At 32.8% G+C, this 51,244-nt stretch overlaps 1 long non-coding RNA gene across 1 annotated transcript; it reads left to right on the forward strand.

Annotated features, from left to right (window-relative positions):
• The first annotated feature begins 15,043 nt into the window (after positions 1 to 15,043).
• On the forward strand, positions 15,044 to 38,266 carry LOC149918060 (uncharacterized). Its single transcript, XR_016466335.1, has 5 exons — positions 15,044 to 15,079; positions 28,300 to 28,508; positions 35,149 to 35,204; positions 37,812 to 37,940; positions 38,158 to 38,266. It is a non-coding gene; the product is annotated as an uncharacterized LOC149918060 (long non-coding RNA).
• The last annotated feature ends 12,978 nt before the right edge of the window (positions 38,267 to 51,244 follow it).

A 51,244-nucleotide genomic window follows, 5' to 3' on the forward strand; every position in this document is an offset into this window, starting at 1 on the left:
AGAAATTATGAAAAATTAATTATGATGATACATAGGATTCCTGATTGTCAAATTTCTCGTGAAATAATGGTGTGACGTAAATTCCGTGGCTTTTGTTTTCTTGTTTGTTTTACTGCTTTTTTCTTTTCACTAGAAATAAATTTGGCAGCTTATATCTGTTGTGTTCACTATACATTCCAGACACAGAATATTCTTAAGAAAAATGTCACATATTTGTTCTTTGTCAGTCAGAGCAAACCTTTCATTTCATGGCATACTTGTCAAATATATATATCTTCTTATATATATATATATATATAAGATATATATAGATATAGATATAGATATAGATATCTCTTCTTAAAACGTACAGTAAATTTAAGTACATTTTATTATACACATATGCTGCTATTCATTACCTACTGATGCAATAAATATTTGCAGTAAAAGTAAGTTCTCTCTGTACCTAATGAAAACATTTTGGTAGTACACAATTAAAGCGGCCAGAAAAGAAAAAGACATTCATGCAGCTAGTGCCCTAGCACATGAGAAATATTTTAGGATTTCAGGCTGACAAAATGATAATGCTGTAGACACCAATTATAAATTTTGAATGTGTTATAAATGTGATCTGTTTGTTTTTTTTATTGGTCGTCCTGTTGAGATGCAATTCTTATTTTCTTTTTGTTGTCATAAGAAATACCATGAGTGGCCTAAAAAAAAGTTTTTAACTTAAAAATTATTAGTTGTCTTCATTCTAAATTATATCCCGATCTTTGTCATGACTACTCATCAGAAGAATTTTGAGAGAAGAAAAATATATCAAAATTATAAAATTAATTTAAATGTATTGAAATAGCCGTTTGTTAGAATAATAGATATATTTAAATTCAGAAATGTTGAAACAGAACATCCCATTCTATGTTTTCTACATTAACATTTAGTATGTTCCCCTTTGGTCTGCATTGTATAAATTGGTTGAGGTTGATTTTCAATTTGAGAAATTACTAGTTTCTTTCTGAAATCGATGGAAAACAAATTGGTTCAAGTAGGCATTGGATTGTGCAAGAGCTTGTTTTTGTCTGTTCTCAGGTATTCTACTTTACAGGTATGGTCCAGATTTTCTGGGGAAAATGTTTGACATTTTTACCCTCTCACTGAGGCAGAATAGTGTTTTAAAAGAAAACAAAAATTAAACCCACCAGTTCAGGCAATTTGTCAGTTTCAATAAGTAAAGCTTTCTTCTATTTCTTTGATTACATGAAAGAATAGATTGTTTCAATAATTTATTCCTAATGATAGAATTATTCATTCATTAGATTCCATCAGTCTCAGCACAATCTATTAAAGCACACAAACCATCAAATTAATGAACAGTCCAAATATTTTCATTGGCAATTGTGGTAAATATTTGGTTATAAGGGAATAATATTTGTTACCATATATTTTCTTTAAACCAACCACCTTAGCTTCTATTTTATTGAAATGAAAGATACATATAATTATCTCACTTTTTCTGAGATTGTTCCAGGGTTATTCTGCATAACATCGAAGACAACTGAGTTTATATAGTCTGAGCTATATAAAGAAAGATACCTTGAAGCAAAGAATATTTTCATAGCACATTACATAATAGACTAGGTGTGAAATTAGTTTTATGGTGAATGGATACCCTGAAGGTTGCTAGCCTTTCATTATATACAGCTTCTTTTTTACATATCTGCATTAGTGTTTTTAATAGATAATAATATGTACTTCAGTGATATATTTCAATGAATGAATTAGTAAAGAATATAGAGAAAATATCTCCTCAGATTTTTTTTCACACTGTTTTGTTCATAAAGATTTAGAAGTTTATATGATTTTTCTTGTTTAAATAAATGAAGTTGTCAAAAAAAAAAAGAAAAATTGTTAAAATTGACCTTCTATATTTGTATCAGTTTCGTAGTTAGAGATTCTCAATATCTGTCTTGTATATCTTTTTTTTTTTTTTTTTTTTTTTTTTTAATATACTGAAAAGAGATTAGAAAGAGTTTTCTAATGTTGTTCTAATGTTATAGAGTTTTTGAATGTTGTTATGGGACCTCATTAGTACTGTTGTAAAGCTTCTGGATATAACTTCCCAAGTTTCTCAATCCCAAGATAAATAATTTTGCTATACAAGCTGAACTGTAAAGCTGAATTTCAATTACAGGGACACATAAAAAGCTACCTACCTACTATTTTGAATTGTTAATATTGAACATTCATGTATAAAGTACTTCAGAGAAAATTATTTTTTCTGAATATTCTGATTATGTAACATAAAAAAAGAAAAGCTCAAAACAAATAGAACATTAGTCTCCCAAAAGATAACTGAATTTGCTAATTGATGATAATATTTTTTTGTTGGAAAATGTCTGCTTGCTAGGACAGAACAATTTCCTGTACATATACATATTTTTGATTTAACTTTCTTAGCTCTAGTATAAGACTGTTACATATCCAATAGTTAGGAACTGGAAATCAATTAGATATGTGGGATACAACATTTTGGGTTTTCTTCACCTGATTCAAACCAGGGTTTTAAAACAGAGCTTATCCTGGCTTCTCTACCACTTATCCTGCATGTCTTGCATTTCTGCTGCTATATCAGCAGAACTGCTGGTTGGTCACAAATTAAAGCTTGTAATGGAACAGATACCAACATATATCTGTTGTTTTTTTTCCTGATGTAAATGTCATGGCATCTACATTTTCAGTTATGTTGAGTCAGGACAATCCAACCAGATGGGCTGGCAAGGTGAGTGAAGCTTCAGTTGGCACAAGAACAGGTCTTGTCAAACTAGCCTTTCTGGTTTTGGAATTTTTAAGCATCACATTGTTCCGTGATGGCACTTGAAATTGTTTGTTACTATTGTAATTGTAAAACTTGAAATCTCTAATTCCACAGCTGGACAGTCAGTTCTCATTGATTCCAGTTATGTATTGTATCTCCTTGACCTAGATTTTTGTCTAAGTTCCAAGAGAAATCAGTGCAAGTTCTGCCTGAATAGTACACAGAGATTACGAACTCAACATTTTAGAATTTTTCAGTATGAATAGGTAGCTAGGCATTAACGTTTGCTTTAGCAGTTACAAAATAGGTCAATGCAAATAACTATAAACCATAACCATTTCTATTTAGGCCATGTAATATCCTATTAAAATGCTGGATGAGTGGTTTCATGACATGTCTAATCTTTAACTGAAGTATTTACTGCTAATTTGGGAGCATCTTTTGCCATGAGATGTTTCATACTCTTTCTGTAATTTCCCTCTACCAACATAAATCAGGTGATATGGAAGTCCTGTGTAAAGTTATCTGGGGAAGATAGAAACAGTCAAAAGCAGCACAGTCCTATAGCTTGAGAAAAATTGCAAAAGGCAGTTCTGTTCAGGAAGCAAGAGCAGTTTCTGGCTTGTACTAAGTCAGTGCATACCTTCTGACAGTCTTTGCCTCAAGGGCTACTGTCTAGGCTCCACTGGAAATTAAAACTGATCCTGACCAGTGGAACTTTGAAGAAAGGAAAGACAAATTTGTCTTCTTTATCTTAAGATTGATTTGGAGTTGAAATCCATTTGCACTTGCTTATGCAAACTGCATGAAAATTCACCCCATGGCTATAAAATTCTCAATTCAAACACATAAATGCTATCTCAATTGAATTTCTGCTTAATGAAGAGACTTTCATTGTGTGTAAGGCACCTCAGTAGCAGACTATGTCCAGTATATGTAAAAATGTTATCCCATATCAGCCTTTTATATGCTTTTTGGAAAGAGCAGCTTTACCATTCTTCCTGAAAACAAAACAATAAAGAAGCTCTCTAGCTTTACTAGATATTTAGCCTTTTTCTTTTCCTCTTTCTGTAGAAGTATTTCTATGTAAGACCATATTGTAAAGGACCAAAAAAAGTCAGATACCTATTTCTTAAATAGCTTACGATAAGCTACCTTCAGATTTTTCTTCCACTTTTCTTCTCAGTCCTGACCAGTGTATTTGTAGGGACCATAGAATATACTGTATAAAGAGATGTGTTCACATAATTAAAAAGTTCCAGTGCCATGGAGAGAAGGGGTAAGGAAGATGATTTCCATCAGCACTGTACCTGCAGGCAGTGAATTACCTTTTTAAAACATAAAACATTAAGAGGGGAACTTAAGAGGGGAAAATAAAAATAAAAATAAAATTCAAAAAAAAAAAAAAGAGAGAGAGAAAAATCTAATTTTAAACTTTATTCAGAGAAGAAACAAAACTTCAAGAACATAACTCCTGATAAGGAAATCTTAGTAAGAAACTGATCCTAACACAAAAATCCAGTTCCCTCATTTTATTTTAGAATGTTGCTGTATACACAGTTTAACGGTAAGAAACACATCTTTTTTAGTTTTATTTTTATTTTTTCTGAAAGAATGATGTTTGGAAAAAAAAAAAAAAGAATAATGAAAACCTAATAAGTTCATTTTAAGGAGGGAGATTAATTTTTCTTTTAAATACGAAGGCTTAAATCAAACAAGAAATTTATAGTGTCATAACACATCTGAAGGAATCTAAAACAAAAAAAGAAGCATTAATAATAATTAGGAGCAAAATTAAATTGGAACAATTTATACAGAATTCAGTTCTCTAAATAATTTCGATAGAGGTGAAAATTTGTAAATTTTCTTAGATAATTTCTAGTATTTCATTTTAAACTTGTACAGTTAGAAAATAGTAATAAAGAATTCCTCCTATTTTTCTTGGCAGTGTCTCATTTTGTAATTACCTCAGAGTAGTCCTTCTTAGCTTGTATAGATGCAGTCTTCTTATGATACTCTTTCTGCATGTATATAATTACATGATGATATTTCAATACTACGTTAGAATCCTTGTATACATAAAAGATGTCATTGAAGAGAAAAAAAAAAAATATTTTAGACTACTAATACCATTGTAAGTAAGTCTCTGGGTACTCCTAGACTCAATATATTGTACTGTATAGGACTGTATTCCAGTCCTAGCTGAACTTTCAATGTGCATGCTATAATATAAATTACGCATCCATCAATATAAAATAAATGATGATTTTTGTGGCTTGGACAGTCTGTTAAATAGAACTCAAGGACTACTACTATTCTACTATTTCTACTGTTATTACAGTGTTCTTCAGACTACTTGTTTTTGTAGTATTCACAAACTAATTTTGAATTTCAAAGCTAAAAGGACACATCTGTGTCATGAAACCGTTGACCAATCTGTTGACCAACGCTGTTTAACAGTGGCACATTTTCAAAAAAAAAAAATTGGTGGAAGATTTATTAGCCCGTTAGTGATAAGATCTTTCTTTCCTTGCAAAGATAACAGAAGTATATACATCATTGTATGTAGTTCACACCATACTTCTGAAAGGCTGGAATTACCTAAGAAAAAGTAATATTTCATATGTGAAGTGACAATATTAAAAAGTAAAACAAATATATTTAAATGCAGTTTTATTTACAGATTTGTGGTATGCATATGTTGGGACTTTAATGAAAAAGTGTTTTGTTGTTTAGTTTCTAGATAGAAACCTCATAAAACAGTGACAGGAGATAAGATTATGTTTCTGTTTCTGAGTTTGCCATCTATTACTGAAGGGTTTTAAAATGTGTGAATATATAAACTTCAACTACACAGAAAAGGAAAAAAAATCTTCATACATTTTCTGGAAATGCATTCTCTAAAGTACTTTTTTTTTTTTTTTTTTAAATTAGATACCCACATACTGTGTTCATTTCTTTGAACTCATCCATTGCAATGAGTTTAAAACTAGATTATAAATCATTAACTTTCACATCAAGCAGTCAGTGCTCAGGATTTCCAAGCATTAGAGAAGATTCTCACTTGCCTAGGGGTATCATTTAAGGTGACTTTTAGAAGGCTGAGAATCAAGCAATGGAGAAAAGACTGACAAAAACTTAACAGACCCAAACATCTTTGCAGAATTCAACATTTAACTATTTAGGGGAAGAGTTGTGGATGCTTCCCGTTGTTGACTCAAGCTATAGAAAATTACAGTACATAGTTCTTAGTGCTTAAAAATCTTTTATGTATTCTTACAGTGAATACATTTTATTCGTTTGAAAAAGCTATGGATCAGGTATGAAAAAAGAAAAGTCAGATCTTCTAATTGTTTCTTTGATAATTATACAGCTGGCTAAATTTTCCACAGGATAATTCGACCTTGCCCACGGCAGGGGGGTTGAAGCTAGATTATCCTTGAAGTCCTTTTCGACCCAGGCCATTCTATGATTCTATAATTTCTTTGCATAAAGGTTATAATATGTGCCAGTCATTTCAAAACCACTCTATTTTTTAGGAGGATAAATTTTAAGACACAAAATCTAATAATAATTGTATTTCTATGTGTAACAGCTCAGTAAGATCTCAGGAAAAACTGCTATCTCTAATAGAACTGATAATAAGTGAAAAATTAGATAACTGACATTAAAACTGTGTAATGATTTTAGTCAAGTTTTTTTTTCTTAATGAGTTTGCAAATTTTCATTCATGTTTGGGATATTTTTTAATTTTTATTTTTATGTAGTAAATTGAGAAAAAAAAAAAATGGTTTACTGAGAGCTTTGTAGCACTTTCTGGAAGCCAGTCTGGAAGAATGAGAAATATGAAATCCAGAGCCTCTGACAGTTTAATGTAAATTGTAGTCACTGACTATTTTGCTGTGGACATCTACAGCTCATTCTTTTCAAATGTGCTGTTATAATTGCATAGTTGGAGATTTGACACATTTAAACTACTGTGGGGCAACACAAGTGAATACTGTGCATTTGCCCTTCTCTAAACAGAGGAGCAGCTAGGACGTCATGTTCATTAATTTAATCACAGTATCTCTCTTAGCACTGTTAGTCTTGGCTTAACCAAGCAGTTAGCTTTTGAACAATCGCTTTTTGATACAGTTACACAGGGCACAATTGCAAAGAATCACAGATTGATTTCTGGGCTACTTCTGCTCTTATTTTGCCATCATGTGGGTGCAGAAAGGTTATTCAGATTAAAGCTGTTTGTTATTTGTGTGAAGAACTCGACAAAACTATTAATTTCTAATAATTCCTAAGAACACATAGTGTGAGACAGTGAAGCCAGTCAAGGGAGACAAAAATTTCAATAAAAATGCATCACAGAATGCAGCACTTCAAGTATAAGGGAGAACTGAGAACAACTTTATGTAGTAGAGGAAATAATAATGATTAAGGAGAACATTCTGCTAATAAATAATAAATCAATGAGAGTTCATTGGCAGTAATGCTATTAAAGAGCAGAATAGAGACACTATCTCTCTGTAGAGTAAGGATTTTACTCAACGTGAACAATTTAACACACCTCTGAAGACTTTGTTCTACCTGATCAAAGAAAGTGTAATGATCAAAAGTACTTTTTAAAGATTTAAAGGAACAGTGAGAAAATAACCTTTACAGAATGAGCATGAACTCAATATGTAATTCATAACAGCTAATAATTTCAAAAATCAGTCTTTAGTTCTAGGGGGAGGAGTGGGAAACACATGTGTTTTACAGAGAGAAAATAAGAGAATGGGCCTTGGAAGTGCATGAAAATGTACTTTAAATACTTGACGGAAGCTATAGAAAAAAAGAGAAAGGGATGAGTTTATTTTTAATTCCCACAGTAGATGTCTGTTTGCAATTGGAAGGTGGAAGGGGTTACGTAAGATGATTTGGTAGCAGCTTGGCTTTCCATTAACGTTCTTTTTAGAAGCGTTCAAGGGAAAAACAGTACCATAGGAGTTACAAAAAAAATCTTCCAATAAGGGAGTATTAACTGGCTTCTCACTTATGGATAATTCACTTATGGCTGAGGATTTCTGGCACATCACTCTGTTAGGAAGCATATTCTCCAAACTACTAAAACCAAAAGCTCAAAATGTTTGAAAGAATTATATAAAACCACATAACGTAGTGTTTGCTTTCACTTCATCTAAAATTTAATCACAGTATACAACTATTATTTCAAAAAAGCTCCTGGTGAAGTGTAGCTACAAAAAAAAAAAAAAAAGTGTCATGGACCAGCTAATATTTCTTTTGAAAAGGATGAGAATATGCTTATCTATCTCCTCTGTATAAGGTTGTATTTATTTATATTGTACAGATCTAATCTTGAACGTGGTAGACTATATTTAAACCTGCTGTACTCTTTTAAATAAGCTATTATCACAAGTGATAATAATAAGTGCTAATAAGTGCTTTAAATAAAGCACTTATGAACTCCCCAGTTCCTCTTGCTAGCACTCTTTACTTTTGCAGTAACATAATACACACACACCCTTTTAATGTTAGAGGGGACTACCCTGTGTTTTCTGTTCCTGCCCACAGACTGCTTCTGAAGAAACTCCTTATACCTGGACTTGCTGGAGGCGATGGATGATTGCTTGGAGATTCAAGGAGACTGACTTCTTCTACAGCCCATCCTCTGCTCCAGGTGACTTTAGTAGCCCATAATAAGATAATGAGATAATAAAAGCGATGTGTACTAACATCCAGCTAATGTAAAATCACCTGATGATATAACTGGAGACAATTTTGATGTTTGTATTTCAATCTAGTTAAACTTCTCTTTTCATATGCACTAAGTGAAAATAAATGGAGTTATAATCCTGTAAGAAGAATCTGCAACTTACAGATTTCCAGCTCCAGGTGAGTACTGCAATCACCTTACTGGTTCACACCTGCTATTTTGCTGTCTCTCTTTCCAGCCCAATAATTTTCTCATCAGTAGTTTTTTGTTGTTGCTTTTGTTTTGACACAAATTCAGTAGAAGTCAAAGAATACTTCTGCAATTGTCCAAAGATTTAAGACGGCAAATGTCTATAAAGCTGCTTCTGAAAGTTTACAGCTCAAAGATGGAAGTTAGGACTGAGATGGATATTAGATCTTCTGAGAACCTTAAATCCTGGTATACCTTGTTAACTAACTCTTAAGATACTATGTTGAAATTGGCCTGTTGCAGATAGTCTGTAGCCCTACAGACTGCTTTGAAAAGAAAGGAGCTTCAGTTTTGCTCTGTGAGAAATGTTGCCCTATTTGTATGTTAAATGTGCTCTGCAGAAAGCCTGTTGTATCAGCCAGGATAATCCAGTTTCCAGATCTCATTTTGGAGAATGTTGAACCTTTTTAAAATTCTTCAGGCTAGTTTAGTTCTGGCTATGCAAGTCAGTTTTGGAGACTCTGAATAGCTGCTAATTTATTCTTTTTTTTAAGTTCCACATTTAGATTCTTAAGTTCCAAATCCTTCTGTTTGCATGTAGATCAGGGTTATTCTTTTCAGAATCAGACTAATGTATGTGTGATGCTGGATCTGAATCCTGCTTTTGATTCCAGTTGCATCTTTTTTGTTAAGCATAGGCAAGCAATCAGTAACAACTCATAAACTCATTTTCAAGAGAGGCTGAGCTGAGTCTGTTCTACTCTAGTGAGTAGCATGAGGGGAGAAACCCCTCATGTAGCCAGTCAGGAGTCTCAGCTGAAAGTTGGCTGTGTGAAAGTTTTCTCTCTGTTCCCCTGTCAACCTGTTTGAGTGGAGAAGTATTGAAAATGTTCAAAGAGCATATGCTGCTTTTGGAAGAGAAGTGTCAAGTTCGGCTTGGAGCATTGGTCTCACTTTAGGCCAGTACTTTGCTATGTAAGCATCTCTAATTTGTTCATATTCCAAGTGAAATGGGTTAGTTTAAGCTAGAGTTCCAAAACAAGTAGAAGAGACACGAGACAGCTGGCATGAGTCACAGTGATGATGTGGAAACTCAGAGCTTTGCTTCTCATTCCCTTGTACATAGAACATAAAGGCCTGAACTATAAGCTCTTTGGCTCTACTTCTAAGTGAATGCCTTAATCTCTGGCAATGTTACTGAAAGAAAATGTGAGCAGTTGAAGGACAAACATAGAAGAACCATGTGCATCGGGAGTATATTTAAGAGCCTTCATGCAAAATACGTTCACAAAATGCCCTTCTGTCCATTACACGTTAATAAGATAACAGTCCAGGAGATCTGGTGATGGAAAGGTTTTTCTTTTTTTTTTTTTTGTCTGTTTGTTTTTTTAGTATTTTGATTATGTACATTTCAGAACCCTGTATTTTTTTTTTTTTTTTTTTTTTTATCATAAGCTGGAATAGGTGAATAAGTTTGTAGTAATTTTATGGAGCAAGTTTTTTCATTTTTGCTATTTATGTATTACTTTTTGGGCTAAACTTAAGAGACCTGAATTCTCTATTGAGTTTGAATCTATTGAAAAATGAACAGAAACTGTAGCATATTCTTGAAAAAAACAAAACAAAACAAAACAAAACTGATTAATGCACGTGAACATGCACTAGTTGGAATTTTAAGGAAAAAAAGCTTGCTTATTGGTCAATGTTAAATATATTTAATAGAATCCAAGAGTCAGTTGAGAAATCTAATTAGAAAAAAACATGTGATTCTCTTCTCTTCTATTTTCTAACTCTTTTGACCTCTCCCTCTTCTACTGAAGTTCATCTGAAATGTATACTGCATTTGTATTGTCAATCTGGTTTTGCTCATATTTATACTGCAATATACCTAATTGTGTCAAGTTGAGGTATTCTAAATGTAAATTTATTTATAAAAGCAGCTATCAAGCTGAATATTTGTATATGGCCAAATTCTCCAAAGACTCACTGACTGAGATTCAGGCTCATTATTTTGATTCCAGAAGAAAAAAATTATGAGTATATGGTTGTAACTGGAAAGCAGTGACTTTAATTAAACTTAAGGATTAGAAATAGGCTGAAGGTATTAAACAAATTTGAATGTATTACTGAAATGCCTCCTTGAATTTGGCTCAGTCCATGAGTTTGTTCTCAGAGAGATTTTCATACTGTAACTGGTAATAAAAGATTTGGAATTGCAATACTGATAGAGAAGCTGTTTATGAAAAAAAACAGTATGAGGAGAAGAGACCTAGCAGCCATTAGCCTATTTGGTAGTTCAGAAGTGAAAATTTATTTGCTTAAAATAAAATATGCAACTGTGACAGTGCTGAGAAGAACACATTTCCATTCTTCTCAAGGCTTTCTATTAACATGCAAAGAAGCTGAGGGATGTCTTCTCAGTGCATAAGGATTTATGAAGTAGACAGGAATGACTCACAAAGGGTTGAATCTTACAAATACTTGAGTTCAGTAAAATTATAGTGGGAATGAAATTACTCAGGGGTGTATTAGAGGTCTGAACTTACTGGGTAGGCAAAGGACAGACATATTACAGTGATTGTGGAAGTTTACCTCCCCCCACCCCCCAAAATCACTATAATTTTATTTTGATTATAAGAAAGCAAGACAAACCTAATATTGTGTCTCATATAGACAGTGGAAGAATAAGGCTGGAAATTGACTGATGGACTAGCCAACAGCTTTGAGCATTACTTCTGTGGCTAGTGTGAAAATATTATGCCCATAAAAATATGAACGAAGGAATAGCAAGATGCTTTTTCACCACCCTAAGTTTACTGCCAGGATATGAAACAGGAATCCCTTCCCTTAAAACTTAACTGATGTTTGTAGGCTAGCCTTTTGTACAGAAAAATCTTCCCAAGTTGCTAAAATATTATGATAGATTCTTGATTGTTTTCCTTTCTAGCCCTGGTTATTTTGAGGGAGCCAAAAGGGCATTACCTGTTCCATTCGAGCCAAGTAACTTGATCACTTTGTGATCAGAATTTCTAACCTCTTTCTTGGTGAAACCTTTTTTCCTTGTTTAAGTATGCTTGCATTTTTATCACTGGGTGAATTTCTACAGATCATGATAGTAGTTATTTGTTGTGGATCACATTCATTTGTATTTCCAAGAGAATATTGTTGTAAAAAAAAATTCTATGTTGTTATACATAAACAAGAAGAATCAAATACACTTTATCTGCTACATTTGCTTCTGCAATTACACTGTTAGCATCATAAAATTGTAACCTAAACCGTTAGAATAAACCTATCAACAAGGAAGACCCAAAATTCTGTTAAGTTAAAGAATTCTCCTAAGTTAAAGAATTCATTCAGTGTCTTAAGAGATAGTTTAAGCCTGCAGAAGAAAAGAAAGCAGAAGCAGCTCCTGCAAAAATGGTGATAAGATTCTCTATTAGAGTAAAGGAGGAGACAAAGTCCAATGATACGCTGCACCAAAATTCTATTTTAGCACAAATTGAAGGGTAAAATCTAAATAGATCAATTGGAAATCAATTAGAATTTGTGAAATCTCTGCGTTCACAATTGCATTACCTGTGTTTATCCTGATGTTAGTTCCGTTCCCTTTAATTATCTCTGTAGGGGTCTGTCTTATAATCTGAGAATGAATTTCATCAGTAGTCTGCATTTAGGAGCTTAGCAACATTTTCTAAATAAATATTTTCACATCATCAGTTAAAAATGAGTAATTCTAGTTCCTGTAATCTTCTGAATGTTTGTTTTCATGAGTTTACTTTGTAGGTAAAAAAGGGTGTAAGTACTCAAGATATGTTTTTATCTTGGTCTCAAAATATTACCTGATGTGATTATTATTTACTGGGGCTGTGAAAATTTTATGTGCATGTGTTAACTCTGACATAAGTTTTCATTTCAGTAGAGGTGTGCCAAAAATTTTAAGTATTTGCTTTTGCTATGATGTTGTTTGTGCGTGTTTGTCCTAATACTGACTTGACAGGGAAGAGAGAATCCTAGATGCAGTCCCCATTATTTGGCCTGCCACTGCTTTTCTAAAAGTGTTATATACAAAATGGACCTTTCATAACTAAGTTGAATGAAATAAAACTTTTGTAAATAATAAAATAAATCTAGAATTTATGAAAAAAGTAACTGACCTTTAAATGTTCCAAACACCATAGTTCTATGGCATTACAATTTAGTTAACCTTTGAGAGTGTTCATTTAAGTCACTCAGCTTTATTTTCTTTTATTTTTTAGTGTAAGAAAATGAATTAAATCACAAAATGTGCTTTTATTCTTATTAGATAATGAACTCCACTGCATTTTACTTTTTTTTTTAAGTCATTCATTTACAAGTTATGAATGAGTCATTTGTAAGTATGTCTCATAATTTTTCTTTAGTTTTTCCATTAAGTACTATTTTAAAGACTACATTAAATATATTTTCTATGCAATTTTCCTCCATCGTGACATTGCCCTTTAAGATTCTACAATTGAGGACTTTTTTGAGAGGACAAGTATCTCTGCTGTTAGTTCAGCTCTTGCTTTATTTCTTTAGTATAAAATTAACCAGATACTTCAAATATAGAAGCACTGCATATCAAAAACTAAGATAAAATTTGGTAAGTAGTATTAATCACAAGAATAGAGAGCCTATTTGTCAATTTACTGGCTACTTTTTCTTCTAGGAAAGAGTCTTAATCACTATTCCAAAAGAAGAGTGCTCGAAATTTTTTGTTCCAGTAATTATATTGAGATATTCTTATGCTGTCTGAGAAAAGTTCCATTGGAAAAGCCAATTTTTCTTCTTCTTCTTGAAGGTTTATAATGTGGTAAATGATTTTGGGCAGAGGGCAAAAGTGTATTTGTTCACTGTGAATTTAGAATGCTTTCCAACAATTGGAACAGTCATAGAATCATAGAATATCTTGAGTTGGAAGGGAATTATTGAATCCAACTCCAATATTTTGGGGGAGCAAAGAAGTAATTATCTATGCCTCTGGACATTTATAATGTATTCTGTGTTATTGAAAGTATTGTATAAGTTTTAAAATGGGAGGAAAAAAAAGAAAGCACTGGTTTTCACAAATGCAGGAAACAATTCACAAACCACAGGATGATGTTATAGGTATTATGACTGTGCACAAAAATCTGTCTCCATACTCTTCAGAAGAGAAATTTAAAGAATCCTTCGAAGCATCTAAACTATAGCAAGCATATTTTCTCTATCTTCAACAGAAATTTGAAACTGATGACTATTAGCTTTCATATTCCAAAAATCAATAAGATGCAAAAATTTGGATCAGAGACATTAAATAATAAAAATATAGATTATGAATGACAAGAAAGTTCTCAAGGTAAATTTTTAAGTATGTATAGGAGATTGGCTCTGAAAGCCATGGCATAAAGTGCTGCTTGGTACAGAGCTACCTGATCCTACCCCCAGCTATTTAATTAGTCTTTATGTTTGGTTGATTGTTTGCCAAGATCCATTGAAAATACTGGAGAATTTGTGGTCAGCTATGTCAACAGTTTCAGTAGGTCTAGATATCTGTCTCTCAAACTATGCCTTGTCTTTTTTGTGTAGACACAATTACATCATTTCAAATGCTGAAAATGCTCTGAGCATGTTCTTGCTGCTATTATCCTTAAATTCCATGAATATTGTGGACTTTTCCACAAGTATATGACTTCAGTTAGGTGCTTTTAATGAAAATACAAATACAGATTTAATAAACAGGGCTCATAATACAATTTTAGATTTTTAACTTCATTCAATATATATGAAATAACTCTGAAAATTTTGTTTTTATTAGCCCTACACATTTAAGCTATCAATTATATGCAGCTTGCCATGCAGAATTCTTCTAACTGAGAAGAATAATACAACTTAATTTGTTAAATGTTAATATCAAAGCGTCAAACTTTTGAGAATGTGTAAGTAGTATTTCTGATAAAACAAGATACTCCTCTAAGTACTTCCATGCTATCAAGCTTCTTTAACTTCTCATTTTAGTTTTTATTTCTACTCTTGGCATTAAAAAGGAAATGAAACTGTAACGTGAGAATTCTGACTACAGTATAACTCCAATGTGCCAAATGACTTTATAATCATAGCACCATTACAGAATGTTTCTTTGCTTTGTTAATAAAACCTGTGACTATTTAATAAGAGATAATACTTTGTTGTTATTCCTTACTTGTTACTGAACTAAATTTCTCATATGTTCTAAGCATAAATTATGTACTTTGGTGGATGATACAGCTGCTTCGCAGTTATGTACAAAAATGTTTTACTCTCTATTTTCAGAAAGAGAATGGGTGAAGTTGAAGAAGGAAGTTGACTCTATCTGTGAAGATCTGCTGTGTAATGGAAATTATGTAAGTATAAGAAGGGATAGGAATATTACTTTTTCACTGAAAATAACATAACAGATATATTTAAGGAAATTTCTGGTAGCTCCAGGTACCAGTTGGAATTAATTTTATGCATTTCCTTCTTTCTTTTCTTTCTTCTTCTTTTTTTTTTTTTTTTAAAGTAAACTTCAATATCTTAAAAATTCATGATTGAGTAAGCTTATAGAGCTTCTCCTTTCAATATTTTTCATTAATTTCCAACTTCCTCCTCTAGCTTTATGCTAGAGCAGATGTTGTCTTTTATGTCTTAAAACAGAAATTTTTACTAGAATCCTTTTTGAGTTCTGGGAAACATCTTAGCATCCACCTGGGCCATCAAAATTCAGAATTTGATTTTGCTCTTGTAAATTTTTTAAGCTGGTGTAACTTAGTGTTTCAGGGGTGACATTTCCAGCTTCAGTCTCTTTTTCCAGTTTCAGCTGTAAGCTTTGTGTCTATAGGCTGTTGTATAATAACGTGTGCATGGGCTTTTGTGCTAGCAACCAGTCACTAGAATGTGAGCATGGTGCACACATGTCATTAGTTATGTCTGTCCTACATTCCATCTGTCTTTAGGTAAATTTAAGTCTCATATCCCACTTGAGTTTATTTCTGCTGTGTCTTTGATGGAGCTCTTGTGTAAGCACAGATCACTATTCTGATATTTTTGCAGGATGCAAACTTTAGAACTGTCCCTCACATCATTCTTCAGGACATGTAAAGATTTTTATTATGTCAGAAACTCACATTAGAGGAGCTTAACTGTCTTAGGAATGTAGTTAACATGCCTTTTCTTAAATAGCATGCCAAACTGCTAAGGATTGATAACTTAAAGCAGAAGCCATAAGCTAGAGCACTGTCACAAAGAACGTGGAACATTTTTACAGAATAAGTGTGATATTTTTTTAGTTGGTTTGCTTTTTTTGTTGTTATTTTTAAGAATTTGTGGTAAAGTTTTTCTCTGTTCACCTTGCTGAAATAAAACTTTACTTACAAATACACTCTAAAGACTTCAGTTTCCAGCGTGATAGCTGAAACGTATTTTCAGGGAAGTTATGTCAGTTTGGCTAGTTTATCTCAGGTGTTTAAAGAGAGGAGAAGCTTGTTCAATTATAGACGATCTAAAGAGATAAATCTGTTAGAATTTCCTAATTAAGAACAAGTGTTAAAAATTTAGGAGGGGGAATAACTTTTTTTCTGCAAATGAGTCTTTCAGTTAATAGCAGCAATAAGAGTTGTACACTAACACAATTAAAATTATATATGGAGATTTGTCTGGCATCTTGTTATTTAAACAAAAACAATTAGCAAGAATTCTACTATATTGATATCTTCTTCCCCTCATTCCAATACTAAGTGTAAGTAGGATCTCTGAGACCCAGTGTCTTTGACTTTCTTTTGTGCAGACAAATGAAGAGATTTTTAAAGTAAAATATTATCTTTCTTGCCCACTGAAGAAATATTCTAGACTTTAGCTTTCTGTCAGACATAAATCAAACCTCAAGGTACTTTATATCCTCTGAATATCCTGAGGAAAGAGAAATTCATCAAGAATAATACCATTAGTGAAGGCTTGGAGAACAGCCATCTTTTATTCTCTTATACCAATGAATAAACTGCAAGTATGCAATACATTTCAATAGACTGGTATTTGCATGGAAAAAGATAGCAAAAAGATTCCTAATGTCATATTCTTCTTAAGATTTGAAAAATATTCCAACCCCAAGTTTTTAATACCCAGATGAATAATATTTTTCTATTTTTGACTGAAAGTACATTGTGTAGTCTTGTAAAAGTAAATAGAGTTATTAATAAAACAGATTTTTCTTAAAATACTGAGAAAAATGCTTTTTTTTCCTGATTGATTAAAGTAGTAATGTGATTAGTAAGAGACTAATATTCAGAGTTTATTTTGGTTAAAAAAACAAAAAACAAAAAACAACATACTCTAAGGGAATCAGAAATTCAGACCCATAAACAAAATAAATGTTGAGTTAAAAATTTACATAAAGGCCCCATTCACTTTCTAATTTGTATGAATGCTCACCTTAGGAACCCCTTCTGAATCAGCTCAGTACTCCTCATCTTAACACTTTTCTCTTTAAGTATTTATTTTAATTTTCTGTGTTCCATAGTTCTAATGCGGATAGTTTGACGACAAACAAAATAGTCTCAGTATAATAATACAATTTTATTAGTTGTTACTGACCAAATTACTACTCTGATTTCGTCATCTATGCGTTCCCTTAATAGACGTGTTGAGAGGTAGAGTATATTAGCTTTAATTATACGTACTGTATAGAGAAAACACAATGTGCTTAAAGGTAAGAGAAGTTTGTTTAAAAAGTGATGCCTTGAAACTGTAGAATTTGTATAGGGCATATCATGGGGGACCAAAGGAGAACATCAACACCTGCTCAAGAGGAAAACCTAGATAGATACTGGACTTACACAGTGCAATACTTCATAACAAGAGGAAGTGTAGGATCTTGTACCTGGGGATGACTGCATGCTTCAGTACAGTTTAGGGAATGACCTGCTGGAAAGGAGGAGTTCTGCAGAGCTGATTCCCCTGGTGGACAACAGGTTGGCCATGAGCCAGCAGTGTGCCCTTGGGGACAAGAAGGCCAGTGTTATCCTGGGGTGCATTAAAAAAAAGACTGTGGCCAACAGGTCAAAGATGGTTATTCTCCCCCTCTACTCTGCCCTGAGAAGGCCTTGTTTAGAATTTTAAATCCAGTCTGGTCTGCCTTTCAACCTCTGTGATTGTGAAATTCCTATGCGTTCTTACTGTGTCTCTAATTATACCACTCAGTCTTTTGACTTCATTGTAAAACAAACAAACAAACAAAAAAAAACCCTGTGATATGCAATGTTCTTAGTGATTAGGAAGAGCAAATTCAAAGACCTCAGAAGATCAGGAGAAACATGCATTTGTAGTCCAGCTAATGTCCTTTTTGCTAAAGTTAATTTTACGTTTTTTGCAAATATTTTTTCTTTCAAAGGGAGGGAGGGGCTTATATCATTTTCTTTCTTTTTTTTTTTTTTTTCCCATTTTAGTCTGTTACATAAAACATTGCAAAATTATGGCTGGAAATCTTTTAAATACATTTGTTAGAAATTGTATGGTATTTATTATTCAACTTTTCATGAGATGATTATATGAAAAAGGGCAATCTGCTCCCTAGATCTAACTTTGTTAATAAAGTATCTAATAGGAGTTGCCATGGTAATCAAAGTTAGAAAAGTGCTTTTTCAGATACAAAAGTAGAAAGTACAAGACTCCTAATCTTGTGATTTCCTGGAGCAGAGGTCTGCTACTATGACTTTGAAGTCTGCTCAGGAAAAACAAACAAACAAAAAAAAAAAACAGCTTTAAAAGCTTTACATTTAACATGTTCTATACAGACATAATAAGAAATTTTTATGGAAATTACTCTTCCACTTATTTAAACTCTTCTTTCTCTTTTTTTTTCTTTTTTTCTTCCAGTTCTGAGTTGTAATTTTTTTTTTTTTTTTTCATACATACGTGGAAATATATATATATGCCAAGAGATATATATCTGTGTGTGTGTGCATGTAGGACTAAATCAATAGAATTTCAAAAAATGAGAAAATTAAGACATTGCAGTTCTTACTCCTTTACCTGGAATAGGGAACGTTGAATTTAGGAATCTTGGTTTTTTACTTAGTAAGAAATACAGGGTTTATATGAATACCTATCTGAGTTATACTTTAGATTCAGACTTTTTCTTCATCTTAAAAGTGTAGATTGTAAATATCAAAGATGGCAATATCTGTGTCTTGCTCAGAGTTGCAAGAAGATAGCTCCACAGTGATATCTCCTGTATCCCCTATTTTTATTAAATATGAACTACAATTAATATGATAATATATCATAGTATTGCAAAAGTATAAATCTAATTGAACTATATTCCAGTAAAAAAAAAAAAGTTAGATTTGCAGTGAAAAAGTGAATGTGAAAGATGAAATTGTGTGCTTTTGTTTGAAAGAGAAAAATGTAGTTTAGGAACCATCTTCAAAAAAAAACACAATTATAAGACCAGTGAGCTGTAAGCATGCACGTAATTCTGTTTGGATAGATATTGTTTAGTGAGCTCATTAAATGTGAGGAAAAATACAATGATTTTCAATTAGAGAGAGGCTATGGTGCTTTGTGGACAAATGAGCTGTGGCAGAACCCATACTGCAGTAGTTATGAATCTAAGACAGGAATAATTTCTAAAGGAAAGAAGAAGAAAAAGAATCACGTGGAAGAGTTGCATAGAAAACAAAGAAAAAAACAACCAAGTGTAGATACAATGCTATCATGCCAAACTATTTTGGGACTCAGATATTGTATACATATATAGTTCTAGAAGGATGTTATCTACTATTTCAAAAGGTGAAGAATGTCTTTTCAATATTCCAAACTTTATTAAAAGGCACCTATGCAGTCATGTAAACGTAATAATCGCCTTGTACAAGAATATGTAAGTATTTACAATAATAGCTCAAATGACCAGTGTTCATAATTTGTATAATACTTAATATTTCTAATTCCTTAGTGTAAATATTTCTGTGAAATGTTGCAGGCAATTAATAGTAATCAATTTTACACTGATAGAAGATATGTATGAAGAAGATATGTGACTGAATGATCATTGTTAATTGTTCTCTAATCTTTTTTGCTCTGCTTGTTGCTCTGCTTCAGAAATATTTTAATTTAGATATTCAATCTCACAGCACACACAGCAATCATAGAGTGAATAGGAAAGGGAGCAATTCATCAAGAACTCACTGTCTGAAATTTGTTTGCCTACATGATTTAAGCAAATATTAATAAAATTCAAAATCTGTTCACATCTGTTATTGGGCAGAAAGTTGGACCAAATTCATTAGGCTGCGTTTCTAAGTAGTAGTTTGCCCAACTCTAATTAAAATCTGCCGAAGTAGTTATCACAGAGAAATGTACTGGAATTAAAAATGAAATAGTAATCTAAAATATGAATTACGAGTGTTTCTTCTCCTGTTTTGCTATACAGATGAGCTGAATGATATTTAAATCAAAAGGTAAACATTGTTCTTCAGTATGTAAGATCATTTTTTTTAAATCAAGAACCAATATATTCTTTCTTTTTAATTAACATGAGAGAGATTAGGAGAGAAGATCTCAATATTCTAGTTCAAATTCCACTGCAATAGTAAGAAATGCACTTTCACAGTGCACGTATAACACATGGTATAAAATGTTAAGTTTAAAGAACAAATGCCCTACTCGGTACTTTGTCACTTAGAGGTGTCCAGCTTTTTATTCTTTTCAAGCATTTGTTCATTAGAGTGCACAGAGATACTTAAACTTGTTCCCTTCACTAATGTTTATGCTAATAAATTTAATGTGTACTTAAGAACTCTTGTAAACTGAGGCTTGATAACTTCCAGTGACAGGGAGAGTTGTTGGGTGCCTTTCAATTGAATAAAGTAGATAAGGCCTGCAAGTTCACAACTCATTCAGTGGTAGCTTGTTTGCATGCTTGCTGATTTTGGAATTCAAAACGATTAATAATATAAAATAATTCTCTCAAAACCTTCAAATTTAGTTTTAGGATTTATCTTCATACAGTACAGTATATGAAATTAGTGAGGTTTTTTATACCAAGGTTTATAAAGAGTAACTCATTTTCGCAGTCAGTTATGAGTGGATATACTAGCATTTTTTAAAAATAAATTTACCACTAAGGTTATATTAGAAGTCTTTCTACAGCAATCTGAATAACCTAGAAAATGAGTTCATGCCACTACTTAATTCAGAGAACTTTTACTTCATCCTATATTTATGCCTAAAGCAGCTAAGGAATATTTCAGATATACTTTTGTCAGCCATTGCTACTTAAGTGTTGACCTTATATATTCAGTCCTGAACTAAAATTGCTGTGCATATAAAATGTAAAAAAAAAAAAAAAAAAAAAAAAAAAAACACTTGAATCTTTTCCAAAAAATTAAGTCCATGAAATAAAGAGAAAGAAAATTTAAAACAGGCTGAAGCTCACAGCATTTAGAGTCATGTTAGTAGTGAATAAAATGAATAAAAGCATACTTATATATAAATCATATTCAAAAAGCTTAAGGTACAATGTTCATTTGTGTGCAGCTGAATAATTATTTGGTATAGAGTTCTAGGATGAAGGTTGTGTTGAAGGTGTGTATTAGAGCTGTCTTAATTCTCATCAGTTGGAAAGAATATAAAGTATCTCCCGTCATTCATATCTTTTAAAATTTTATTTTTTAAAAAATATGTATGTATGTGTTTTAATCTGTTTACAGATTACACATAAAAAATATGTTTAATGTGTTTCAGGCCAAATTATCAAGTCTCTAGTCAGTCTGCAATGCCATGAAACTCCCTGTATGTGGAATATTTCCTTTGATTAAAGAATGAAAAAAGTAAATTTGCCCCACAATTCCAACTAGTACACGTCACTAACAGCAAGGATATCCCATCAGTAATTGTACACAGTTCTGTAGGACTTATTCCTTGCAGACAAACTACATACTGTGGCAATGAAAGTAAGGGATTAACAAATTGTAACTGTGATTTACGATATCTAAATGTTTAGGGCTCTATAAAGCTTTCACGTTAATTTGGTTTGAAATGTCAAGAGAGAAAGAAAAAGCCTGCTGCATGTTTAAATAAATGTAACCTATAGACATAGGGTAATCTTTTTCTGCAATGTTGACAAGTACTTAAGCAGGTAGAAGAACAAGGCAGATACAAGTAACAGCACTTGTGGGTAACTGAAGCTCATTAAGCTGGTTGAGGTTAGGAAAGTGAGTGAAGAAGGTATAAACATTGTGGCATGAGTGGTTAGTTACCACAGATTTCGAGCAGAGGGAAACTGAAATGTAGTACTGTTGTTTATCATAAGATAGTTTTCCAGTATCCCTGCCTGCTTTGAACAAAGAATTTTGAGAGATGCCTAATAATTTTGAGAGAAACTTCCAGATACTGAACAGCTACATTTGCTTTCTTAGTATCCTCTATTCTTCCTAAACCAATGAAGTTCAAATATAGTTGCATTTTCTATCCCCTCATAGTATTAAATCGATTAGAAATACCATTTAAATAACATCTTGCTTCTTTTCACGAGTACAAAACTTTTTTCTTATCTCTTTTTAAGTAGAATCTGACTATGGCAGGACTTCTGTGATATCAGAGGGAACCACAACTAGTCAAAAGCAATGTAATCCAGTCCATATATTTGCAGACTGAGCAAGAAATGTCTAAGGAATGCTCTATCAGTTCCCAACTGCTGTTACAATCTTAAATAGGCTTCATCAATACTCCTTCAGTAGGAGAGAAGAGCAAGAGAACTTCAAAGATTTCATGACAAATATGATTTTTCCTTGAAATTTTCGTCACTGTTGATGAAAATCTGTCTCCGAGCTTACTGCTCCTTTCAGAGGACAAACCTGATTTTGTGATGGTTGCTACTGTACCTTTATGAACGTCCAAAGTTTTCTACTAGCTAAATCTACTGAGAATAATGCGTCCAACAAAAATTAGGCACCAGAAATTAGATGGTGTGTTAAAGGGTTTTGAAGAGGTAAAGGAGGAATGAGGGAGTTCCAGAAGTCAAAGACCTGAAGGACAATTGGTCTGATTTCAAGAGTTAGCAATTTGCAGGAGCTGTATATCAATTACAAAGTAATTTCCAGAGCTTAGATTTGGGCTGGGATAAATGAGATAACATCTTTTTCATTCAGGCACTTTAACTGAATTCCAAAGATTTATTGACTTTATCTAACAGTGCATTTAGGGGTATAATTGTTCATAATATAGGGTGATCTAGCTTTGGTAATATTGACAACAAGAAAAAGAAAAGAAAAAAAAAGAGACAAATAGTGAACAGGGGAAGTTTCCCAATATTTACTTTCAGAGGTATTCACCCAGTCACTAATTTTACTCCCTCCAAAACGTTTCTAATTAGGATCTAGTATTTCAAGTCAAATCAATAATATCTGTCAAATACTGTACAGTTTGCACTAGTTCTGTTTCCTCACACTACTTCTGTAACTTTATAATACAGTCACATGCAAATATTTCTTTTACAATCTGTCCAAAATATAAAGTTTTCTGATGCACCTGTTTTTCTGTCTATTATGCATTATAAATTTTTTCTCTTCCTTTATCATTTATTATATTTTACAAACTTACCCACTGCCCAAAAGTTGTTTCTACAAAGCTAAAGCAATGGAAAAAAAAAAAAAAAAAAAAAAAAAAAAAAAGTTCAAAAGCTATACTACAATTGTATAGATTTTAAATGGAAATTTCATCTGAAATCAAATATAACGTTCTTACTGCATTTGGTTTCTATGTGGATTGCATGACTCATGTTCTTTCTCAGCATAGCATCAATAAGCCATTTTCTCCTTTAGCTGCTCAGAAGCTACACTTTTTGTAACTATTAACCCATCGAAAAGCTGATTCGGTACTGAATCTCACTGATGAAAAGACTGAAGTCATTTTGACTTCTTGCAGTTACTGTGTGGTGTTTACTGGTTAAAAATATTTATATTAATATCAAGGGCTTTAGCAATGTCTAATAACTATAAATCAAACAATTTCCCAAGAGTTTCATATTGATTTACCTAAATAACTCTATAGTTTTTGTAATATGATTCTGCTTCATTTTAATTTTGAAGATTTTTACATTAAAAAGAAAAAAAAAAAAACAAAAACATTGAGATTGTAAATGCAATCCTTAAAGCTTAACCTTTTTAGTAGATTCATAAATAAAATCTTATACTTCAGTGTGTGCACATTCCATTTAATACTTCAATGTTTGCAATGTATTTAATACTTTCTCTAAATGTAAATCTCTTCCAGTCTTCCAGAAATGCGAAATATCCAAACAGTAAAATCATGGATAATGTTGACTGTAAAAGTATGTGAGGCTTTGAAACTTTATCATTGGCTTCCAAAAATTCAATATTAGCCTCTAACACAAGGGAAATAATTTGGCAATACAGGTTATTTATCATTTCTAAGTTGTTTTTATGGTTTTGATTTCTGGCAAAAGTGATGTATGTCAAAAAAGTTATGAGAAATCTTTTCCCAACTAAGTATCACTTTTTGTTTATAATGAAACTGTACAGCATTCTGACAAAGATAGAATCACACATATTTAGAAAGTTCTTGGTTCTATGAATGGTCAATACTAGAGACAAGTTCACAGAAACTGATAGTACAGAGATTGTTACTGTAAAGTGCAAAGAAACAGTTCAGAGTTTGATGAGTTCTGCCAGATTTTATTGCTTTGAATATAGAGTTGCCCAAATATTCTTTACAGGTAAAAAATTAGAAAAAAATATTGTTTAAGGGGAGCAGAAGTGGCACATATTGATGCTGGTAGCACTGTTTCAACCATATTCTTGTTGAATGCTTTGCTTGCTGAAAGTTTTTTTGTTTGTTTTTTAACCTCTACAGTACTGTAACTAAGTTCTTGAAGTACTGTGCAGACAGAAAAATGTTTCCATGAACCAGAGATTTCATTTTTGTAAATATACTCTTTATGACAATTCTAATTGCAAGTTAATTCCAAATGCTAACAATTCTACTTTGTTTCCTTATCTTTTTAGTGCACAAATGTATAAACCCTAATCATTTTCTTCTGAGACCAACAGCCAAAGCAGCCCTCACAGTATAGCACACTTAAGTTGACTGAAACAGAAGAAAATCTTTAAACCCTAGCAGAGCTCCTAAATTATGGTACAGTTCCACATTAATAGAAGTAGTTCTTTATCCTAACTGTGCAAAACAAATTTTACTTCTGAGTGTGGCATGGCCAAGATGATAAGTGCAGGCAGTGAAGAACAAGAAATGGCTTGCTGACAAATAGGTTTCCTGTTATATTAAGTTTTATTTGTTGTCATCAGTCATTTCATGAGAAATAAAAGTAAGTACAGATAATAGGTAGAACTGGCTGCCAATTGAAGTTCATGTTTTGAATGTTGTGTTTAAAGTCACTTTGTCTGTAGGTAAAAATGCATTTGTAAATTGGATCTACTGACATGTAAGCACATTTGCATTTGTGAATGTCTGAGAACTTCATGGAAGTGTCAGTGAAATGTCATCTGTTCTGTCTCAGCTTTTACAGAGAAACTCCTACACTGAACAAAATCCATTACAGCATAGGATTATTTTGCTTATAACTAATAAAGCACTTTAACTGTACATTCCTTATTATAACAGCTAGTACATGAAAATATTTTTTTCTAATTCAAAAAAAAAAAAAAAAAAAAAAAAAACACCCTTTCATACCAAACTACAAACACTATTGTTTATTTCAGAACAGATGGTGTTTTAGAGTGAAGATGCAGTAACCTACTAAAAAGGTATAGTTACTGGGATACTAGTTGGTGACAGATGTTAGTAAGAGCTTATAAGTTTATTTTGTTTTAATTTCCTTTGTTGTAGCTTTATAGTGCATCTCATAATGTTTGAAACAATATAATCCTATTTTCCTTTAGAAATTTGGGTACAGATTTTTTGCTTCATATTCCTGTATGTTGCTAAGTTTTCAACCATTTTGTTATTCAAACTGCCCCTTCTAATAAACATTTGGCTACAGAAGGAAAATCTAATTCATCCCTATTTTTATTCCTACGGAAAAGAAAAGATGCACCTTATTGCAAGAGTCACAAAGGTTCCAGAGATGGGAAAAGAATGTGAGAAATGGACTGCTGTAATATACTCTAAAGACTTAAAGTCTATTAGAGCATATGGGAAAGTGAATGCTTAACTGACAGATCTTTACTAAGAATGGCCTTGTTAACTAGGGAGATTGAAATCCAGGAGGTATTAGCTGACCTCAGCTGAACTTAGCTTTTTTCCTGTTAGCAGGGAGAAGCTTTTAAGGATTTTCCGCAATTGTGTTGAACTGAATTCATAAATGCACAGGAAAATGATGAACTTCTTGCGGAATATTCTTGCTTGAATCTAACCATATCAAGTTGACAGACTGTTTTTCACCTCAGAATAAACTAAATAGAAACTCAAAAACTTCTTGAAACTAGTTGTAAGAATGGATTATACTGGTGATTTTTGGATGTTGTGTTCTGTCTTCTGTTGTTGTTTTTTGTTTTGTTTTGTTTTTCCTCAAAACAATTTTACATTTTCTCCTCTGATCTAGGAGGCCCAAACAATATTTTTTATTATCGCAATGCTCTTGAGAAAATTTTTCAGACACAAAGAATCTCCCAAGAAAGTTGGTTAGGTCTCAACTACATTGTTCTCTGCAGTTTTCAATTCAGTTAAGCCTTGAGAACTGCAAATACCACATTGAAAGTGCATCCACTTTGAAGACTAAAGTATGAATTAAGTAAGGATTATCTGGCTAACTTTACCCTGAGAAATTGAGGGTGGATTTCTAAAAAAGCAAAAGAAAGGAACTGTTTTAGAGTTTGCTGAATAACTGACTGTAAATGTGAAACACGGATTGAAGATAGGCAAGATAGGACTCAATGGACTCAAGGGGAAGTTCAGATAACTTTGGGGGACTGAAAACAGCAAAGATTAAAAGTTAAGAGAAATGTCACTTAGCATGGAGAGAAAATCAGTTCTATAATAAAGAGAATACTCGTATGAAGAATAATAATAATAAAATAATTTTAGTAGTCACAAAAATGTATGTATAGAGTGGACAAGGAATACATTTTAAAGATCCTCTAGAGGGAAAACAGGGAATGGATTGTTTTTTAACATTTCAAGTTGAATTTTCTTGTTGTCTTTATGGACAGTTCATAAATATTTCTTAGAGCTATGGGAAACATACAATACCATCATTTTGCACGATACTTATGTCTCTAAAAGGCATAATTTGAGTACAAATACTGTTCTAAGTTTAAATTCTAGACTAACAAAATTGTATTTTGCTATTATGTTGTTTGTATGCCTACTCTGACCCACCAGTGGTTTATTTCATACTGCTATTTGTACCACTCATAAACTTACAAATAAACTTGTGAATTCTTCCTTTCCTTTCCTCCGGGAGACAAAAGTTTTGATTCTGGCAAAGAATCAACCAAGAACTTCTACAGCAAACTGAAGTTTAAGACAAAAATTGAGCCAAGTAAGCATCAAGCAGTTTTTTTGTTTGTTTGTTGTTTTTTGTTTTTTGTTTTTGTTTTTTTTTTTCCAAAATAATTATACAGACTACAGAACCAGAACTCTACAGCATAGATTTGGAATTGCAATTTTTATTAGCATTTTGCAAAAATGTTTATTTGGTGGCATGCTTAATGGTCAAATTGCGATTCTAACTGTTCTTGCAAAAACTCATTGTGTCAGTAAATATGAAGGGACTGAAAGAAAACAGGAAGATCAAAGGGACAGTGAGGATCCAGTGGAGTAAAGATTTATTTTCATTCACTGTATAAACAGAATTACAGTTGCCATTTCAGGGCTTATGTATCAATGGTAAATAATTAGTTGGTAAGGAAAGCATTTTATGTCTGTATACTGTGACTTTCTGGGCATGCATGCAGTGAGTAATGTGCAGCAAGTGTAAAATGGATAAATATGTATAAAGATTGTGTTTGGCTGGGTAAGATACAGAAGCCTGGCAGAGGGGATCTTGGTGCCACAACACAGCAATCTCTGTGTGTCTTGCTGGATTAAAGACTAGATCTGTGTCTTAGCCAATATAATGTCATGTTGAGTTATGTAAATCCCATCACAGAAATGCAAACACAATGCAGCAGCAGCATTCTTTGGCATGGTCTCTTCAGCTGTTTTCCTGAAACCAATTTGATGTCTTGATGCAGATTAATTTTCCCTTATGGCTCAACCATTCCGTTAGTTGAATTCATTCTTTTTTTTTTTTTTTTCTTTTTTTTTTTTTTTTTCTGAATTACTATGTTGTTTAATAACAGTAATGTTTATTTTTAAGTGCAATTCTTTAGTAGAACTAGAAAATTTATATCATAGTATGCAATGAAAACAGTACTATGCAGCAGAAAAGGGAAGGAACAATTATTCAACTAACAAATAGTTACTGTTTAATATTTAATGTCATGTAAAAATCCTAACTGACAGTAGGATATTAGATAATTTTTAAATGGTGTTTGGAGGCTGAAAATGTGAGGGACTACTGTTAACTGGACACTGAACTTACTAATACCTTCCTCAAAATTCATCTTAATAGCAGGCTGGTTCTGAGTGTACAGAACCGAAAAGGACATGGGCTTATTTCATGTCTCTCCATAAGTGGACAGGAAGAGAATAAAGCCAGACAGATGATGGGAAAAAAGACATGCAGGTGTTTGCCGCTATGCAAAGCATCAGGACAAAATCTTCCAATGTGGAAAAGAGGTAGAGCCTCAAAACAAGGCAACAGTTCAGGAACAAGCCTGGGTAAGTGAAACCATGTTTTCTGATGATGTGTACTACGACTATCAATTTCTCCTTTGCTTAAAGGTTTCTAATTATAGCACTAATTTAGCCCTATGTGCTAAAGCTGTAATACTAGGAATCAAGCTGCTAACCTGGCATTTTATAATAAACACAAAATCATTTTAAGGATGATAGGTCAGACTCTGAGCATAGATTTTGGGAAGCAAGCTTAACCGATGTCCTCAAACTAAAACGCCTACAGATGTCTTCCCTTTCACTTTGTAAGTTGTTATTTCTAGGCCTACTGGTTAAAATAATGTGGGGTTTTCTTGCAGGCCCACTTTTGAGGATTCAGTCTGTGCATGACGCTTATTTTCATTTATAATGAAAAATAATAAAAATCATCAGAACAGCAAGATTATAATATAGCGTTCTTAAGTTATATAAACTGTTGTTTAATTTCCTTTATAATATTTATGGTGATGAATGTGGATTCGGTAATCAGTGTGAAAATGTGAGCTTACCAGTATTTAGTTTACTAGCATTCTTTGATTGTATAGATTTACTTGGATTCACATTTATGTTCAGGAATATTGAGAAGCTATGTGGTATTTATTACTTGTCCTTTTAAAGCAACTTTCAGTTTACAGTAAAATAAAAATTCACAAGGTACATTGAGAAAGTCACTAATCCCATTTAAAGGGAATACACAATCAGGTGTGTTTTCAGAAGTAGTTTCCAATAGCACTTTAATTTTCATACCTTAAAGCTGTTCTGAATATTTTGATTTAGGAGGTTGGTTAGACACTAATCTTGTGTAACAGTGCTCTGCAAATGTGCAGCAGCACTGTCTATTAAGATCTGTAAAAGTGCTAATGGATTCCAGAAGCATTTGCTACAGGAACAGTAGGTTGATTGCATCTGTTGGCAGTGATGAAAATAGGCATCAAGCTGAGAGAGTCCAAACTTGTCCTGATGTTAAAGGATTACCCTCTTACACAAAAGAAAGTTAATTGAAATATTGGATCAATAATTCAGCTTTGAAGTCACTGCTTCTGGGCACAGGTGAGATTATTTGACTTTCTTGTAGATATGAGTTCATATGAACTCTACGTAATTTAACAACTCACTGCAAAATGTGTAGGCTGCTCTGAAAGTAATGCCTCTTCTTTATTTCCATGGGAACTATAGCAGCTATAAAAAGCACAACAACACTTTTTGATAGAGCAAATTCTTAGCTACAAAATATTATTTTTCAGCATAGACACCACCATTAGCTATACATTTTTGTCAGCAATTAACAAGTGCTCACATGCCACACACATACATATCTGCATCAGTGAAGGTGAACCACTGTTGCTGTTGCTGTTGCTGAAATGCACCACCCATTGCCTCACTACTCACATTCAGTGCTTGGTCTCCGTAAAAGTTCGGAAAGCATCAATGAATGTCAGTGAGTGCAATTTCTTCCTCATGGTGAAATTCACTGACTTCCTTGATGATTGATGAATGTTTATATAGACCAAAAAATGGATGTGAGCACAGTAAGGCAGTACATGGTGCCTTTCAGCAGTGATGGTATCTATGGAAGCAACTGTGAAACAATAGCTCACCTTCACTGTTGCAGATTTTTACAAGTGTGGCATGTTCTTGTTCTTCGTTCACAAGACTGCATAATCAGTGGTGGTGACTATGTTGAAAAATATTATTTTGTAGTTGAGAATTTGCTTTATAAGAAGAGTTATGTTTTTTTTCTATCCATTGTATTTCCCATGGAAATGAATAAGAGGCATTACTTTCAGTGCAGCCTATGTATTTTATCTATTTTATTAGAAATTGGGTGTTAAGATCTCTTTTTGGAAATCAATAAAATTTTGATTTGGTTTCTCAACAAGAAATCATCAAGCATCTAAGTAAAATTAGTTTTTGTGTTGTAAAAGTCAACAAAATTTTATTTTTATAATACCAGTTGAATTTTTTAACACTAATATAAATAATCATAATGGAAATGTAAAAAAATGAGCAGTGTTTACAGGAAGAAAAAGTAAAGATTGTCAATGTCATGAGCTTCAGACTCCTTTATGAAATATCACTATTGGTTTTGGGTCATAAGAATGATAGCTTCACTTGCAAAAGAGCAATGAATCATATGTGGAAAGCCTGGGAAAAAAAATGAGCTTTCATCTGTAGATTACTTTATTATTAACCAGAAAAGTTATTGCCTTATCTTGGAAACCTTCACACCATCTGGAAGCTACTCCATGGTTGAAAGATCTATGAAGATGTGCTTCAGTGGAAGGAATACATTTATGTGAAAGCATCTCACCTGATGTACGATGCGCTAAGCTTTGATTTCATGGTCTCATGCAGACTGCACAAATATCACTCAGTACAGCTTTTACTAGGAAATGACATTCAGTGATGGATGAATAGGAACTAGATATCCTGTAATTTTAAAACCTGCATTTTAATTCACTTGGTTATTTTGAACTTTTACTTCTGATAGGTTTAAAACCTTATACTAAATGATGATAATACATGTGAATATTTACCTAAGAGTTCACTTTGGCAAAGATTTTAATTTCCTTGAAATAACAGGCAACAGTTGAGTGCCCAAGAAATCTAGATATGGAAATGTGTACAAAAGAATAGAGATATGCTAGAAATTAAAAGTCAAACTAGATATTTAAAACAATTTAATTTGAGTCTAAGGAGCATGCCAAACTGATCTACATTAAAGATATTACTGAACTGAGCATAAGTACTGAAGAAATCAGTACTTGGGATCTCGGTGTGAATCTTTTTAGTTACACTTCATTTAAGTATATAACAAAGTAGCTAAAGCAAGTATTTTTTCCTCTATGCTCAAAACCATGTACTTTGCAATAGTCTTGCCACAGTTAGAAAGCGTATGTGATTTTGTGCCATTTGAAAAAAAAAAAACTGCATTTTCTTCAGCAAGTAGTTGTGATGTTCTTTATTTTAGCTACTTAACAACTTTAATTTGTTAAATTAGGATGCATTTCCAGAGCAAAATGAAAAGTTTGGGCCTTGCAAAAGTTTTAGATCAGGACATATAGATTTATAACTCTTATTCAAACAAAAGATATAGGTTATTAATTCTCTGTGTGGAACACTTCCTGCAGCACGTGGAATGTGCATTTTAAGCTTGGCTCACTTAGACATAGCAGTTAGATATAAATCGAATACTGAGGGTATGCTTAGACTTTTATTTTTATTAGAAATAAAAGCTAGAAATCTTCCAAAATTAATATGTAGCCAAGATAACACATTGCTAACACACTGCTGTTGAAAGATAGCAATTAAGGCATGATGATATCACTGGCTTGGGGCCAGTATTCTGGGGACCTGTGATACATCATTTAATAAACTGTGCTATGCATTCTTTTAAATTCTTCTTTGGAGAAGTTTGTCTTGCAAGTTCTCAGAGTTGAAAAGGATAAAACTTTCTGTTCTGTCCTATCTGGAGATCCAAAACCACATGGGGTCTTCTATAAGTTCAATACAGATACAATACACTAACATATTAAAGCACTGTTGAAGGTTGCTATTTTATATTTCTTGTTCTTTTGCTCAGAAAAAAAAAAAAAAAAAAAAAAAGTAACATTTAATGAATTATATTTATTGGTAGGAAAGTTGTTATATTTTTGCATAAATCAGTTATTTGGCACTCTAATAATTGTAATTTTTTCAAACTAGAGAATTTTAGGTTTTTTGTTTCTTTTTTTTTTCCTTTGTTTTTTTTTTTGTTTGTTTGTTTCAAATCTTTTTCATGCTTTTCTTTAGGCTTTATCTTCATAAGCATAATCACCAATGCAGGTATATTTGGAAAATGTCATCTTCACTCGTATTGAAAAATTGCATATGGGTGGCAGCTGGTTCTGTCATAAGATTGCATTTTGATTTATGGGCACTAAAACTGAGGTATAATACCTAAGTCTATCTAACATGACTGAATCTAAGTTGAAGATTTTAGTCAAAAACTTCTTACAAAGACTTTGTTGTTTTTTGTTTCTTAAACATTTGGTTTCATCCTGCAATGTGTTGACTGTCACTTGGAATTGACATCTTAATAGGTTGTGCCAGCCATAAGATTTCTAGAAAGTAGTGTTTCAGCTTTTATTAACATCACATAAAAGCTCTGAGAATGTGTTTAGGGAAAATTAATGATATGAGAAATGTTCAGTCTCACTTGAGCATTTACCAGAAAAAGCTAATAAATATAACAAATCTTCCAAATGAAAAAATATGTGAGAAAGGAAAAGTACTCTATCCTGAAGTGCTGTTGACTTTTTATAAAATTTGCATTCTTTGCATTTTTATAAAATTCTTTTAAAGAAAGACTGTATACTTTTGTATGGTCAGACTAATAGCAAAATAGCAAATAGTGTACACATGCTGAATTTAATGAATTACATTTAAAAATATAAATTTATCGGTCTTACAGGCATTACTTTATGTTTCTTTCAGTGAAAACATTGATACAGATCTGTTTTGTACCTTTCTTCCTTATTCCATGATAATACCATGCAATTTAAATTGTTATTTTCTAGTGAGAAGCCTTTGTATTTTTTTGCCTTTGTAAATTTATCCACATCTATCAAGAAGTAATAGTTACTTTATAATAACAGGTATTGTATATTAAGTCTTCCTTTTTCTTTTTTTCTTTTTCTTTTTTCTAAGTGTGTAAGGCTGTTTAATTTATTATTATTATTATTATTATTATTTCATTTTAAATTTTGTTTGGGAGTTAGTTTTTAAATTAAATGTTAGTAAGTGTTAGCATGCTTCGTCTCGTAAGGAAAATTCCTAAGTAAGCAGGAAATTGGAAGTGAATAAAAGAATCTTCATTAAAATAAAGGAAGATACATTTTTCCTATAATGGTAAATGTTTGCTTTTGTAAAATTATTTAATGAAAGTATTATTTCCCAACATTACAATATATTATATTTTGTATATTTTACATTCCTTTGAATTCTTTAGATAGCATTTGGAATTTAAGTAGAAAAAGCAAATAATGGTGAGGAGTCCAAGATTATGTAATACCCAAAAGATATGTAAAATACAGTAAATACAAGTATAGAAACATCACATTATACATCTGCAGTCCACAAATTATTATTTTAGTATTGAATATGACTTAATATGGAAATAGTCTTTAAATATTTAACAGTTGAGAAGAAAAATTAAAAATATATAAAAATAGAAAGTAGTATGTTACTTTAGTATGGAAAACTATAGGCGAACAACCAGAAACAAATGCCCCAGTTATCGTTGTGTACTTAAGTGTTAAGGTTAATTATTTATAATTGAACTTCAGTTTATATTCAATTGCTTTTGCTAATAATCTGAATTTTTTCGAGTCAAATTGACATAGAGCTTATATGTTAATAGAGTCAAGAAGGCAAGAAAAAAATATCATTGGAACAGTTTCTTTCATTAATTTCTTTTTCAAAGGTAAATAATAAATTTCAAACACTTTCACTTTGAAACATTCTAGCTGTTCATTTGTTTTGCAATGTTTTTGACAGTCAGTGTCAGTTGCATGCTTATTGGCATTTTGAATGCAAAATATTACTTTGTAATTTCAGTTGTCGGGCCTCTTAGCAGCTGAAATACCTTAATAAATACTTGTAGATATCATTTTAATATGCAGTGTAACTGATATGACTTCTTTCAGGCAGTCTCTGTCACTCATTGTGAACACAGCTGAGTAGCACTGGCTTCAGACAGCGTACCCTTTCTGACCATAACTGAGAATCAAGCCAGAAATGTTATGTAATCTTTATTGTTTTAAAGCTACTGAAGCCACTCAGCCTAAATGGGGTTAGGAATAGTCTTAATGTAAAGATTTCTAGAAGTAACTTGTAAGAGTGCTATTCAAGAGGAGCTCCTCTCTTTGGTTAGGAAGACAATTCAATAAACTAGTTTCTTAAGAAATCAAGATTTCTTCATGATACTTCTTACCATTTTTCACTCTTGGCTTAAGGTACAGTGTTGCTTGGTATGTGAATTACTAGCTAGAACAATATGATAATGGATTAACACTAGAAGAACTTTTGCAAAGTCTGTTTTTATAATGTGGAAATACTCACTGCGTTTCTTTTTTTAGGCTTTCTTCCTGCTCTCGGTTATTGTGTGACTCAGAGGAATGAAAAGAACCAGTGCTTATGGACAGGACCATCTAGATCATTAGTGTTCCTCATAATCTTTGTAATATTACTGGTTGCTTTTGTTATTTAAATAATGTATCATTCTTTCTGGAGTAATTGAATGAGTTCTAGGATAAATATTCTCATTTGTAAAATTGGTCTCAGAAGGCAACATGTATGCAATTCAAATGGAAATGCTTAGGGAAAAGGTTGTGAGTAGTTTTAGGAGAGTTGCCATTCAATTTCATTGTGAAAACAAGGAATGTCATTTCCTTGGTATCCACTAAAGGGCCTTTAACTTTAATTGTAGGAGTTCAGAGTGGTGTAAGAGCTGTATGCCTAGTAAAGCAAGTTTTAAATACGAAGTTCAGTAAAAGTAACTAAGTATATTTCAGTAAAATTCAAATATATTTGCTGTCTTCATAGAAGTTTCTTCTCAATGGCTGTTAGATTGATCTGTGAAGAACATGTTATTTCATTCTTTCAGGTTCCATTAAGCCAAGGCAAAGCCAAAGTAAGGTCAATGTCAGGGTTACGATAGAGGTAAGTAGACTAGAGAATATATAATTGTGCAGACTTAATAGAATTGGGATATCTGAGCTAGGCACCACAGCATGAAAAGGGACTGATGTAAGGAAATGTACTTGCAAATAAGTTTAGAACAGTGTTCTTTATACTCCTCAGTGAAATAAGGAATTGTAGTTTTTTTTGTGTTTTAAGTTTGAATTTTCAAATTTATTAAAACAGAAGATATGCAATGTTAGTAGTTGTAAAACTGCTCAGAAATCTTAATGTGTGAATTACAAATGCTATTTGAGGGTGTATTGAACTTCATACTGACTGTGGATTTGATAAAACAGTAACATTTAATTGGTTATGCATGCTGTTTAAGTAGAACAGTAGTAGCTATCTTGAGGAAAAATTAAATGCATTTTAGGTATATTTTGAATTTATTCCTTGCAATATCTGTCTTTCTGGAGGGTTCCCCACTGCATCTGCACTGCTGGGAGTGCTCAGAGCATTTGGAGGCTGTGTTATGCAGAGTCTGTTTTCTAAGCAAGCCGAACTGTGCACGTAGTACAATTCTGCTCCATTATTCAAAATAAATAAATAAATAAAAGAGCACATAGTGGGGTGATACACAATCTTGTTCTTACTACACTGACTGCAGAAAGTCTTAGTAAGAGAATCTACACTGTTGTCTCTCCATGTTTTGTGCGAAGTAAAGCATTAGGCACCATCTACCAACTGAAAAGTATCCTCTCTGTCAAATGGTTTCAGCTGTCCTTCAGGGTACTTACCACTCACTCAAAAAAAAAAAAAAAAAAAAAAAAAAAGGTCTGATATAATGACAAATGACTTTAAGAGGATTTCTCTGAGCTTCAAACTGGAATGAAGGGTTTTGCTCTTTTGATGAAGCTTTGAACCTGAAACTATGCTTGCAAAGCCTGTGTGCGCACCTCCAACTCCTCCTTCCCATCCATACTATGGTTGTGTTTCAGGGAGAGAAAATCTACATTCCCATTCCATGAATTTAAAACTAAGGGGGGCTTGCAGTAAGTTTAACTTTACCTTAGGTGTTCAATAGTAAAATAGCATCCATATGTCACTCTGGTTCCAAGAGTAGATAAGGCACTCAGCTACATTCTTTAATGCAAATCCCTCTAAAACCTTATATGCTATTAGTAGTCTGCTAGCTATTTGATGAAAGAGAAAATTAACTTTTCAAAGAGCAAGGCAAAAAATAGAACTGAGTCTATTACACCAACCAATCCAATATTCTGCACAATGAGATAGTGTTTCTTTCTTCTCATTATGCGGAGCAAAAGCAATCAACAGAAGCCTGAAATGATAATTATACAGAAATGAGATCTGATTAAAAGTAGAGATCGACAGGTATTGGAAATAACTCACCTATCTCTGAAAGAAAATCCAAATTCTATGAAGAGTGAATGTTGGATTGTTCTACTTGGCACTGCCGGCCTGGTTTTCTTTCTAGTTGAATTTACTGTGTATTGAGAGCAATGTAGTCATAAAGGACATGTCATTTTCATACTGAAGTAGATAACATGAGAATTAAAGTAATGATTCGATTCATTCAACACAAATACTAGAATGTACCTAAATGTTTTGATCTCTATTCTACCCCATAGTATTCAGTAAACTACAGCAAATCAGAAACTGGTTCTAGGTTGCACCGAGGTTAATTAAAATAGATTAAAATGGTATTGAATTTGCCCATAAATTCTGTAGCAACAATTATTAACCATTTGATGTTTATCTAAAATTACTGGGTAACATGAAACTGTGCCATTCAGGATCCTATATTTTACTTACATTAAATGTAATACATTAAATGTAATAATTTAAAAAAAAAAAAAAAAAAAAAAAGCTATTTAGGATACAGTTACTTTGCAACTACTTGCCAGTAGAAAAAATGCTAAGGAAATTGTTCCTTTAATAATAAATGGGAAAATAAGTGTAAGACACTTTTGTGTACTTTTTTACATCCCAACAATGAGGCTGGAGTCTCAGCATGTTCAAGATTAGTTTGGTAAATAACAGCTCCTTTTCTAGCACATGTTGAATTTCATCTGGTGAATATAAGGAGGGCTGCAAGGAAAATCCATGAGAAGGAAAACACAAGAGGGTGGATCTAAAGTGTACCTAACTCCTACCTATCATAATGTAAGATTATTTATGTACAATCCATCTAAACTATATGCAGTGCTTCCTTTGTCTCCCAGCAGAGTAACTGTTGTTGGAATTTTTGTGTATTTGTATGCTTTTTATACCTTCAGTCTTCTTCCACCTTCTCCTCCTCCTACACAATGAGCTGTCTCTCATGTTTCTACTGCTTCACCCCATCTTTGCTCAGGGAGTTAATTCCTGTTTATTTCTCAGAAAAATACCAGAACTAAGGATTATATTCAAGAAAATTTGGAGAATATAGCAAAAATCTCAGACAGCACTGCTTTTGGTTGCTAAAAAGGCCAAAGATGGAAGGATAGGAGCATTTTAGTTGACAGACTCCCCCTGCAATCACAGTCTGTGTAGCCATGCTGGTTTTTTTTCAGCAGCAACTGCAAAAGGGTTAGGCAATCCAGGAGAAAGGATTTTTAAGCTGAAATGTTCAATTCCCTCTTTTAGGCATAGATGAATCAGGCAGTCTCCTGGCCCTCAAGCTGTTGCAGAAGGCAGCTGAGTACTACACCTATTCTTGGAGCCAAGTATATCTGCTGCAAAGAAGGAAACTGGTATTGATGGTGGATCAGAAAGGTATAATCCAACCAACCTTGTTGTGTCAGCTCTGCAGAGCAACAGTGGAGTCCTAATTTAATACTAACTGTAGAAAATAGATAGTTGTTGGAAAAAAATTGTATGAGGGAGGAGAAAGCATTAGCTGTAGTGTAGAGAGTATGCACAAAGTGCTGTATAGCCAAGAGAACTGTGACAGCAAGTGAATAATTCCTTTATTGCTTTTTTTCATGTGCAGAGAAAGTTGTATAATGGAAGATATCAAGCTGAACATTAAAGAAATCAAAAGCTCAAAGTGAAGATTTTTGCTGTTAAGGACAAGAGGGGGAAAATGGGAAAATGTTACCACAGAGGTAAGAAACTATACTAATCATTTTTAAAATGACAATTTTCTTTACTTATTCTGTATTTTCAGGAAAGTAATATAGAAGGTAAAAATACTGAGAAGGTTGTCATTAGGTGGAATGTTACAGTGAATCAGATGACCTTGACACAATTATTCAGGTGTGGAAAGGCTGTCTCTAAGTTGCTAATCACTGTCTTGGAGCAAAAACTCTTTTAACAATATTTAAGTAGAGACTAATGAGGGGAAAGTTGTGATGATAGCAGCAACCAACAGTAAGAATATTCTTCAACTAACAACTTTTATATGAACTGGCCAGAATAACAGGCATGCAGTCTAGATAAAGATTAAAAGATAGCTGACAGTCCAAGAGGACAGAAAGCTGGATAAACCCTTCTTTTTCTAAGACAGTGTTTTAGCTTTAGCTTTTTTTTAGCTTTAGCTCTTCAGAAATGAATGTATACCTAGAGGAAATGAAGATAACCATGCTGTTTTGAAGTTATCTTTATCATAAGATATCATAACCAGTGATGGAAGACATTTATTTGTTTACAGTGTCTGTAATATAGTGGGTTCACTTAGTCTATCAAGTATATGGTAAACAGCTTGTTCTGCCAGAGCATCTTCAGAATGCCTTGGGGCACACAGAGATTTACCTGTGCAGAAGCTTGATGTAGTTTACATATCCAATCCTCCTACTGGATGTCCCATTTCTAATGTAGAGCTTTATTCTGTCCTCAAGCAGCTGTTCCCCACCACTAAATCTACAAATAGAGGTGATAGCCACATGCAAAGAGTCAGGCCAATGATCTCTCAATAATCTAGCATTATATTCTGTCTTTGATAGAAGCACGGAATGCCATTTAGGGAGAAATTAATGCAGACTACTGTCTGATCTGTGAGGAGATATTTTTTTTGTCTGTATGAAACTGAAAGTCTTAATGAGTGCAAATAGAGATGGTTTGTGGGTTTGTTTGTTTTTTTTTTTTTTTTAAATTGAATTATTTGAGAAACAAGATTTTTGTCATCATCTTTTAAAGACACTCAGAGGAAATGAATGATGATCACTGATGAGAAAATAGATCAAATGGCCATGCCTGACTGATTAGTACATAGCATGTCTGTTTTTCCAAGTTTGGGAAGTGATGTTTTCTGGGAAATTTAATATAAGCTCAATTTCTTAGCACTCCGACTTGTCTTTATTGCAACAGTGGTGCCCAACTCATTGTTTTAATGCACTTACTGCTGTTCTTCACCTTTTATCCCAAGCAGATAAGGTAATTTTGATGACACAATTACTGGTAAAATTAATTAATTAAATTACTGGTAAAAGTGATTCCTTAATACTTACATGCATTTAGAGTTTGTTACATTCATGCTAAGAGAATTACGCTGTAACAATAGTATTTACTGTTGTCCATCAAAACTTGATGTTTCAATTTGATCTTTAGAGCAGTTGCCTAAAGCCTATCACCTTTGCAAAATATTGGAATTAGGCCTGTGAGAGACAACAGAACACAAAAGAGGTGTAAGTTGTGCAAAATAAATGCTGTTCTTTACAAAACTGCAGGAACACTGGATTCCCATAAATATTTATTAAGGGTGAAAATTGTGTAGTACTGTTGCCACAAGGGACTTGCCTTCTAAAAGCAATGTAATAGGAGAAGGCTTCTGTGCATTTTTCTGTCTTTTTCACTGTACATCTTCTCAATGACATCCATTTGCTGCATTGCATTTAATTTACATATTTGACTGCTTTATTTGCCTGAATCTCAATTATCTATCTTCTCTGTGATGACTTGCTTTATTCCAATTCTTGTGAAGGACATAGCAGTTTAAGAAATAAAGAAAAAAACAAATCAAGGTTCTAGGGGTCCAAATAGGAAGATAATCTTGCTATGAAGTTCAGGGTGGAAAATAAGCTTTCCCAGGCTGTAATTTTATGCTTATATAGTTTGTGTCCTTTTGGTGTATGGAGCTGAGAATCATTGGAAACAAAAATGTTTATCTGAGCCAAAGCACATATTTCTGTACTATCTGTCCTATTCTCATTGCTACTTTATACCTACTATTGAAATTGTACTAGATGATGAACAGACATGCAAGGAGATATAGGAAGTATAGATGAATTATTTCAACAGTTTTAGAGGTTTCTAAAAAGGATATGAAGAGCTTCATTAGCTGAAATATTTTATGTATTTTTGTAATAAATCTGCCCTATACATATATATATTTTTTCAGCAAAACATAAGATTATATATTTATATATATATATATATATATATATATATATATATTGCTGAAAAAAAATATATCAGGCTAATCTTAGCCATTTTATGATTTTGTATATGTAAAATCAAGCAACAGTAATTATGCCTTAAGAAGCCACAGAAATTACTTATAAATTGTAATTTTTCTTTACTCTTCTATTTTCTCATGTGTGATGCTTCCATAAGATATATTAAACAAAGAAACCTGGAAGAATTTTAAAAGCTTTCACATCTTTTCAACTCTATTAAAAAAGGGAAATTATATATATATAAAAAAAAATTACTGTATCACCTGTATGTGTTATGTTATGATCATGAAAAATTGTATGTGTGAAGAATTTAATTCTGTTCACTTATTATTTTGACCACTGGTAATTATTCTAATAAAATCCATTCACTGATTACTTGAGTACTTGGGCTTCATGAATATTACCTGTAAGAAAAAATAACTTCAACTGTCAAGATTAAATATTAATGTTAAATGTGAATCATTTCTATTTCCTTTTTTTCCAGAAATCACAAAAAACAGATGGGTAGAGTGCATTTAGCCAATCTGCAAACTTCTGTTTATCTATTCTGAGGTGACAGTTATATGAAATTTGTTCTACAGTCTTTAACCTTTGTCTTTGATTTTGCTCTTTCACAATTAAATAGCATAGTATATTTCATGTTTTTTTATTTTAAATGTATTTCTGAAACAATAAGTAAGGAAGTAAATGTCTACTTACGTAACCCACCCACACATATATCTGTATGTCTATTGATATGTAGAGAAACGTATATCTCAAGTTTACAAGCAGCATACTCCAACCAAGTCTATTAGGACTTACATTTCTTTCAGTTTTCCATATATGTTTTTACCATGTAAGTAAGCAATCAGATTCTAAAGCCTGCATCTGTTTTGATAAAAGAAGTGTTCGCGTTGTCACTGGGTACTTCAGAAAAATGCATAGTGATATACTTTTTTGCTGTAGATAATTGAGGGATGTTTCTTACAGACAGTTTCATTTTAATTTAATAAAGATTGCCAACTGGCAGTGGAATCATAAGCAGTTACTCCAACTTGCATGGCCAGTTGCCAGCTGTGACAGATTTGGTTTCATGGAAGTAATGTTCTATAATTCACTTATACCAAAGCGGGTAATTGAAAATACTTTTTGTATTGTTTTGGTTTAATTAGTAGTTTGATGATGCAGATTCCTGTCCTAGATTTCATATGACACACCCAGGAATAAGTGGAAATAAAATATTTTTTATGGCATAAAAGCACAAATGGACTTTGAAGAGAAGCTGTGTAAACATTGAAGCAAAGAGTTTCTGCATAGGAATGGCACGGAAGCAATGCATGAATTAATATATTATGCATTATTCTTGTTGCCAAGGTAGTTGGGGAAGGGTGGCGAAGAGGGTAAACATGAATACTGTTCTGTTTCTTTTTTCTTGTGATTGATACAGATTAACATACATATTAAGAACTTCAGGCTATTTTGAGACAGCACTGCCTAAGGAGAGCTACAGAAGTGTTCTTTACTTAGGCAGCATCCTTGAGATGCACACTGTATGATGAAATAACATGAAAAAATCTGGCCATATAGGATGCATATTCTAGAAAATTTTGATTACACTGTTTCTTCACTAGCCACTTAAAGTTGAAAATAATTGTATGCAAAATCTTATTTTCTTAGGAAGAACATAGTTTAATACAATGAATCATATAGAATGAATCAAATATACAATGAATCAAATTAGAAATTACTGTCAAAGTCTTGTCATTTTGAAAGAAAAGAGATGGAAAATAGTTGCTTAAATTTACAAATGGAAAAATAGGAATGGAAAATAATGAAAAAAGCCATTACGAAGTAGTTCCCATTTAACCAAATAAAAAGAAATAAGAGGTGAGAACAACTACCTTCTTTCTTTGCCTTCTACAAGACAGTCCGTAGCATTTTAAGCATGTGCTGATTAAGTCTGAGTCTCAAAGAGAAATCAAGGAGAAGATGCATTTCTTAGGTAAAAGTAGAATTTCATTCTCCAGCTCTATAGTTTGGGTAGATTAAAGGGAGCAGAGCAGGTGCAGTGCAAGCTGTGGGTTTTACAATTAATCTGTCAGCTTGAATTTTCTCTTTCCTATACCAGTAATATATATACAGAAATCTGTGTATATAGGTATACTCAGCTGGCTTAGAAATAGGTGATCATTGTAAATAGCATGTGTAAAACTGATTTGCTTACTATTTCACTTTTCATAATCTGATCTCTTTTGACCTGAGCACATTTTTTTTTTTTTTTAACTCTGCAGTTCAATGCAGTCACAAAATCTGCTCATGATTTCACTACATTGTAAGCTGGGAATAATAACATAAACTAATTTGATTTTACAGGAAAAACCTGTACCTGAGATTTGCTGCAATGATCAGAGCTACGAATGTATGGAGACAAGCTTGTATGGGTATGACAAGGTTCAAGTCAATAAAACGATGTGACATACACAGGCTGAGTGAGAATAAAACCAAGGACATTTTTGTATCCCAATAAGCCCTATCATAGCAGTAGGACAAATCCTGAAAAAGCAAACAGGACCAGACACTAGCTTAGTCGAGCTGGGAAGCCTCAGGTCACCTTATTCAGGGGCAGTCAGCTACAGTACTGCATGATGAGAAGCAGTAAAGCTGTCAGTCTTCTTGTGATACTGGAAATAGTCACTCATGCAAAAGCTAGATGTTCAAAGATCAGACAGTGTGATGAGAATTTGAGAACCTAAAATTATTTGGAAAGATGCCAATGGGTATCAGTGCCACTCACATGAATGCATTTCTTATCTAGTGCTGACAGATCAGGAAAGCATAGGGTAGAGGACCTAGGGCTCTTTCTTTGTCCTCAAAGTGAATTGAATCAGAGGCACAAGCATCAAAGTTGTTGATAAAATGTGGCATAATGAATGATAATCTGTAATAAGAAATATCTCTCATCAGATTTTCTACACGGTTTAAATGCTCATCACTGCCAGAAATTGTGTACATGAGAAGAAATGAGGGAAATTAGGAAGGTATTTTGTATCTTCTGACAAAACAGAGGTGTGTCATGGGTGCAAGTCATAAGTACATAAGGACTCCATCCTAGCTCATGTGTCACTGCCTCCTTTAAGAAATGCTAAGTTTAAATGGAGTTCATGGACACATTTTGCTATGCGACCCTTTGTTTTTTCCCACGAACATCTTCAACCATTTAATATAATCACAAAATTAGAAGAAAAAAAAACCCACAACTGTTTCTTGTAACAAAACCAATGCTGCTACAGTAAGAAAAGGTAAAGTCAGACTGGAAAACCTGAAATGTTATAAATGTTATCTTAGCTATGCAAATAGATGTCACAAATGTTTGTTCTTGTTCTTTTGTCTTTTCTCCTATTGCTCCAGGCCTGTTTGCAATTCCATGTTATATTATTGTATCCCTTTGTTCAGACATGCAACAGATTTGTATTTATGGTGGGGGCAAGTAAGAAGTCTTGGGAGGTGAATTTTGGTTTCCAGTATCCATCCATCTCAAGATTGTGTTTAAGTTTTATAGCTTTTTTTTTTTTTTTTTTTTTTTTTTAATGATAAGTTTATCTACTCAAAACCAGACTGCTAGTATATGCTACTAAAATTAACTTTGACGCCTACTGTTGAACATCTTTAATGATTATTTTCAGAGTTACTTAGAAGTGTGAATCACTGGATAGTGTTTCAATGCTCCAAATCTTCCTGTTGTAAACAAAGAATTGTGTTTTGTTTAAATTTAGTAGCAAAACAAATTTATTATGTTATTTGTAGATCATATTAACGTTGAACCAGGTAATACCAGTCTGGAAAGAAATTTTGTTTCATATTTAGATAGACAGTTCAGTAGCTGTTGAAAAATATCTTAAAGAAGCATTACTTCTGGTATCGCTTGCTTAGTACTGTATGTATTCTAGATATATGCAGTGGATAATCAGCATGATTCTGGAGACCTTCCCTTGCTCCAGAGCAGTGAAACTTTACATAGTGCTCTGCTTCCTTCATTGCTGCATGGAGACCATGCTGAACTTTACAGAGAGCTCTGCTGATGTTGACAGAGCTGAAAATTATGCAGAGTGGTGATAGATTCTAAGGTAGGCTTATCTCCATTATCTAAGGTGTGTTGTCAACCTTCCCTTTTCAATCGTATTTGCTTGCGTGCCTACAGTTCAAATGATGAAAAATAAGTTTTTGGAGTCACTGCTTCTGATTGAACCTACTAGAGGGACTGAGTCCTAACTTTTCTTTTCCATCATGAATTCATTTTAAAATGGATACTGTGACTGTAATTGATAATCTCGAAAGAGAGGAGAATGTTTTTAAATTTATTTTCAGTTTAATTTAAATAACATACATATGAATGCACAGAGAAAATATGACCTTTGAAGTATGAATGTCAAGCCAGTAATGACAACTAATTAAATTAACCTAAGCTATTCCTAAATATATTTAAATAAATAAAAACATACTTGCATACTTTCCTTTACTGAATGTCAAGATGAAAGACTGCTGTATCTCATCTAAGACATCAAAGCCCTGGAAAAGTTTGGAGAAGAAATGAAGTGCTAATTCTTGTTGAAAGTAAAAGTATTCCCGAGAGAGCCACTTCTTCTAAGCCATACGTCTTTGACAAAAACTGGCAGTAAAGGAAAAATCTACTGTTAGATCCTGAGAAATGCATCTCACATGCTTGCTGCTGTTCAGATATATTTGAATAATTTGACCTCATTGAAGATACATCGCACATCTCTATTTTGAGACTCATAAACTGTTGAATTGAGCTTGGCATGTGTTCAGTGTGTTGGAAGAAATGCAGTACATTTGAAAGTAAGCTATGACCGTAAGTTTATAGTATTACTAACAGCAATGAAATAACCAACAGAGTTCACTTGGAGTTTATTTGACACGTATTCTAAAAGTAGGACGCATGAACATTTACACATCTAGGCCTAAGTACATTTATAACTCATATGAAGGTTCTAGAACTTCAAACATTCTTCCTCAATACTGGCATTACCATTTGAAAGGAAGTGATTTTCTTTTATTACTATTGTTTTTCAAATCTTCCATGCACTCTGGCAGAGATTCAAGCCAGGAACCTTTTCTGCATGTTTGGGCTGGATTCACAAAGACAGCTTTTCCAAAAGCTGCAGAGCTGTAAATAACAGAATAGCCATCAATGCTGTATCAAATTGCTAATTTATCACATTTATCTGGCCTTCCATGTAACTAAGTTTTAATGAAACACTAGTGGTTACTGACCTGAACTGTTTTAGAATTGAACCTTTTGCCATGAATCCTTGTGTGCATTTGCAGCTGAAGGAGCCACCACGTGATAGATATAAAGAGTTACTTTAGCTTATTCCCAAATTCTTTGTATAAACTTCAGAGTAGTTCTGTCTCTCACTTCAGATTCTGATTCTAATATATTGAAAATCTAGGTAAATATTCTCTTCATTAGATTATTTCTGCTGTAAACAATCTAAATCAGTGGGAAAAGTGTAAAATCTTAACTGTATTAGGACCTAAAGATAGCTTTTCCTCCTACCCCATTTGAAAAATTCTTTGACCAGTTTTGTTTATAGTCAGTCCCTCTTTCACCCACTGAAGCTTGAATTAATTTCTGTACAGTAGAATAACTTTAAGGGAATCAACTTTCTTGGTATTCAGCCTGTAGCTTTTTGGTCAGGGCACTCATTTTTGAAATAAGGCAGTATTAGAATTCAAACATATATGCAGTGGCCATGAGGTTTCTCTGTGTAGTCAGACTTGATTTTAGAAGAAAATGTCAGCTTTAACGTATTTTTGCCTAGAGTTTAACCTGATGGGCATCCATTGACAATGTCCATCATACTTGGAGAATGTAAATGTTCCTTAACCTTATTATCAGGAAAGGAATGATCTGAAATATCAGTCAGTACTTTTTCTTTTGTTGCTGTTGTGTTTTTTTGTTTGTTTCTTTGTTGTTTTTTTTTGTTGTTGTTGTTGTTGTTGTTGTTTTAATTGTAGTTTTGGTCACTAAAATAAGCAGTAAGAAATTGAGGTTTTTTTGTTTTTTTGTTTTTTTGTTTTACAAAATGCGCATACATGATATATTTATCTTTAGAAAAACTTGTCATTTAAGTGTTGCAAGACAAGTTTGTGACTATGTAAGACTCCTAAAAATAGTATTTTGTTTATTTGCTTGTTTGTTGTTTGATTGTTTGTTTGATTCTAAGTCCAAAATCCAAAACTTTAAACTGAAGCAATGTACTACTCTCTATCTCTCTTTAATAGAACGTCATATAATAAAATGTATTATGGAAGAGATCAAATAAATAAAAAACTTCTTTTCTTATCAAATAATCCTTTAATATTGCTGTAAAAATGGAATAAAAATAATTTAAAAAATTAAAAAATTTAGACAAATTTGTTGAAGGTTCAACACTGAATTGCAATGTGATTGTGCAGTAACATTAGATAATACTGCTTTCTTGACTAATTAGCAACATTATATTTCAGATGAGAAAGTGTCTGGGTAATTGAATGCATTTTGTTTCTATATAATTCTGATAAGCTAAATTAATTTTATCTTTATCAATACAGTATTTGGAAACTCTGTTTTTCTGACTATGCTGTCCTCTTTTGTAAATTATTGTGTCATAGAATCATAAAATGGCTTGGGTTGGAAGGAACCTCAAGGATCATCAAGCTCTAACCTCCCTGCCTGTCTTGTCATGTTTTTCCGTTATCCAAGACTAAGTAAAACAAATATACTCAAATGAGTATTCCATGACACAATCAGATTGATTAATTTGTTACATTCAGAATCTTTTTACAAGCAAAAAGAAACACAGCTTTAACATGACGTTCAAATAATGCTCTAATGGTCTAATTAAAAGAAATAAGGCATTTATTATTGGACCAGTTGCAACATGCATGAAGACAATTAAAACCAGCATATAAATACACAGCCTCAAACCTGTCTCTTTTCTGAGTTCTTTGCTCTCCGCTGAAGACTCCCATCAGTCCTTAGCTTTCAGTTGTCTTGGAGGAGAAGTATGTAAGTGGGGAGAGGATGTGAAGCCACCTTCAGAAATTTGAGCCATCCCCTCCTTCAGCAGTTCTTAAGGGCAGAAAAAGCCAAATGGAGTCTCTCACCATTGAATGCTTGCTTTGTTTCTCCCTGAGCACCATAAAATTGGTGCATGTTTTTTCATCCAAACTTACTTTAACTGATGAAAGGAAACCAGATTTTTGTGTAATTTATAATTCAGTAGTTTGAACTACTGACTGGAATTTAGGTCTCTGTACGTGACCATAACTGTTCATGGAGTTAATGGAAGAAAAATACTTGTTCATTTTCTGGTCCTTCACTGATATTTCCTGGTAGACATATGATGTTGGTTTGCTGGTGATTTCTTAATGTATTGCTATATTGTTTTAAAGAACTGTACTTCAAAGGAACCATGATCAACAATAAGATTTCTTCAAAGAAGTGCCTGTCATTTTTTTTGTATCTTGAAATCTGAGTTCACATTACTGTAACTTTCAGCAGTCATTAAAAAAGCATAATTTCCTTTACTCTTCCTAAACTCTCACACTTTCAACTGTCCCCAACTGTAAATTGAAGCCCAATGAAGTCTTAATTGCCTGGTGTGCAACATGAGAGACATTTTAAAAGAAATTAGAAACTCTAATTATCTGCTAACTTTCCTCCATTTATGTCACATTAGCAAATTTAGCTTCCCATACCTTTAATTTTCTGTCTACTGCTTTAATTTTAGCTTTTCATTATTAGTAGCATTGAACTGCTGTCTAGCTGCATCAATATATAGTTAAGTTTTTGTAAATGAGCGTGAATCAGTTTGTTTTGCCTGATGTTTATGCTGCAATCAGAATTCTCAGAAGAAATTCCTACATGTTTTACTAGAAAACTGTTACAAAAAAGTGAAATAAAGTTATCCAAATATTATTAGAACATGAGGGAACATTCTTACTCCTTAGAGTAAAGGCTGAAGGTAATAGATTTTTACCTTCAAACCTTGTTTGTTTTGTCATCTTTTCAGACGTGGTTATGATTAATATTAGTGTTATTACCTCAGCTTACCACACGCTGTGCAGTGTTGACTGGAGACAGATTCATTTTGAGTGCTGATTTACAGTGAATTCACAATTTTAATTAAGCATTACAGTGATATTTCCCATATATATGGAATTTGTTTGTACTTTTCATATCTTGCAGGTGTGGATGTCTTTTCACTCAAAATGCCTAAATCAAGTCCTTCAAGTATGTAAGGTTAATACATAAGAGTACATGATTGTCCATATGAAACTCAAAATTTCAGCTAGCCCAGTATCCTATGTCTAAAAGCAGTCTACAGCAAATGCTTAGGAAACATAGAACAAGACAAACTTCTAGTTCACATTTAATTAGGTATCTTTTGATCCTCCAGAAATCTGCCTGGCTCAACCATAGATAGATAGCTCCCTGTGTTTAACAGCCTTTGTATATGTAATAATTTTTTTTCAACATCTGAAAATTTAACTGAGCACAAAATCCTATGGCAAGTTTCTCACAGGCTTGATTTTAAATTGTTTGAAGATATGAATATGTGAGGTTTTTAAAATTCATTTTGAATTTTCTATCTGTCTTTATGTGACATATCATAGTTCTCTCATAGAAAAAGAGTATAAATTAATCCCTTGTTTCAATACCAACCAGAATTAGTCATCCTCACAGTAGAACAGTCAAGAGAAAATGAAACTTGCTCACTGAGAGTTGCTTGTTAAATTGGATAAGTGTGTGATATAGGAGACAGAAATATCTGAGACTTAGTTCTGCTTTTGGGAGTTGTTTCTGGTTCTAGGTAACATTTTCAAACAGAACGGATATTTTTGTTGTGGTGGTCTTCTTCAGAGAGAAAAAATTTAAAGAAAAAAATATTAAAATAAGCTTGATCTGAGAGACCTAAATCAGTATTCTAATCACCTTTCTTTTCCAGAACAAAGTAATACGATTCAGATTAAGCAGTAGTATATGATTTTCATATATTGAAGCTACAACAGTATATTTAGACCAAACTTAATTCTGAATTTCTTTGATTTCTACTATGTGATTCATACATGTTTTGCTTTACTCTTCAATTCTTGAGATCTCTGGTATTACTTATACATTGGTGTAGGTGGGATTTTTTTTCTCTTTAGAAATGTGTGTTTCGATACATTCTGAATAGTTCAGTAGTAGGGGATAAAGCATTATTAAGAAAAATAACCATATTTCTTTGGACATTACTGAGTATTGAGACTTCTGAGTTGTTTCCAGCTGTGTTTGCTCTAGAACCAATAGTAAAATATCTGCCTAGAGTTGCTCAGTTTAGCCACAGAGCAGTGCTAAGCAGCTAAACTGCTGTATGGATCAAGCTGCTGCCACTGTGCAGACACCGTTATGTGAATCTCTGCATGGTTCTGTGTATGGAATATAAATGCCTTAATTATTCATTTGTCATATACATACAAAGACACAGTATAGAAAATGAGTGGCTATTGTGTATACTCAGATTGCTTTATTTACTCTTTTTTCCGATAATTTCTTTCTTTCTTTTTTTTTTTTTTTTTTTTTTTTTTTTTTTTTTTTTTTTTTTTCTGCATGCAAATACATCAACTATAAAGTTGATACTTTCTTTAAGGTACATAAGATAAATGAAATATCTTTAGAAGGATAGGACTTGAAATTCTGGATACCTCCTATGACATTACTGGAAGAACAGTAAGTGAATTGATGACTTATTTTTAAAAAATAAATTCTTTATTATTCATAGATACTTAAATCTGCAAATTGAAGATATCTCTTTCAAATTTCTTTAGTTGTAAAATTACATTTCTGCTTATCTACATATGGGCAGTGAAAATACGAGGGCTACCCCAAAGGTAATGCTTTCAGTTTTACTATGTTGGCCCATGATTTCAGAGCTGGACATCAGTGGCATAGCAGTAGTGGTCGAAACTTCCCACCAATATTCTGTTACATTTTGTTTCGATGTGACGCGTGGAAGGAGAGGAGCAGGCTGACAAAATAACATCTGACATGGAAATGTGTATGAAGCAAAGTTGTGTTGTTGAATTCCTCCATGCAGAAAACTGCACATTCACCAATACTTGCTTAACATTTATGGAGACCAAAGAATCAGATGTCAACACAGTGGGGTGGGAAGTGGTGTGTTTCAACAGTGGCAACTATGACATGAAAAATAAACCATGTTCTGAATAGCCATGCAATTTTTATGAGCATGGCATACAGGCTCTGGGTCATCCCTGGTGGAAATGTTGGTGACTATATTGAAAAATAATGTTTTGTAGCTGAGAATTTGCTCTATCAAACAGTGTTATTTTGCTCTTCATCTCTATTGTAGTTTCCATGGAAATAAATAGGAGGCATTACTTTTGGAGAGACGTACGTAATATTTCAATTTCTACTCTTCTGTTGTGATTATGTAGGTTTTTCAAAAAGAATTAATTACATGACTGCAATCTAGAACTCATGTTTGGTTGTTCCCTGTTATATCAGCATTATTAAAAGCAATAATGTCGTACATATTGCAGTGAACTCTGGTCAAAGTAGGGTGTGAAATTCTTACTTTAAATTTTCATTCTGCAGTCTTGTCTACTGAAGATGTAGTCTCATCTACTCCCCTA

The sequence above is a fragment of the Phasianus colchicus genome, chromosome 4 (assembly GCF_987193195.1).
Source record: "Phasianus colchicus chromosome 4, bPhaCol1.hap1.1, whole genome shotgun sequence".
Classification (NCBI taxonomy): Eukaryota; Metazoa; Chordata; class Aves; order Galliformes; family Phasianidae; genus Phasianus; species Phasianus colchicus.